The sequence below is a fragment of the Nycticebus coucang genome, chromosome 12, assembly GCF_027406575.1.
Source record: "Nycticebus coucang isolate mNycCou1 chromosome 12, mNycCou1.pri, whole genome shotgun sequence".
Taxonomy (NCBI): Eukaryota; Metazoa; Chordata; class Mammalia; order Primates; family Lorisidae; genus Nycticebus; species Nycticebus coucang.
The window spans coordinates 43,038,431-43,110,519 of NC_069791.1; the positions used below are offsets into that span (position 1 = coordinate 43,038,431).

General features: G+C 38.5%; 1 protein-coding gene across 5 annotated transcripts; it reads right to left on the reverse strand.

The window, feature by feature from the left end:
* Positions 1 to 10,857: 10,857 nt before the first annotated feature.
* MGST1 (microsomal glutathione S-transferase 1) lies at positions 10,858 to 28,217 on the reverse strand. 5 transcript variants are annotated; one of them, XM_053554824.1, is made up of 5 exons: positions 28,092 to 28,217; positions 27,919 to 28,002; positions 22,260 to 22,408; positions 17,367 to 17,461; positions 10,858 to 11,543 (listed from the first exon to the last, which is right to left on the reverse strand). In XM_053554824.1, the coding sequence occupies exons 3-5, from the start codon at positions 22,383 to 22,385 to the stop codon at positions 11,297 to 11,299; spliced, it is 468 nt and encodes a 155-aa protein (XP_053410799.1). In that variant the 5' UTR covers positions 22,386 to 22,408; positions 27,919 to 28,002; positions 28,092 to 28,217; the 3' UTR covers positions 10,858 to 11,296. The 5 variants fall into 5 exon arrangements, 4 of the variants coding, with proteins under 4 accessions (XP_053410799.1, XP_053410801.1, XP_053410800.1 ...); XM_053554826.1 differs by having other exon boundaries at positions 28,088 to 28,197; XR_008373198.1 differs by lacking the exon at positions 10,858 to 11,543 and adding an exon at positions 12,587 to 13,151 and having other exon boundaries at positions 17,254 to 17,461.
* Between the last annotated feature and the right edge of the window lie 43,872 nt (positions 28,218 to 72,089).

Below are 72,089 nucleotides of genomic sequence, written 5' to 3' on the forward strand. Positions count from 1 at the left end.
TGAAAGTGAAGCAAGGGAGTCTCAAGGGTCTTATCTTTGGATTTCACCCCTTCTAAACCACCGGATGGCAATATGACTACTTGCTCCACCATCTCCTGTTGAACTTAGATACCCTGGGAGATGGATTCCTTCCCAGCCTCTGGTAACCTTCATTCTACTTTGTATTTCAATTAGACTGATTTATTTGTTTTTAGCTCCCACGTACATGTTAGTGAGAACATGGGGATTTGTCTTTCTCTGCTTTACTTCTTTAACTTCATGTCCTCCAATTCCATCCATATCATAGTAAATGACAGGATTTCATTCATTTTTATAGCCAAATAGCATGCCATTGTGTCTATGTATCATGTTTTCTTTATCCATTCATCCACTGATGGGTAGTTAGGTTGATTCCCTATTATTCCTATTTATTCCCTATTATTATTAGCCTAATATCTTGGCTATTATAAATAGTGATGTAATAAACGTAGGAGTACAGATAGCTTTTTGATACACTAATTTCCTTTCTTTAGAGTATATACCCAGAAGTGAGATTGCTGGATCATATGGCAATGCTATTTTCAGTTTTTTTAAAAACTCCTATACTGTTTCCACAGTGGCTCTACTAATTTACATTCCTGTCAACGGTGTACAAAAGTTCCACTTTTGCCATATCCTCACCAGCATCCATTACTGTCTGACTTTTGGATAAGAGTCATTTGAACTGGGGTGAGATAATATCTCATTGTGGTTTTGATTTGCATTTCCCTGATGATTAGAGATGTTGAGCATTTTTTCATATACTTGTTAGCCCTTTGTATATCTTCTTTTGAGAAATGTTTATCCAGATCTTTTGCTAACTTTTTAGTCAAATTATTTGATTTTTTTCCTGTTGGTGTATCGGAGCTTTCTATTTATTTTAGCTGTCAATCCCTTGTTATGTCGGTCATTGGCAGATATTTTCTCCCATTCTGTGGGTGGTCTCTTAATTTTATTCATTATTTCTTTGGCTGTGCAGAAGCTTTTTAGTTTGATATGATTCAATTTGTCCATTTTTGGTTTTGGTTGTTTAAGTTTTTGAGATCTTACTCAAGAAATCATTGCCCAGACCAAAGTCTGAGAGCATTTATCCAATGTTTTCATATAGTAGTTTCGTAGTTTCAGATCTTAAAGTCTTTAATCCATTTTGAGTTAGTTTTTCTGTATGGAAAGAGATAGTTTAGTTTCATTCCTCTGCATATGGATAAAAACTATTTATCCAAGAAATTGTTCATTCTCCAGCATACAGTTTCAGTGCCTTTGTTTAGAATGAGTTGATTGTAAATAAATGGATTTATTTCAGAGTTTTTAAATTTTGTTCCATTGACTGTTTTATGCCATTGTATTTTAGACTTTGTGAGAAAAGAGGCAAAATTGAATATGTTGTGCAGAAAACAAATTTCTGCATTTTGTGTGTGTGTGTGGTTTTTGGCCAGGGCTGGTTTTGAACCCACCACCTTCAGCATATGGGGCCAGTGCCCTACTCCTTTGAGCCACAGGTGCTGCCCACATTTCTGCATTTTTTAATTGATAAAATTCAAAGAATAATAATAGTGTACTTTTTTGTAATTCAGAGCTGCTAATGAGAAGAATATATTTTTTTAAGGGATAACATTTTTCTTAATTGAGATTTAAGACTAGTGTTTCTAGTCATCAAATTGATTACATATGTACATTAGTAAAAACCATTTTTAATTTGTGAGCCATGGAAAAACATGTGGCAGGTCAGATTCAGTTCACAGATGATTGTGGACTGAACTCTGGCATAGATAATTACCACAATAGTATGGACTTGGTCATTTCAACAAATCATTTTGCTTTCTTTACAACCTCTAAAACTCAATCTCTTTGCCTGTCTGTTCATTCTTGTGTACCAAGCATCCAGAACACATATGAAGTCTTACATTCAAGTTCGTGAACTTGCCACCGTGTCCTACATTAGTAGCACTGGTACAAACAACTTGGCAAAGTTTTATAACCTTGAATATGAGTGTCTTACAGTTGTGTTCTTGTCAATGTGTGGTGAAGTCTTGCTGAGTGGCGTTCATTATTTTTATAGCATCTTTTCATGAGCCAACATGAGAATATTGGAGCTTAAATTAGAGAAACAAAACAAACATCCTTAAGTTTCTTGTTAAACTTGGTAAGAGTGGCAGTGAAATCAGACCTCTTACCCCAAGTTTATGGGGATAATTCTATGAAGAAAATGGCAGTAACAAATGGATTAAACATTTTTCTGAGGGAAAAGAATGCATCAATGATGAAGAGAGGTCAGGGCGGCTGGGAACAAGCAGACCTGAAGAAAACATTGTAAAAATCATCAAATTGTGTGTCAAAATTGTCAGCTAACTGTAAGAAGCATAGCAAACCATGCCAATATTGATAGAGAAATAGTGGGAAAACTTTAACTTTTGGCCAACAATGCATGGCTCTTGCACCACAACAATGCACCACCTGACACAATACTGCCTATAAGAGAGTTTTTACCCAGTAAATAAATAGCTGTATTGCAACACCCTCCCCATTCACCTGACCTGGCCCAGAATGACTTTTTTCTTTACCCCCAAATAAAGGAAATATTGAAAGGAAGACATTTTGATGACATGCAGGACATCAAGGGTAATATGATGACAGCTTTTTTGGCCATTCCATAGAAAGAGTTCCAAAATTGCTTTGAAGGGTGGACTATGTGCTGGCATTGGTGCATAGCTTCCCAAAAGGTGTACTTCAAAGGGGACCATGGTGATATTCAGCAATGAGGTATGCAGCAGTCTTTCTAGGATGAGTTCACAAACTTAATTGCCAGGCTTCATAGAGGGCCCTCCATAAATATTTCTTTCATGGGAAAATGAATAAACATTTTCTGCCTCTTTATGGATAGTTATTTGGATGAGGTAGACCCTAACTAACTTGTAGAGTCAAGATATTTGGAGCCCAGAATGAAGAAGATCCAGGAACATTATTTCATTCTGCCTATATGTGCCCCACAATCAACTATGAGAAAAAGTGACTAATCTACTCAAGTGATATTATGGAATGTTCAATGTCTGAAGAATACCTAATAGAAGAAAAATTTTAAATGTGGCTAACTCAAGACACTCACTTAATTTTTCTGAAAATTAACAGAGGATCATTTTGTTTTGGTGACATTGCATAGGTAATTTGGAGAAAATTATTTTAAAGATTGTTGTGCTAAGATATTAAATCACACAAAATGCTATTTAACTCAAATTTAGTTTTGACCTCATTAATAGAGGCTATAAGCATTCTTATATTTATAATTATATTTTATATAATTATAAGAATTCTCATTCCATTATTGTATTCTATAATTATTCCACACCTTGATATTCATATTGAATCACTGGAGAAAGAGTAGACCAACACCTGCCTCCAGAACAAATAGAATTGTTAGAGTCACAAAATATTTCAAATTTTTCTCTAATTAAATGTCTTCATTTTAAATAAAAAGAAATGCATTCCTGGCTATTCAATTTTTCTACAATTACTTTAAATGGGATTGCCCTCTTGATTTAGCTCTTGGCTAGATTGTCTTTGGTATATAGAAATGCTGTTGTTTTCTGTACATTGATTTGTTATCTGAAACTTTGCTGAATTCATTTAGCAAATCTAAGAATGTTTTGGTAGTGTTTTTAGAGTTTTCTAGATATAAAATCATATTATCACTAAACAAGAACAATTTGACTTCTTTTTCTTCTAATTTGGATGCCTTTTATTCTTTTCTCTTGCCTCTCATTGCTCTGGTGAGGACTTCTAGTACTATGTTGAATAAAAATGGCAAAAGTGGGCAACCTGGTATTGTTCCATTTCTTAAGGGGAATGCTTTAAACATTTCCCTGTAACATATGATGTTGACTGTGAATTTGCTGTATATGACCTTTATTACTTTGAGGTACACTCCTTTAATGCTTAGTTTATTGAAGATGCTTTTGATGAAGGGAAGCTGAATCAACCAAGATGGTAAAAGATATCTACAAGGAAAACTATAATATAAAACACTGATAAAATAAATTATAGATGACTTAAACAAATGGGAAAATATTCCCTATTCATGGATCAGTAGAATTAATGTTGTTAAAATGAACATACTGTCTAACACAATGCAGAAGTTCAACACAATATCAAAATACCAACATGATTTTTTCACAGAATTGGAAAAAACAGTTCTAAAGTTTATATGGAGCCAAAAAGTTCAAATAGCCAAAGCAATCTTGTGTACAATAAACAAATAAGTAAAGTTAGAGGCATCACATTGCCTGACTTCAAATTATTCTTTGAGATGACCATAACCAAAACAGCATGGTACTGGTAGAAAGGTAGATACATAAACCAATGGAACATTATAAAGTACCTAGAAATAAAGCCAGATAGCTACAAACAACTTTTTTTTGACACCATAGACAAAAACATACACTGCATAAAGGACTCCCTATTCAATAAATGGTGTTGGAAAACTAGACCCCATCTCTCACAATATGCAAAATTAACTCAAGATGGATTAAAAATTTGAATGTAAGACCTGAAACTAAAAACACTAGAAATTAACCTAGGGAAAACTCTTCCAGACATTAGTCTACACACACACACAAAAAAATCCACAATTAAAACTTTAAAAACACAGCAACAAATGCAAATATAAATAAATGGGACTTAAAGAAACTGCAAAGCACAAAAAAAGAAAAAAAGAGAGAAATAATCAACAGAGTAAACAGGCAACCTGCAGAATAAAAAAAATATTTGCAAACTATACATCCAATGGGGGACTAATACCCAGAATTTATAAGGAACTCAAAAAAACTCAACAACAAAAACCCATTAGTGCCATTAAAAGTGGACTAAGAACATGAATAGACATTTTTCAAAAGAAGATGAACTGATGGCCAATGAGTATATTTAAAAAGTTCAACATTACAAATCTTCAGAAAAATGCAAATTAAAACCACAATAAAGTGTCATCTTACACTAATCAAAATGGTTATAAGTCAAAGGACAAAAGAAAAAAAGAAACCAAACAGGTGTTTGGAAGGATGTGGAGAAAAGGGAACTCTACAGAGTTGGTGGGAACGTAAATTAGTGCAGCTTCTCTGTAAAACAGTACAGATGTTTCTCAAAGAACTAAAAGTCGTCTCACCATTCAATCCAGCAATCTCACTTCTCCGTATCTACCCAAAGGAAAAGAAATCAATATATAAAAAGCATGCCTGCACTTGTATTTTTATCGCAGCACTATTCGCAATAGCAAAGACATAGAATCAATTTTAATGTCCATCAGTGGAAGAGTGGATAAAAAAAAAAATGTGGTATATATTCACAATGGAATGCTATTCATCTGTAAAAAGAATGAAATCATGTCTCTTGCATCAACATGGCCATTGTCTTAAATGAAACAATTCAGATACAGAAAGACAAATACTTATAAGAAGGTGCTAAATGATGTATACACATGGAAGCAGAATTAGAATGATGGATGATGGAGATTCAGGGGGTAGGAGGGTGGGTGTTAGGGGTGAATGATGGGAGGTTGCTTGGTGAGTACAATGTATATTGCTTCAGTAATGAAAGCACTGAAGACCCTGACTTCAGCACAATGCAATATATCAGTGTAGCAAAATTGTACTTGTACCCCATTAGTATATTTAAATAAAAAATAAACGAGAATGAAGTAAATGTGAAGAAATGGAGAGAGCATGAATAGGTGATCTGCCTGGGTGTCTCACATGTGTCAGTGGCAAAACTATCATTATAATCGATTCTTGGATTCCACCTCTAACTATATTGTCATGAAGATGAGTTATCTTTAAAAAAAAAGAAAGTAAATTACATTCCATTAGTTATCAAGTTTATAGATGGGGTAGCTCAAATAGGATTTAGCACAGTCTTATTTTCATGATTAATGCAACCCACAGAAGATAATATACAATTATTTCAGCAAAGACTAACACTAAAATTTTATGTTTGGGCTAATGATAGTCTCTGCTCTACATTCAATATGTCAATAGTCAGAAACTGATTAAATTTGATGAAGCACTTGGTTAGGAGCAGAGTGCATGTGATAATTTCAAGAGAAGAGACTGGACACAGTTTGGGGACCCACATAGTTACAGAGGCAATGAGGTTATCCAAATATTTGTTTCTTGTCCCATCTGTCTTCCTAAGGCAGCACATTGCAAATAAGAGGGAGAAGGCCAAGTTCACATACCCTGTACTGCGTTTTTATACTTAGTTATGACTATTACTATCATACTGAGTATATCCCAGATTACCACTAATATGATAAAATTAGGACACATTAGAACAAATGCTGTATTGCATAATGTTGTAGGGTTTATAAAATGCCTTGTATGTGTCTAAAGTGAACCTCATGATTGCATCACAAAGTAGAAAAGTGTAATCTACTAGTCATATCAATCCTTTATCCCGCTGTGAATCCACACCCCTATATGCCATGCAATTCCTCTAAGAAATGTGAGTCTATTCCCCAGCACTTTAATTCTGAAATCAGCCACATGACTTTTTTAGCCAGTGGTGTGTTCATGCATGAGATGTGTACAGACAGACTCTTGCAAGGGGGGTTTCAAAATTTCATTTCCTCTCTTGCTTTCTTGCCATGGCCATGATAACACACTCAGGCTAGACTACAGGAACAAAAATGAGGCAACTTGTTCTGTAAAGACCACACAGTAAATAAATTTGGTTTTGTAGGCTACATGTTCTCCACTTCAACAATTCAACTGCTCAACCGTGCCATCATGACACAAAAGCAGTTATAGAAAATAAGAAAATAAATTCTACTGTGTTCCAGTAAAACATTATTTATAAAAATAGCCAATGGGCTGGATTTGGTCCGCAGGCCAAAGTTTGCTAAGCACTGTACTGGAGGATAAGACACATGGGACAGAGGTGAGTTGCCTCAATAATTCTAGTTGAGATCATTCTAAATGAGCCAAGCTTCAGCCAGTTTCCAGATAGATAAGCCCATACACACACCTAGCAGAACTGCCTGGCCTTCCTGCAACTTACAGCTGACTCATCAGCAAACCCAGTCAAGATCAGCTCAACCCTGCAGTCATTGACAAAGCAACTGAGTCATGGATGATTTTGTTATGCAGAATTATCACAGTGAGAGACTATAAGAAAAGTATTAATTTTGCCATTTTAGAATTAAAGCTGGCGCTTAAAGCCTGGGTTATCTCAGGCAGCCAAAAAATCTTAGAATAAAGATGCAGATACAGGCATTTTTCTATTCACTATACCAAACGGCTTCAATCCTTTTCTCTTTATTTTGGGTTGTTTTTTTTAGACGTAGTTATGAGAAAGAGATACAGATATGTGTGACTTAGGCTAAAACATTAAGAATTTTAGGCAGCATCTAAGTCACTGCTGATTTCTCTCTTAGCTTTTAGCCATTAAAAAATCATGTTGCCCTGGCTTAAAGTTTAGACTATTTTCTTTACTTACTAATGAGATCTCTTTGCAGTGTGTTGGAGTCTGTATTGTCCTGGTTCATATTTTCCAAAACTTCAGTAAAAGGAAATAACTTAAATGGTCTGCTCTTACACACAGCTCCTATCCCTCCATTTTACAGCTCACATTTTATGCAGGACTGTCAGGGTTCTCTGAATTAAATGTGACTTAGGGCCTGCGCTTGCTGACTGAGGAGGCTCATAGGTCCTATAGCTCATCCACAATCTTGTACTTGAGCTGTCAGGTATGAGAGATTGGTGCCGAATTCAACCCAACATAGCCCCTTCCCAGTAGTCTGCCTTTGACAACTCCTCCTTGTCAAACCCAACAGTTTACATAGAATATATAGTGAATAAAGTATCCTGAAAGGTATGAATGTAGAGGGGCTGCTTCAGCTGATGGCAGGAACACCTGTCAGCTTCCCACAGGGCTGACATTTCAGGCTGGCAGTGGGGAGATGATCATAGGATTTTTGTGCTGCTGTTTCTAAATGGATTATAAAGACTCCCACAGCAAATGCCTCACTTCTTACCATCTACCCCTGTGAAGAGTCAGTGCAATGCCACTGTGCAACTCAAAAGACTTTTTGGTTTTGTGAATGGTATATAAAGCCCTTATGGGGTTTTGTTATATATAATACATATTCAATATCTGTATAAATATACACAAAGGATGCCAAAAAATGTGTACAATTTTTAAAAAGGGAAAGAGCTGTGTTAAAATTATAATATTCAGTATATACCCATACCAAAAGATGAATACAAGTCACATTTGCTCACTTCTTGTAATTGCAGAAGTTAAACGTGACTTGAGAGTTACAATTTTTTCCTTTCTTAAAATGCGTGTGTTTTCTTTTGGCACCCTCTGTATTTGCCCTTGCTACAATGACTCTGATAAGGCTTATCCATTTCCAATCCCATTTGAGAGTCACCGAACCCTTCTCCAAAACTCCCATCGCTACTCCAGATGATACTTCTATTAAAGGTACACAGAAATATCTTCTGATTGCAGCAGAAGGATCTTGACTGGCTTGTGATAGAGCTGGTTTAGGATAGGCAGTATGGAGAGAGTGACAACGGAAGTGATAACAGTTACCTAATTGCTAAGCCTCTATAATGGTTATTACCGGTGATGGTATCCTAGTGCAAAAATGTGTATGTGTACATCTGTATACACGGATGTAAATGCAGACGCACACACAAATAAAACACAATCTTTCTTTTCAAAGGGTGCTAATTGAGTGTCAAAAACATGAAACCACATCCATCCTGTCCCTGGCAGGTCATTAAGGCAAACTGTGTAATTTGTCCCATCACAGCTTAAAGTCACTCACACAGACTTTACTCTGGAGCTAATTCCGTCATGTGGTCAGATGGGGAATTCCTTAGTGTAGGAAAAACAAGACCAGTAACAATTCTTCCCCTTCAAACCCCCTTTCATTAGTAAAAGCAGTTTTACTCATAAATCCTCCAGCATCTAGAACTTCTGTTCTGAGTAAAAATGTAGTTAGAATCTTTCTAAATTGTTTCTACATTTATTTAAATTTGGAAACTGGAATAAGTACTCCATAGATTTTTCATTTTTCCTTAAGCGTGTTCTACACATACACATAGTCCTTAAACCTCTAAGAATATATTTAAATGTCCTTTGTTTCCTAATAATTATAATTATCTATTAATAAATATCGAACAGTAATAGCTAAACCATTACAGTAACCACAATCCATTCTGCTACTACTCAGAGAAGTATTTCCAGGCAAGTAGTTTAAGAAAACAATGAGATTAGTGACTACGGTTCAACAAAAATCTGACCCAAATCTTTTCAGAAAAACTCAGCTGAATCTTTAATGATGGATAGATAGCTTGCATAATTTACATATGAAGAACACTTGATTGCCTAGAACATATTTTTTTCATATGCTTCACATACAGAAAGGTATTTGACCTTCAAAAAACCTCACAAAAAGTTTGAGAGTAAGTAGTTTGCCCAAATCCAAAGAGCGGGGAGCGTGTTGATGGGTGTGCGTGTGTGTGTTTATGTAGGCAGAGCCAATCCTTGGATATTGGACTTTTCACTTCTGAGAGTTCATGGTATTTTCCATTAATTACATCACAATGATTTCCTAAAGCCAAGATCCACATGGCACAAAACAAGTTTTTAAAATTAGGAAAAGAAGTACAAAGAGATTGTGCAGAATTCTTCATCGTCAATTGTCCGATAATTTTTGTTGATATACCTTATGAAACCTGAACTATTACACAGTGCCTTTACTCTTCTGTGCAAACCCAAATGATTCACAAGTACCACTAAAAGTACCACTTAATACATAGGTAATTAAAGACCAATAAAAATACAAAAAAGAAAACTAATAGCTAATATAAATTGGATGACAGGATAAATAATATTTTAAAAGTTCACCCCTTGTTTTAAGTTTATGTGCACATAATTCCATTTAAGACAAAAACTCTAAATTTGTGTGTATTTGTTTGTAGGTTTGTGTGTATATATACATATTTCACAAATTCTTATATTCATATTTTTATGTAGAAACCACACTGAGCATCTCTGGGTACTAAACTCATTGGGTGAAAAGTTTGTAGAGAATAGCATATGCATAGTCTCAATTTATTACAAAGATAAGAAGATACTTTATAATGGACAAACCTGGTTGATACTCACTGAATTAATCAAAGTTAACATCACCAATAACAAGGCAAACAGACATCATTTGCCTGTTAATGTGTTGTAATGTGGAACACACACCACCAAATATGTTTATTTCTAAATCTAAGAAGAAAATATTAGGCAAAACAAACTCAAAATAAGGGTCATGCTGCTAAGCAACTGGCCTGTACTCTTCACAAAAAGTCAAGGTCATTAAAAAAAAAAAGGAACTCTTACATTTTAATGAAAACTAGATGGTAACAGAAGCCAATGCATCGTCTTTGATTCTTGGATTAAAGATAAAGCAGTAATAAAGGCTGCTACTGGAAAAATTGGGGAAATTTTAATAAGGACTATATACATATTAAGGACTATATACATATCAAATACTATTGTATTAATATTAACTTTCTTGGTAGCGATAATGGTATTGTGGTTATATGGATATTATCTTGTTCATTGGAGAAAAATGTTGAAGTGTTAAGGAGTAACGTCACGACATCTGCAACTTACTTTCAAAATGTTCAGAAAAAAAAAGAGTAGAGAACTACAAAGCAAATGTGCAAAGTGTTAACAAATGATGCGTCTAAATGAAGAGTATCCAGAGGATGATTGTACTATTTTTCAACTTTTCCATAACTGGATATTTTGAAAATAAAAAGTTGGAAAAAATAAGACCAAACAAAACTATCCTTTAAATTATTTATTACATATGCCCATTTCAGCAGTTTTGAAATATAGTGTTGAAATATACCCATAACCCCTTTATAGATTCCAAATACGAAATACAGAAAGCTACAAATTATAACAAAATCAAAATTTACAACCAAGTAATTTAAGAATAAGACAAAATACTTAAGAATTATTATGTTCATTTTCTAGTACAAGCATAAAACAAGAATACAGGATCCTAATGGTGCTAATATTCAAGTGAGTTTCTTCAATTCTTTTTTTTTTTTTATTTCAGATTAATATGGGGATACGTATGATTAGGCTTCCACTTAAAAGTTTTCCCCAATTCTTAATTTCTCTGCTTCCTTCCTGCCTAAAACCTAACAAAGTATTCATTATAAGTTGTGAGTACAGAATTCTTAAAACACCAGTTGGACAATGAGTTGGATGATTCTCTTTACAGGTACAATGTATTTTTCAGCAAACTGTAAGCCATGGAAATAGTAACTCCATAGCCAGTAAAGAAAGCCAAAGCTCTATTAGGCTGGGGAAGGGGTGTCAGATAGGCGATTGTGTGGTAGATCCGTGCTCCGACAAAGAGTCTGAAGTGCAGGAGGGCTGTAGAAAGATCTGGACCACTCAAGGAATACAAAAGGCCAATACCAAGAAATGGAACAATATTTTCAAGGTCATTCAAGTGGGCTCTGTGGAAAAAGATGACATTAAAGACACGAATTTCAAAATCAGCAGAAATATATTCATGTTTCCCTCCCTTCTAAAACTAAATATAAGTGCTAAGGGAGCTTTAAATTGCAAAATAAGATTCGTTTTTCTCCTCTCAGATTGCCTGGCTTCCTTACACGCTGGACTTTTATTTAGAATGTCTCATTAATTTTCTTTTTATTTTTGGTGTTGTTATGTTTAAACATAACAGACAAGGTAGTTTTTAGTTTCTAGATACCAAAACTGCCTCTATCTAGTAAAACTCACTTCATTTTTGTAAATATGAAGTATTTTTTCCTTCTAAGTTTCATAACAATTATTAATTCAAGGTTCACCTTATGAAAGTTCTTTCTCCTAAAAAAAGGAAATCCTTTTGGTGACAAACTTTAAGATGCTTTATTCACATTTGCTATCCTACAAAATGATTATTGAGAGTGTCTGTGCCACCTCAAGCCATTAGGTTGTCAAGAATTAATTTACTAATTAATATAAAGAATCTGAAGCTCTTACAACCACATAACACAACACACAACTAGCCTTTGAAATAAAATGAGTAAAATTTTGGCCAACTCATCTTCAAAATGCCAAAGAAAGCAGTCAATAATGATGGTGCAAAAGTATAAAATACACGCAAAAGTGGAAGAGAAAGATTTCCTTAAATTTTTTTCTTTGTACCACAAATAGTAGAAAACAAAAAGCATGGTTTAGACACATTTTTGCTCCAATCTATGTCACCTTGTGTTTCTCTCGTTAGGACTGACAACAAAAGGCATGTTTATGATTTACTTAACATTTTAAGAAATGCTTAATTTGAAAATCTGATGTCCCTTTTAAAGTCAACAGCACTACAAATTGTTTTAGAATCTAACCTAGAGGTGGAGATTTTGATAGAGGTTGTCAAATGTCCTTTTGCTGAAAAAAAAGTTTGTTTTATGTTACTGTCTTCTTTTTTAGCACAAAATATAATTATTTCTTAACGTCTGCTCAGTGATCACGATGATCCTACCCTTCTTTTCCTTTCTTCCATTTTTCCTTAGATTATCTTTAAAGTTTCCTGACAAAGCCGATGACTACATAAAGATATGAAGAAGGGAACAGCAACCTGTATCAGTAACAGTTTGAAAAGGCTTATAGAAGTGCCTGCTCCCTGAAAGGAAGCAGAGAACCATGGGAGTGTTCCTGTGCTTTCTCTTTCATGAAACAACTCCAGGTCTACTGAGAATAAGGTGGGCAAGAAGGGACAGGAATGCTATATTCTACCAAAGAAGAGCCTGCTTCTCAATTACACCAAGGGTTTCTGTTTTATTCCTCTGAATTCTCCTGCAGGGCCACAGAGATATCTTCACCTCCAACCTCGGGCTTCACAATAAGCTAAAAAGGACAGACATTTTAAAGTTGGGAAGAAACTATAACAGGGAGAGACCCCCATGGAAAACAATGTCCATTTCTAAAGCAATATTAAACAGCTGACAGATGGAATGCAACGTCCGAGAAGAAAGCCAAGGAGGACCAGGGGACGTGGAAACGAGGAAAGGGCAGGGCAGCGGCAGGGGTTCCTTCCACTTTCCTGGCTCCTTTTTTTTTCTGCCCTCGCTTTCTATCTTATTTCTCCTTTTCAATGCTTTTTTTCTTTCCTTACCCTCAGAAGGTTCTCACCCATAACAATCCTCATTGTCCTAGTAAAGCCTGTTTTCTCCTAGCTCTTGTGCTATATCCTAACGGAGGCCACTTTCTCTGCTATTCTTTCATTTACTTTTATTTATTTATTTTTGCCGTTTTTGGCCAGGGCTGGGTTTGAACCCTCTACCTCTGGCATTTGGGGCTGGCGCCCTACTCCTTTGAGTCACAGGCGCGGCCCCTCTATGCTATTCTTTTTAAACCCGACTCCAGGCATAGCCTTCCCCAGCTCTCCTAGCACCTTCTGCTCTACCCTTCCCTCTGCACAATTAATGGACCCCCTTCCTGGAGCAGCAGCTCTTGAGTGCCATTAACAGACAGCTGTCGGTCTTCTTGAGTGACTACTTTCCACCTGGTTCTGTCCCCCACCCCACCCCCAGGATTCCATGTTCCCATTTCTCTTTCTCCTCTGGACAGATACCCCTTGGCACACACTGGCTCTCTGGCCAGCCTTCTTACCAGCTCTGCGCTCAGGATGCCACAGCCACACCTTAGCCCCTCAGATCAGAATCACCTGGTTTTAGTATCCAGTGACCTGGAACAGAGCTGCTGCATGCATTTAGGAGTGGGGGTGGGGGGTGCAAATACAAAAAGAGCTCCACCCCAGACTGCTCCTGCTGCCTCATCTCAGCCCAAGCTCTTCACACTCAACATGCAGCAGTCTGTCCAAATCCCCACAAAGGAATTTTCCCAAATTGACCTGGTTTCTCCTCCCAAATCCTAATATTCTTTAAGGTCTTCCTTCATGAAATAGTCCTAAATACCCCAGCAACTTATACTTTGTGCCCTACCACTTCTTATCATTCTCTAGTTACTACATGTATGTTGGTCTTTTTTTAGAGGAAGTGTTATAAACCCAAGAACGTTCTTTAATAGCACCCTGATAGAGGTGACGCTGACACACACATGATAATCTCCCCATAAAGGCTTTGTTCATGCACTGGGGCCTGGGGCGTATCATCTAGTTCAACCCCTGGTCAATGCTCCAGTCTCTTGAAAGAATCCTGGGAAAGTCTCACTTGAACTCCTGGGGATATTCTCAGTGAAAGGGTCTTATCTACCTGAGAAGGCAGTGTATACTCAATATCTCTCCTTTCCCTAAAGACCAAACCCTACCCATACTTTTCGTCTTTTAAATAACTCCCTTTATTTCATGAGCTGCCCTGTTTGCTTTTCAATTTCCTTTTATCTTATTGTATTAAATGTATATGGTCTTGAATGCTTCCTAGAATGAGGTAAGATAGGATTAAATAAGGAAATATGTAAAGTGCTTTCTAACCATCACTGATTTCCATCTGGCCAGAACTCAAGTAACTTACTTTAAGCCACATAGCTTGATATTTCAACACTTATTACTTTAAATCTTAAATGAATCGTCCTTTATGTGCATGTATTTATTTTCCCATCACTGCACACTGTGAAGCATACTTTTCCCTTCATTTTGTAGCCCCTTTCTGTTCCTCCTGCCATTGGAATATGCTTTACAATTAACTATTGAAATAATTATAGAGAAAAATAAATTTAGGTTAAAAATGAAAAGAGAGGATTCTGGAAACTCTCTGAAAAATATCTCCCAAAGTCTGCTGTTAATAGGAGCTTTTTCAGTGGGGCAGATAAGGTCTCAAGAAATACAGATGGAAAATGGACGCCTTGTCTCTCTTGGAGACGTTCCTCTCTCGCCACATTGAAAAGCCAGTGTCAGATCACCAGGGGGCGCTGTGTACAGTATCGCTGCACCTGCTCAAGGACAGGGAACCCTGCAGGAACCAGGACCAATCTTCTTACCAAAATGTATTTGCATTTGACTAGAGGAGCAACTTGGATAACAGCTTCCTCCTCTAAAAGGTCAATCCCAAGGGCAGGAGTTAAGGGTAGGAGTGGGGAAGTACAGGCGGGAGAAACTTAAAATCCTCAATCTCAAAATTTAAAACCTCAATCCTCAAATCTCTTGTTAAGCTTTCACACCTGAGGCTTACTTGGGGGTGTTCATTTCAATCTTACTAAGGCTCCTGGGAATTTAACTGCTATCACTTTCCAGTCCTTCTGAGGCAATGCCATGAGTAGAGGGCCATGATTACCATCAGGCTCATGGCTGCCGGTTCTAAAAGGAAAGTTCACGAACCACACCACAAAGCTTTAAAACTGCCTGGTGTCTTTTCAGTGGTTCTAAGAATCCCAAGCGTTGCTCACCTTTTCTGATTCTTACTCTTTTTCATCATTACACTTACAAATTTCCTTCTGATACTGTTTTCAGTTTTCATATTGATTCCTTGTCCTGAAATGATTTTAGATCCATATTCTTGGCACAACGCATTTTCCAGACTGGTTGACTCAGTAGGACTGCTAAATTAACAAGCATAAAACTGAGCAAAACAGAAGGTGAAATTGTGTTCTAAGTAGCTAGCACGGACTTTTTCTTAAAAGGAAAAAAATATCCTTGCTTGATAAATACCTTGGAAGTACAACTGTTTTGCATGACCAGGAAGGTAAATTGAATGCTATATTGAAGAGGTCAAAGAGCCTGTGGAGGAAGAGGGGAGCCTGGAAATTGGTGTGATGCCAGATGCCACCAGAGTGAAGAAGGTACGGGTCATACTCCCCAGAGAGCGCGGCTGAAGGACAGACACAGAGGTCTAACAGCCAACTGGAAATGTTGTGGAAATGCCTTTGCACTTCCATTTAGTCAAGTCTACTTTTATCCACACTTTTCAGTTGATTTGTCAAGGGAATTGAGAAAAGGGCCAGGTAACAAAATGCGGAATGCAGAAACATGCACAGATACAGAAGCTCAGATTCTGAGTTAATCTTGAGACCACACCTCATAAGGGAATCTGCAGAAATCTCCGGGGAGACTTCAGACTTTCACAGGGAATCAAAAAATATGATCTAGATCCTAGAGAGACTGGAGACTCCAGCTGATACCTTCATTAGAAAAGTTTTCTTTCAGTCTTCACTTCACTGTCTATTCATACTCATTAAATGGAGGAAACGTATTCAAACCCATTCATTATAATTTCCTACCTAACGTATTCATCAAAAATCTAAATATCTGTGTATTTAACTGTGGCTATAAAGCCTCTTCGACAATTCTTTAATTTTATATAATTTTATTTATGCCTTGAAATGTGCCTAGAACAGCACTGCAGTTTGGATCAGCATCAGAAAACACAAAATGAGAAGATGATATATAACATAGGTATTTCACATTTTAGAAAAAGGTGACAAACGCATTGGCTGTAAATCTCAATATAAAATAGTTCACAATTTACATGACAAAGATTAAGAAAGATACATCCATAATTAGAATTCAACCTGCTTTTCAAGTAAGTATATTAATTATATTGTTAGGAAACTATGAGGATGGTATCTTGGCTTACTACTTTTTCTTGTTCATTGAATTTCTGGCACATTAAGTATAATATCCACAAAAGAGAGATGGAGGGAAAAATTTCCCTATTTCTCCAAAAATTGTCAATATCCTTATTTTGAATCCTTATGTAAAAACACCTAGTTGTTCAAACGTTTACATAAGAAAGATGACAAACTATAAGAACTCATTGTCCCGGGCGGCGCCTGTGGCTCAGTGGGTAAGGCGCTGGCCCCATATACCGAGGGTGGCGGGTTCAAACCCGGCCCCGGCCAAACTGCAACCAAAAAATAGCTGGGCATTGTGGCGGGCGTCTGTAGTCCCAGCTACTTGGGAGGCTGAGGCAAGAGAATCGCTTAAGCCCAGGAGTTGGAGGTTGCTGTGAGCAGTGTGAGGCCATGGCACTCTATCGAGGGCCATAAAGTGAGACTCTGTCTCTACAAAAAAAAAAATAAATAAAAAGTAAATTAAAAAAAAAAGTACTCATTGTCCCCACTTGACCTCTTACCTGCCATTTCTGTACAGAGCAAAGTCACTAACCCCCCAAACCTGCAGATGACAGTGTGGTACAGCAAAATCGGCAATTATGTGCAATTGCAATTAATACTAGAAAACTTTTTCAGAGCCCTAATTTCTGTATTACATACGGTAAATAAAATGACTGGCTTCTTTTCTTATTCTCCAAGATCCAGCATCTTCATCAAACTCCTTGGCCAAAATTCTTTGATCTAGGAAGTAATTTCAAGACTTCAAGGCTTACCTTCGTACACGTTCCACTCTGTCATCTGTTCGAAGATACTTCTTGGCATTTTCTCCTTTGCCAAAGCCTGCGCAGTCTTCAGGGTTGGCAAAAACCTATTCCAAATATGAAGGAAAGAAACTTATTCCCAAAACCAAATACCATGGGGGTATTCTATGTAGTAAGTTCACTGCATTCTAGTGGAAGAAAATAGGCATCCGGTTGGCACTTATTCAAAGAGAATGGTCAGCCATAAATCGAACATGAGAGAGAGGAGAGGACTAGACTTTAAACCTAAATTTTTATGAACAATGCAAAATTTTAAAAACAGAAGCACAGATAAGAACTCAAATAAAAACCAACATATAAAACAGTAGAAGGAAAGTAAAAGTGGAGAAGAGATATAATTCTAAGTCATCTTTGACTATTATTCAGGTCCCCTGGCATCTCTTTCTTAGTGATGTTGACACACCTTCCCTCGAGTGTATTAACATGTCCAGGCGATTGGCTCTTCGGAAAGTGGTTTAGTTGCCAACGATGTTAGACAGCAGGCAAGAAGCAACAAAGAATGAGGAGCGGGGAAGGCATTTTGTACTAGGATAGGGTATGTGCACCTCATTTCTTTTTTCTACACTAGATAAAACGTGGAGTTGAATAATACTGTCAGTGAAATTTAAGAAGCTGAATTGCATTCCTAAGAATAACAAGTACATATTCATATATTCCTTCCTGCAATGATTATGCTGTTTGAAATGATTTCCCCATCCCTTGAAACTTAAAATATGCATTTAAAAAACATTTACGCATATCCCACTGTTTAATAATTTATTATAAAGAAAAACACAAACTGCAAAATCAGTCTTAATTTAAGCTTTAAAAAATCTCATAAATATTATAATATTTTCTTTCTTAATATGATGGGAGCATTTACTCCAGATAGATTTTGAGGAAAACTGACAGGCAGAGATGTGATACCGTGTCAGCTCTCAAGGTCAGGCTTGTCTGTCTGGTTCATTTTCGTGTCCTCTAAATAAATGTCTGGCACATATTAGATGTACAATAAATATATTCTGAATGAAGAAATAAGCGTATTGCAATGGAAAGCACGTGAGATTTGGCAATGTGGCGGGCACCTGTGGTCCCAGCTATTTCGGAGGCTGAGGCAAGAGAATCGCTTAAGCCCAAGAATTAGAGGTTGCTGTGAGCTGTGACACCATGGCACTATACCAAGGGTGACATAATGAGAGTCTGTCTCAAAAAAAAAAAAAAAAAAAGAGAGAAAAAGATCATTAGTAAGCCGTAACAGCTAAATCGATATGCTCATGATTTACTTCTAACTTCCCCACCTCAGTGGTACCACTGCCACATTCAGCTGGTTGGTGAGTTTACGGGGGTCAAGTAATCCTGTCTGTTACAAGCTTTTGACAACAGTGCACTGTGTTTCTGTTTGAAGTAGAATTTGTAAATGGTTACACAGCTCAACAATATTTTTTTAATTCTGTCTGCTTAACAGCCCCTCATGTCAAAAAAAGACCAAGAAAATGCTGAAAGAAGAAAACAATTTTTTAAGTGAGAATTGGGAATTGCAATATTATCTTATTTCTGTTAAAGATAAGATGATTTGCTTGCTTTGCAATATCTCAAAATCAATATTAAAGAAATCCCATGCTCAAAACCACAAATATTTTAAATTAGAGGGAAAGGAGCAAAAGGTTGTACTGCAGAAATTAAAAGGTGAAAAGCAAACGCAATTCTTTCAAGCCATCAGTAATATTTGAAAATAATGCCCCTGAAGCAGCTTATAAAGTAGCTTATATACTGCGGGGGGGAAAGGGAAGCCGTTCAATGATGTAGAAACTGTGAAAGGATGCATCATTGAATTCATAGGTTGCTTAGACCCTACGCATTTTAAAGTGCAACAGCTCTTTTAAGGAGAACTATAACTTTACTAGTCTTCACCTTAACATAACTTCATGCAATACTTCAAAAGGAAAAGTTATATTATTCAGTCTCTTTTGGCCAATCTACTAGACACTACTGACTCAGTATGTGTTTTTTACTTCATTTGATTCATAATAGAAGATTGTCTTTGCTATGATGAGTTACTCACTACAGACATTCTAGCAAACAACATAGGGAAAAGACATCTTCAACAGTCTTCAAGATAAATTCTATGAAGTTGGACTGAATGTGGCAAATTTAGCGTATGTACAGACGGTACACCTTCCATAACAGGAAAACATGAAGGGTTAATTGCACAGATAAAAAAGTATTAACAGACCCACAAGCTCTCCGTTGTTTTCACTGGGTCTTGCATCAACAAAATCTCTATTCTGAAGCTACTATTTTAAGTGACATCTTGCAACGAATTGTAAGTATTCTTAACTATATTCCTGCAAATGCAACACAGCATCTTCAGTTTCATAACGTGCTAAAATTGAATGATAATTCAGTGTGGATTTGCTGTATCATTTAAAGTACATGGACTATGGGCAGGGGCAGATGTTAATGAAAATGTTGTCACTGAGAGAACAGACAGCTAAATTTGATGAGTAACCCAATTGGCAATGTGAATTACTGAAAAAAGATTTCTATAGGAATGTACCATTTCTGTGTAATATCATGTCAAATCAAAATGGGTAGAACATTTCTTTGCAAGAAAAAACTAAGTCTACGTATGGTACGTGGCCAAAACCCCAAGCATTTTGAAAAAATACTATCATTTTTCAAGACACTTCTTCAAAAGGAAATTTTGGATGAACACTCTCACCAGTTAGCAAAAGTCACTGATGAGTGGGATGATCTATGTGACTCATATGAAGAATACATAGCTGTTATAGGCCCGGTAATTGGAGAATGCAATGAAAGGTTCACTGACTTTGAAAATCATGACATCACAGTCAAATCAGCATTTTGGCATCACCTGTTTGGTATCATCAAGACACCTCAAGCACTACAGATGGAATTGATTGAGCTCTCAGTAGATGACGTTTAAAGTCATTGTTTGGTGCTCAGAAAGATCCAACTGAAATTAGGAAAAATGCAGCAGAATCCCCAAATCTTCAGCAACATGATGGAAAAACTCCTTCTTGTTTTTCAACCACTTATTGCTGAGAATCTATATTCTCCCACCTCACCCAAATCAAGGTGCTCGTAAGGGCACAAATTACTCACATAGAGGATCAAGGGAAACTGTGGACCTCAGGCTACAACCAGATAGTCAAATGCTTTTCAACAAAAAGAAGACACAACAAAGTCATTAAAAGATTACTTAACTTTAAAATTAACAGGTAGTTTTCATTAAATACATAGTTGTTTTAGATTTTTACTAAATAAGGTGCATTTTTAAGTACAGTAGAGCCACCGTCATTGACCACCTTCTTACATTGACTCCCACCCCCTTAAGTTGACCTCATTTCCATAGACCAGACCTGCACCACATGTATGTATCAGCACAGTAGGCCTACTTCCTATGTTGACCACCTCTGTATGTTGACCAGTTTGTTATAGTCCCTAGGGCAGTGACCTTACAGAGGTTCCAGTGTATATGTAAGTGAAGTTTCTTGAATGTGGACTTATTTGTGCTAAATTAATGTGGCCTTCCAACATGCAAAGGCTCCCCACCCCTGAATCAGGCCTTCACCAAGATGCTAGATCTGCTGGCATCTTTATTTCAGACTTGTCAAACTCCAGAACTATGAGAGAAACGTTATTTAAGCCATTCCATCTATGGCATGTGAAATAGCTGCCTAAACTGACTTAGAGAGCTACTTGAACTGTCTTTCAGTTCCTCTTCTACAAAATGGGGAGGTTAACCCTCATTTCCCCCCACAGTGCTAACAATTATGAAAAATGATTCAGTGATCAGGCACATATAAAAAGCATTGTGACTCTTGGCACAACAAAAATTTAAATTCCCTTCCCCTTTCCTTATTCAGACAGTGTACATTTCCTTAGTGCCATTAAGTTACTAGAGGACGGTGTGGACTTGGTGGCAGATAGTCTCTTTGTGCCCCACTGCTCCAAGGGAAGGCCCTGTCAGAGACTTAATCATGTGGGCAGGTGTCAACCACTCACGTGTTAGTATCCTCCCATTATATTTCTAGACAGAAATAAGGAAACACCTCAGGGAGAACTATGATCTCCAGATCAAATCAAGGCTCTGGAAGAACAGAAACTCAGGACAAGCTCCAAAAGAAAAGAGGAAGAAGTTGCTAACACATACAGGGAATATGCCAGTGAAAATCTTTTATCTTTGTGATGGCAGCCTTACTTATCCCCTTTCCTGAGCCATAAACTTTGCCAGAATACTGAATATGTGCTTGAGAATCTTTCTACCACTTTCACATGCCTGCCGTTTTTCTAAAAAGTCCTTCTTATGATGCTGGGTAAAAATAGTGTCCCTTTAAGAACTCAAAAGTATACACAAAACCCAAATGGTTTATTCTATTCATAAAGGCTCTACTGTGAGAGTAAGAATTTTAATTCTCAGCCTTTTATTTTTCTTTCTTTCTTCTTTTCCCCTACCCACCACTGACCAAAGAATACATTTCATCTATAATAAAACTGAAAACACCAGTTAATTGTCTGGAAAATGACTATTTTCTAAACCCTATTGGAAAAATTGACTCCAAAATCACAGAAAGTTTCCTTTAAAACTTTGATAATTCAGAAATCTCATCTGCTGAGAATGAAAAAATGTAAACATCACAAGGGAAAAAAAATCATTTACTAGTTTCTGAGAGAAGTAACTGTTCCAGAAATATATTCAGTCCGTCTGTATCAAATGATTATATACTACACCTACAGCTTTAAACAGTATAATACAGGCCTATACCTAAAAAGAAAGTAAATTAATCCTGCTTTTCAGATGTCCAACTCTTAAAAGAAAGATTTTACTTCCAAATTTCTTACCTTTTTTGTCATTCTATAGAATGCAGTTGCTGTACTCATAAACATCATTTTGGAAAGAACAATTGTCGTATAGGAGGCAAAGGCCATGAACACGTCATTTTCCTTTAGCTGGGTAAGGTCAATCATTTTTTTCAGTTTTGGTCTGGAATCTTAAAAAGATTTTAGACAACATGAGAAAAAAGCACACATGCCTAAAATACCCAAAATAATTTCATGATCATTTGATTTGTCTATATTGCAGTTTTAGCTATACTTTTCTTGAAAGCATCTCGGGTTTATATTCAGAAGAAATGAACATTTAGTTCTCAAAATTGTAAAGTAAGCAATATTATGTTTTCTTTAGTTCTGTATCAAACATCAAACAAGGACTGAATGAAAATGTTGAGGGTCTTACAATCAGAAATAAATGGCCAAATGCCCTAAGCACAGACTAAAATCACATGTTTGCACCACGATGAAACTCTTGGTTGAATGCACAAGACCTCAGGTCCTTGAATAATGTCTTTAGACACACCCAGGTATGGACCCAGCAGCACCACTGCTGCTTTGATCAGGAAGGCCTATGTTCTAATCCATGTCCTGCTTTGCAAAACAAATAGTGTTTGTCATTTCAACAGGATTCAAAATCTGCAGGATTTGAATTTCATTCCACCATTTACTTACTAAATGTGCTTGAGGGATTCAGCCTCTCTGAGATTAAATTTCTTCATTTACAAGACAGGAATTAGTAGTAGTGTCTAACTTAATGAGCTGTTGTTGAATTTTGTTCAGACAACTCAGGGACTATACTTACCAGAGTACCTGGCCCATGAAGAACCTTAAAGTTCAGGATACCTTGATGATGAGCATCACTATCATAATAATCACACTCACTGCTAATACCAAGACAGGTGAAGGACAGCCGCAGGATAATGGAAACCTCACAACAACAGGAATTAGTATTTATGGCACATTCATGGAAGAAATACAAGAAGGAGATCTAGTTTTGTAAGACTCTTCTGGTCATTTCACATTGCACAGGTATACGCATCTAAAAGCCATTGAGTATAAAGGAATGTTGATTGCTGGAGTTAAAGTGTAATCAGGAATGTGCTCAGGAGGAAAGCCAAGACAACATATGTTGTCGATATTGAAGTCAAAAACATATGGGACTTCAGGGTAAGGCTTAAAACTTATTTGTATTTTTATTTTTTTATTTTTGAGACATACTATGTCACCCTTGTAGAGTGCCGTGGCGTCACAGCTCACAACAACCTCAAACTCTTAGGCTTAAGCGATTCTCTTGCCTCAGCCTCCCAAGTAGCTGGGACTACAGGTGTTCACCACAACTCCCGGCTATTTTTTAGTTGCAGTTGTCATTGTTGTTTAGCAGGCCCTGGCTGGGTTGGAACCCTCCAGACTTGGTGGATGTGGCCAGCACCCTAACTACTGTGCTATGGGTGCTGAGACAAGGCTTAAAATTTAACTCTCAGCCCTATTGGACGGTCATTCTTTGCAACCTCCTCTTGTTCTTGTATCAGCCCTGCTATCTCCTCCTTCTATCCTTTCCATAGAAACACACATTTTCTCATACCCAAGCTTAGACACAATGAACCTGCTTAGCATGTAACTTTAAAGTTCAATCCCCGCATGGGAATTTACTAGCCCAATAAGCATCAGATTCCAATCATTCTACCCATCCACCAAGAATCTATACACACAGAGAGTGCAAAAAAAAAAAAAAAAAAGTATACACATTTTAAGAAAACACTATTAAAATTATAACACTCGAATCACATTTGACTTCTGCAATTATAACAGGTGCTCAAACATCACCTCTATTCATATTACTATTTTATCAGTCTAGACTGCATGTTGCAATTTCAATAGTTTTTTCCCTTTCTTAAAATGTGCATGCATCTTCTGGCACCCTCTTTCTCTATATTTCTACAAACTGTATATTGTTACTGATCATATAGTTATCTACGTGCTGCTGTTGAATATAAACCACATGTCCAACTATGTCATTTGTGTTTTGTGCAGTACTTTACGTAGTCTTGAGGATAACTATCTTATAATTATCATAACTATATCCATTTCACAGATGAAGAAAATGGGAATTAGCCAAGCTGGGACAGAAACCCAGGTCTCTGACCTCACATCCCATACACTAACCATATTGTACTGTCTCCTTCAAGAGACTTGATTCATTCAGGTCGCAATTAATTCTGCTTAATTCTGATTCAGCAGACATTGATTGAATGCCTACTTTGTGACTGCCATGGCTGAGCAACCCTGACATCTGTCATCTTCTTTCCTTTTCCAGTTATTCCCTGAGGTAGGTATAATCATTCCCATTTTGCAGATAAAGAAACCAAAGCTTCCGAAATAAATCTCTATTTTTGTTTTCTTAAGCTAAAAATGTACTGCTTGAATTTAGGCAAATAAAAACTATTGTCGTTTTTTTCTAAATCCCACATTTGATAGAAAATTAGTACACAAGTTCAAAGTCTCAAATGCAGAGTTTGTTGGATAGGTTCTCAGTACAAGATAATACTTTCAGCAACATTTAAGATACCTGTCCTTGTTCTAGTATTGAGGAGACAAAAGTCATGAATAAACTGCATTATCTTTCAGAGCACATATAAAGGACTTAGATCCCTAAGTCCTAGGTCTCTGGACAGAGATCTAAGGAAATACAGCAGGAATGCCAATTTTTTAAAAAATTAAGAAAAGTTTATCAAGTAGCAAGTTGCTACTTAATAATAATTTTAAAGCTAAAAGTTTCCATAGTTTTCTCTACTAATGTTCCTAGAATGTAATTTATTCAGAGGAAGGAACAAAAGTCCAGAGAACTTTTCTTTTCTCTCTCCGTAAAAATCAGTATTGAAAGAGTAGAGAAAAAGTAGAATCCTTCTGGAACGGTTAGTGGGAAAAGAACACAAAGATGTCTGCAGCTGGGGAAGTAAAGGGCAAAGGAGGCTTTTTCTTTATAAGAGAACAACACAAAGAAAGCACACCTCCCACAAAGAGTTTCTCAATCCTGAAGAATGTGGCAAAACTCCTCAAGTCTGTGTTTTTGGAAGATGAGCCAACACCCAGCCTCTGATACACACCCTACGGGTCCTGAAGGCCAAGTCATGAGTGGCAAAGGTTAAGAAAATTAAGAAATAGAAGTCATTTATACATGGATTAAAGTGACGCTGCTCTGGACTTTTTCTCCCCCCTAAAGCTGATTTATCAATAAATTGCCATGAGCCTATTGCACAACACTCAAGCTACTATAGTGAATGGGCGCTACAGTCAAAGTCACTGAAAGCTTTTATCAGGAAAGATAACCAGAAAGATGAGAGTAGTCCAGTAGTAATAAGAAACAAGAAAATAAATAATAATAAAGAAATACAATGTGAAGTAACCTGAGTATTCCAGGAATGAGGAAGAAATAATCTAAGAAAAGCAAGCAGGGAAAAACATGAAACTTGGATATGAATTGTAGAAAATACCCTGTTTCCCCGAAAATAAGACAGTGTCTTATTTTAAGACATGCTCCCAAAGATGCGCTAGGTCTTATTTTCAGGGGATGTCTCATCTTTCCTGTAAGTAGGTCTTATTTTCGGAGGATGTCTTATTTTCAGGGAAACCGGGCAGTTGTGATGATGAATTATATTTGTACAATGCTTTATTGTATCATCCATTTATTGCCTGGCATAGTAGTGGATCTGTCCACCTGTCTCTCCAGAGACCAGGGATCTGTCCCCAGCGTGAAAGTGACTGCTTTGTAAGAGGACTTGGGGTGGAGTATGGGGTTCTTGAGAGCATTTACTGAGTGAAGCATGAAGTGCTCAGAAAAGCACCAAGCCCTGCTAAGTGCTACATAAATGTTTAGTGAATAAGAAACTCAACTTTGGTGCCATTCTAGGCACTGAGGATACAATTTTAGAATTTTCAAAAACTTTTTGCATACTTTACCTCACTTAATCTGAAAAACACTGAAGTAATCAGAACCCAGTAACACTTTTTTCTAGCTTTCGTCTAAAAGGAAACGGAGGCCCAGAGTGGTCAAGGGAGTAATATGACCCATACCCACAGCTGGAGAGACCAAGACCAGGATTCAACTGTCTTAACTTGGGCTGGCCACCATCAATGCTAAAAATTCAGCTTTTCTGAAGGTTCTTTTCCCATTAAATCCCATTCTTCTCCTAGTTTCCCCCCTTTAGTATCTATCAGGAAATCTCTTCGCCTTTCCTTGAGGAACTCCCCTTCCTTTTCAAGGCTCTTGGCCAACCAGAGCAAAGTTCTCTTCTCAGGGTTATGTGGCCTCTGTACATCAATATTGTGAAATGCATTGAAAATCTGGGCACACATGCCCAGGTCCATGATTCTGCAATTTTTTATCTTCTGAAACTAACGAGCACTACACATGAGATTTTTACAAAGGTAACTCAGTGGCTATTCTGCTGTTTACACTGATCAACTCCAGAATTTACTGAAGGGGCTGGGGTGGCTGCAGACTCAGCCTCCTAAGCAGTCTCATACGAAGAGGGCTAGGGAATCCCGGGGACCAGGAGCAACGTGCTGGTGGCTCTGGGTGGGCAGAAGAGAATGTGGTGGGAAGTTCATTCTCAGGGGACTGGGCTGACCTACCGCCTTTTCCAGCCTCCACAATTAATATACACCACTCTAAAACAACCTCCTGAGAAAATTGTACTCGTCTGCCACAGAGTAATATTCAAATTTGGACAGATTTGTCATATTTTTTGAATGACCAAAAGTAGCCAACATAGTCATCTTATTTTGGAAACAACAGAAAACAAAGCCCAGAACCACCCTAACTCCCAGGACAGCAATGCCTCGGGAATACGCAGAAGGTGGGCTTAGCCTGGGTAGGGCCCCCAGACAATCCTAGGTTTAAAAACTATTTGCTGGGGACCTGGGAGACACACCACAACGCTTGATAAGCACACAGATGGCACTCATCTGTAGAAAAAAACAGGGAGAGGAAATACGAGAAAATAAATGTGCTGCTCAGATTACCACATTTCAAGGGAAGCAAGAAGGACAGAAGGTGGGCAGGCCCCTTCTCTCCATTCCCCAGGGCAGCCAGGGCCGTAACATCTGAGGCCTTCATTCCCAAAAAGCTGCCCTCTCCTGTCCTCCTTCCACAGGGCTTTCTCTTTCAAGCTGGAGGAGGAGCATGAGCCACATCCAGGAGAACCCTCCCAAAAGGTTTCATTCCCGAGCTCTCCAGTCACCTGGCTGTAAAATCAACAATTTCACAGTCTAATCCACATGCTCTTGCATTGATATCAAACATTATTACTAAGTATAAATATTTTTAAATTTTTAGGTTTCTCTTGCCTACCAAAGTGGACCCAGAAGAGCAAAACTCTTTCTTGCAAGGTACAAAGGCCATGATGTCTCTGAAATCTGAGCCGCCCTCTTGCCCCCGCAAGATTTTACACTTTTATACCCTTGGAGTGGAGAAAAATGGCTCAAGGAAGACTTCCGCTGTTCCTAAGCACGCACTGCACGTGACTTTCCCTTCCCCGAAGTTGAAGGGACCCGTTCAAAGTGGAGGCTACTTCGACTTAAAAATACAAAGTGAGGAAATCATCTTTCAAACACGGAAAGACTTACTCCGAAGTTTCACTCTTGGAGTTTGGGAAACGGGAACACTTACCCACACGGGAACACGATGTCCTTGCAGAAGTGATCGCTTGGGAAGCGGATAGTTAGCGGCTAAACGGAGCCGAGAACTTTCGGCCTGGAAGAGACACCTTAAGTTTTACACCAGCCACCGGCCTGTCCCCTGCCCGCCAGCCACCCGCTCCACACCCCGCCCCGGGCACCTACGACCGGGAAACCGGGACGCAGCAGCCAACTCGTCCAGTCCCTGGGCGCGCGGGCACTGCGGGGACCAGAGCGTCACGGTGCAGGCTGCGAGCAGGCGCCACCCCTCTGGGCTAATCTCCTGATAATTAGCCTCTAAAACCCGACTCTCAACGTCGCCAAGCCCTGCCCCTAAATCGCCTGACTACCGGTTTCCTCTTTTGAACCTTTGTATTTGGCGCCCTGGAAGCTCTGTTTCTTGAAATGCCATCCCTGTATGCAGTAGAAAGGGGACATTAGCCATTGCACCCGCCACTCTGCATCCTCAAACATTTCAGGATCCAGAGAGGGGAAGGAAAGGGAAAACAGTTCACTTTTTAGTCGGAAGCAATGAAAAAGATCTCAATGTTGCATTTTGAAAGAGTAAAAAACAAACAAAAACCTTCCTAAAATCTGTAGCAGGTGCCACAGATTTTTTCTTTTCTTTCATGTATTGTAAAAGTAAGAGTTATCTTGGGCCAAAGATTAAATACACAAACAATACAACAAGCCAATTACAAAAAAAAAAAAAAAAAATCCATGCATACTTTTCGCGGTATCCCACACCACAGATAAACAAAAAAAGTCCTTTCAAAATCAGTCTGAGCTTGCCGGAGGACCTCAGGTTGGCCACATCTGCCTAGGGGAAAACAGATCAGAAGTTGTTGACAAAATTACCTAGCTTTGAACTCCAGGTCCCTGCAGCAGTGGGGAGGCCTCCTTAAAAGGCTAGCACCCACAGAATGTAACTTTCAACAAAGATCATTTATAGTGTTCCAAATTCCTAATACCAGACAACTTGCTTTGTCGCTATGTGCCCACACCTTCAGGGTTAAAAATGGAATTGGAGATTATATTGGATCAATTCAATACACAGTTTAGTATGTTTTCTTTTACAGGGACATTTAGAAGGGTGTTTTAGGAAAATAGAGTTGTTCTAAACAACACAATCTAAATGGGATGTTTCCAAGCTTCCAATTCTCCACAGTACCCACAATAGTGTTTGTGGGTCTGTCTTCCATGGGTTTATGCTTTCAGCTTGGGCCATAGCACAGTGGTTATGGCGCCAGACACATACACTGAGGCTGGCAGGTTCGAACCCAGGCGAGGCCAGCTAAACAACAATAATGACAACTGCAACAAAAAATAGCCTGGGGTTGTGGCAGACGCCTGTAGTCCCAGCTACTTGGGAGACTGGGGCAGGAGAATCGCCTGAGCCGGAGTTGGAGGTTGCTGTGAGCTGTGATGACACAACACTCTATGGGAGGGCTACAAAGTAAGACTGTCTCAAAAAAAAAAAAAACAAAAAAAAACACAGAATTTGTGTTTTCGATTTATACTACTTCTTTGTTTCCTTTGGGGGGGGCGGGGGGGCGGGGGGGGTTGGGCCAGAGTCTCAAGCTGTCACCCTGGGTAGAGGGCGGTGGCATCACAGCTCGCAACAACCTCCAACTCTTGGGCTCAAGCGATTCTCCTGCCCCAGTCTCCCAAGTAGCTGGGACCACAGGCGCCGGCCACAATGCGCAGCGATTTTTTTTGTGTTGTTGCGGTTGTCGTTGTTTTAGCTGGCCAGGGTTGTGGGGGTGGGGGTGGGGTTGGAACCCGCCCGCCTTGGTGTATGTGGCAGGTGCCCTGCCCACTGAGCTACAGGTGCCGCCCTGTTTCTTTCCTAGCAAGGCACCTCACACTATTACCACCTGTTGCTACGCCTACTTCCTTCTTCTTCTTCTTTTTTTTTTTAGTCTTTATTTTTACCCCATTTAAGTTTTAAGAGCTAACCCCCTGAACTTCCTAGGATTTGATGGACAAGTTCATGGTCTACCAAAAAAACGGAAGTGAGAATAACAGTTTGCTTTAGGAGACAGAAACGAATCGCAGCCAGGCCTAAGAACAATTTTTACATAAGCATAACAATAGGAGCATTTGAAAATCTAGTAGCAGAAAACATTAGAGCTTAATTTTTATGTCCGCATCTTTTGAAAATTGTATTTATTCACCCGTCTCTGTAAAGTACTGTAGAACTTGGCTTTAACACTAACTAGAAAAGTATTAATATATAATTTGAAATAAAAAAAAATCTATACTGAATTCTCTCCAGGGGAGTTTGGTATTATAAGTATTTAAAAGACTCTTTTATCATAAGGTGAGACAGCCCAAAGCTTATGAATAACAATGACAGAAAAAGGTACAAAAGAGCTATTATTTAAATAATGTGATCTACAGAATGCCAGTTGAATAGTTCTAATCTGTTTTTGAAAAATAGCTTGAGGCAACTGCCAAATGTGTTCAAACCATTAACTGATCAATAAGTAAACACTGAGTTCTTGCTATTAGTAAATTAGGAACAATTATTACTTCTCTGTTTCATACCGTGTGTGTGGTACTGACTTTGTCCACTACCAGCACTCAACTATCATAAACATAATTAAATAAACATTTACTAAGTGAATGCAAGGTACTTGGTTTGATCCAGAAATCTAAAGCTAAGATAATTAACATAAAATAGTTGTCTTTAAGGAGTTTGTAATCTAGTTAACATATAGGCCAAACAAGTAAAAAGTTGCCATTAAACTTGTATAAAAGTTTCCATTTAGAAATAAGAATGATAATTGGGTTGTGAATTAGGACAATAACAGAAAAAAAGTTGTGAAAGAATTGACACTTTCTGTGGATCTTCATGATATGCTTTTAGATGAGTGAGGAAGAAAGATTATTCAGCTAGTTTTAGTTTGAATAAAGGAAGGGTTCAAGGAGATTTTTAATCCTTTACCTTACTGCCATTTTAATCCTAGAATAAAATCTTGCAGAGAAACTCAATTCACACTTCAAGACAAGTAAGTCCCTAGTAAATATTAAAACTGTTTAAAAGGTCATTGCTTGGGGTGGGGAGAACAAAGGTCATTCAGCAAAGGGTAGTTGCCACAATAAAGAAGAGAAAGTAGGCTGTCCGTGAGAGCCAATCAGAAAAATCCAGAAGAACAAAGCCTTCGACGTCCAGCAATTCCTATCTTTTTAAAACAGACAAGGAGAAATATAAAAAAGGAAAATGGGTGCTCTTTCAATTATATTAGATCTTCTTTTCCCCTAAATTTACCCAATAAGTGCCCTACACAATCTAAAACTTAGGGTGCAGGCCTTACATGGGGATTTCAGTAAACATAGATGAGACTGCATCTTAAGATAAAGGGACCTAAAAAGTAAAATAAAAATCAGTGACATTCTACACATGTACATGTTATTTTAGAATTATAATATACTTTTAAAATGTACACTACATTATTTATTAATATTTCTCCCTGCAATCCTATAAGGGATTTTTTTTTGTTTTTGAATTTTACAGATGGTCCCTCTGCGATCCAGAGCAGCTTAGAAGTTGTGTTAACTTCTGAAATAATCTCTGACCTTAATACCAGCAAGAGGCCACAGTGAGAGGGATAGAACTTAAAAAAAAAAAAAAAGGTAAGATTCTTGAAGACAGTCAAGAGTATGATAAAGGAATAAAGATAAACAAATAGGTTCAAAGAATAGAATAAAGTCCAGAAATAGAACCACACTTAATTGCACAATTGATTTTCAAGGAAGGTGCCAAAGCAATTCAATGGAGAAAGGAAAGCTTTCAACAAAGGTGGCTGGAACAAGTGAATAGCCGTTATAGCAAAAAATCAACTTTGACCCCTACCTGACACCATGCATAGAAATTAATTCAAGTTGGACCATAGATCTAAACACTAATGTTATAAAGCTTCTGGAAGAAAACATGGATTATCTTTATGACCTTGGAGTAGAAAATAGGACACAAAACTTTGAGGCAAAATGAAATCGATAAATTAGACTTCATCAAAATTAAAATTTTTTGCTCACTGAAAGACATCATTAAGAAAATAAACAGGCAAGCCACAGACTGGGAGAAAAGATTGTTACGGGACACTTATCTGACAAATAACTTATATGCAAAAGAACACCTGTGACAACAATATAAAATTAAAAATAGAAACATGCAAAATATTTGAACACACACTTCACAAAAGAAGATACATGAGTGAACAAGGAACACATGAAAAGGTGTATAATCCCATTAGTCTTAAGAGATATGCAAGTCAAAAATCACAATGACATACTTCTTCCTAAAATTTATGTAAGCAAGAATTAAAAAGATAGAAAAAACATCAAACAGTGAAAAGGTTACGTAGAAAAAACATCAAACAGTGAAAAGGTTACGTAGCAAAAGAAACTCTCATACTTTGTTAGTGAAGGATAAAATGGGAGACCATTTTTCATGTACCTGTTGGGTATTCATATGTATTCTTTTGTATTTGTATTCAGACCCTTTGCTCATTTTTAAATCAGATTTCATTTTTTCCCTATTGAGTTGTTGGTTCCTTATAAAATCTACTTATTAATACTCTCGTAAGATGAGTAGTCTACAAATATTTTCTTCCATTCTGTGGGCTGTCTTTTCGCTTTGTTTCCTTTGCAGTGTGGAAGCTTTTTAGCTTGATGTGATCTCATTTGTCCATTTTGCATGGCTGCTCAAGCTTTGGGGAAATTACTCAAGAAATTATTGCCCAGACCAATGTCCTAAAGCATTTCCCCAATATTTTCTGTGAGTAATTTCACATCTTAGATTTTAGTCTTTAATCAATTTTGAGTTGATTTTTGTATATAATGAGAAATAAAGGTCCAGCTTTGTTCTTCTGCATATGGATATTCAGGTTTCCCAGCATCATTTATTGAAGAGACTATCCTTTCTCCACTGCACGTTCCCCAGTGAACTTACATTTGACAAAGGTAAGTTCAGCATAGATGTGGGGATTTACTTCTGGATTCTCTATTCTCTCCCATTGCAGGGGTGGGGTGGGGGTCTATGTGCCCATTTTTATCCCAGTACCATGCTATTTTGTTTACTACAGCTCTGAAGTATAGTTTGAAGTCAGATGATGTGATTTCTCTAGTTTTGTTCTTTGTTTTGTTTTGTTTTGTTTTGTTTGTAGTTTTTGGCCAGGCTAGGTTTGAACCTGCCACCTCTGGCATATGGGGCCAGCACCCTACTCCTGTGAGCCACAGGTGCCACCCTAGTTTTGTTCTTTTTGTTCAGGATGGTTTTGGCTACTCTGGGTCTTCTCTGGGTCTGTATAAATTTTAGGACTATTTTTGTCTATCTGTGAAGAATGTCATTGTTGTTTTGCCAGGGATTACATGAATGTGTAGCTTGCTTTGGGTAATATGGACATTTTAACAGTATTGATTCCACCACTCCATGAGCATGGAATATCTTTCCATTTTTTTTATGCCCTCTTTAATTTCTTTGATCAATGTTTTAGAGTTTTCATTGTAGAGCTCTTTGGTTAATTGTGTTCCTGGGTATTTTATTTTACTTGTAAATATTGTAAATCTGTTTACTTCCTTGGCTTCTTTTCCCAGATTGTTTACTCTTTGAATATAGAAATGCTACTGATTTTTGTATGTTGATTTTGTAACTTGCAATTTCACTGAGTTTATCAATTCTAATAATTTTTTTGTGGAATATTTAGTTTTCTCTATATATGAGAGTATATCATCGGCACACAAGGATAATTTGACTTCTGCCTTTCCAATTAGACTGCCCTTTATTGCTTTCTCTTTTCTGATTGGTCTGGCTAGAACTTCCAGTTCTATGTTGGATAACAATGGTGAAAGTGGCCTTCCTTGTTTAGTTCCAGACCTTAGAATAAAGGCTTTTAGTTTTTCCCCATTCAGTATGATACTTGCTGTGAGTCTCTCTGTCTTTTATTATGAAGCTATATTGAATTTTATCAAATGCTTTTTCAGCATCAATTGAATTGATCATATGGTTCTTCATTCTACTGCTATGTATCACATTGATTGATTTGCATATGTTGAACCATCTTTGCATCCCTGGAATAAATCCCATTTTATCATGATGAATAATATTTTTAATGTTATTGAATTCAGTTTGCTATTTATAATATTTTGCTGATAATTTTTTTACATCCATGTTCATCGGAAATACACTACTGGCCTATAGTTTTCTTTTTTTTATTACATCTTTGGTATGTTATAAGGGTGATACAGGCCTCATTGATTTGAGTTTAGGAGTATTCCCTTCTCCTTGACTTTTGGAATAGTTTCAGTAGGACTCCTATTAGTTCTTCTTTGAATTCTTAGATTCTGGCAGTGAAGCCATCAGGCCCTGGGTTTTTCTTTGATGGGAGACTTCTTAGAATCACTTTTATCTTATCACTTGTTGTTGGTTTATTTAGGTTTTAGATCTCTTCCTTGTTCAAACTTCATCGATTTTTTTTGCATTTTTTTGTTTCAATTTCATTTATTTCTTCTCTGATCTTTACTATTTCTTTTCTTCTACTAATTTTGGATTTGCTTTGCTCTTGTCTTTCTATTTAAGATGCATCATTAGGTTATTTATTTGAGGGTTTTTTTGTTTTTGTTTTTGTTTTAGTATAGGCACTTACTGCAATAAAATTTCCTCTTATTACTACTTTTTCTGAATCCTATAGGTTTTAATATGTTAGTTCATTTGGAGAGGTCTTATTTTCCTGGATGTTCCTGATACTTGTGAATGGTCATCAGCATCTGGGCATTGAAAGTTAGGTATTTATTTTAATCCTTGAAGTCTGAGCTTATTTTAACCCATCCTCCTCAAAAAGACATTCCAGACATTCAAAGAAATTGAATATTATGATTTAAGTCTTTAATCACTGCAACCATATCAGCACTGTGAGTGTACAAACCTAGTAACACTACCTATGACTATTATAGACACTTGGTGGTACTACCTTGGTGAACTTGGATAAGATACAAGAGATTTCTCTGGATTACCAGACTAGGTCTCTTATTCTTTCACTCTGTGCCAGGCTCCTGGAGTTGGCCACCACAGCTCGGACAGTGTCAGGTCATACCTGAAGAGAATCTAGTCTTACCTAAAGAACATGGTAATTGCTGCCTGGCTACTTCTGATTTTTATTCAAAGCTCAGGGGCTTTAGTCAGCAGCTTCCCTTCTGGCCCATGGTCTAGAAATGCTGTCTAAGAACTAAGTCTTGGTTTTTCAGGAGTCTGCCTAATACTTTATTTTACTGTGACTGACTTAGTAGCCGCATTGTAAAACAAAGTCCTCTGAACTTTTCCCTTCCCTTTCCTTTCTCCCAGTGGAAGAAGACTCTGCCTGAGCTGCACTGCTTGGAGTTGGGGGGTGGAGAGGTAGGAGGGCGGATGGATGGCATAGGCACTGGCTTGTCCACCACCCCTGGTGTCTTACTGGGTCACATTTACCCCAAGTCCACTGGTTCTAAGCCAGTGCAACTGCCAAAATTGCCCAAAGACCGCAGCATTTGTGACCTGACTGCTTTATGAATCTAGTCCAGGCCCCCTGCTGCTTTTTGTCAGACAGTAGTGAGGCTAACTAGTACTCAGGTTTCAGAGCAGACAGTATCAGTCTAGCCAGGCTGGTCTAAATACTCCCTTGTGGGCAGCAGCAGAATTCTGCACTGTCTTGTGTTTCCCTGTCACAAGGCAGCTCTGAACTACAGTGCAAATCTCACCATCATATCATTCTCCTTCCCCTAGGCCCACAGATTCTCTATCTGGTGCACTGGCAAGGCATTGCTAGGGTATGGGGGAGAGGTGGCTTAGGCAATGCAAGACTGTCTTTTCTGCCCTCTTCAATGCCTCTTTCCTTGATAGAATGTTAAAACCAGGTACTATGATTGCTCATCTGATTTTTGGTTCTTCTGAAGGTGCTTTTTGCATGGATGGTTTTTGAATGTTGTGTTCATGCAGAGAGAGGGATAATCATCAAAAGTTTATATTTAGCCATCTTGCTGTGCCTAGTCCCATTGATCTATTTTATAATCCAACAATTCTACATCTAGGTACAGTATTTGCCCAAGAGAAACAAGAGCATATGGCCACATAAAGGATTGTTCAAGAATAATCTTAGTAGCTTTATTTATTATTATCAATAACTAGAAAAAAACCCCAAAGTATATATCAGCAGAATGTGCATTATATGAAGCATTTTACAAGGAAATGTTAACTACATAACCCCCCCCAAAAAAAAACAAAACTATTGACATACACAATAAGATAATTGTATCTCAATATTACATTAAGCAAAAGAAGCCAGACACACAAGAGTAATTTGGGGTTTACATAAAATTCAAAAGTAAGCCAAACAAATTTATAATAATAAAAATTTTAAACGTGGTTGTTTTTAGTGGAGTGGGGGTAGTGATTGCTGGAAGAAAAGCATGTCTTGGCTTATTTGGGCAGCTATAACAAAATACCCTAGACTCCGTAATTTGTAAACAGTGGAAATTTATTGCTCATGGTTCTAGAGGCTAAGAAGTTCAAGCTAAAGGCATCACCAGACCTAGTATATAGTGAGGGCTTGCTCTCTGAAAGATGGTGCCATTCCCGCTGTTTCCTCCCATGGGGAAGGGACAGGGCAACTCTCTTAATCTTCTGTTAGAAGGGCACACATCCCATTCATGAGGGCTCCACCCTCATGACCTGGTCACTTCCCAGAAGCCTCACATTTTAGTACCATCACATGGTGAATTATATTTCAACATATGAATTTGGGGAGACACAAATGATCTGACCCTAGCAGAGCATAAACAAACTATCTGGAGTGATGGAAATGTGCAGGGTATTAGTTACATGGCAGTTTACATTTGTCAAAACTCATTGACCTGTTCACTTAAAACCTGTACAGTTAAAATACATTTCAACTGTATGCAAATTACATTTCAATAACAAATTTATTTTTTAAAGTAAAGTAAGACTAAAGTAATTTATATATGAATCACTAGTATCTCTACTTCACATTGTTTTAGAAGTATTAAAAGGAAATGCAGGTAAATACATCATAGAGAAGTCTGTGGAATCCTTGTTTATTTGTGGGTTTCTGTCTCTTCTAGGGAGACAATAAATTATGATTGTCTGTTTTCTTGTTTGTCCTTAAACAGGGATATTCTTATGTGTAATTTTCTACCCAAGGTTAATAAGGAGATTATCCTTCTCATTCAAGCAATCAAGCAGGATTTTCTGGCAAATATTTCAGGCAATATGGAGACATAATTATTCATTTGTGGAGTTAATGTTGACTTTTCCAGGATATACCACTACACTGATTCATGGACCTTAGCAAAGGTCTCGAAAGGGCATCCTGCCACTCTAGTCCCAAAACATTAGTTACATATTTATGTTAATGTAATCAGTCCCTTCGGTATAGGTGATGTGTTGGTGGTTTTAAACCCTGAAGTCATAGAAGCAAATCTGACAATATTATTTCAAGTTTCTAAAAGGAACACCGTGCACTATATACTAATATCTTCATAATTGCTTTTGTTCTTTTGACATTGCATAAGCTCACTGGTAATAATTACCAGAATGAACTCCTTAAATTTATCAACATTTTTATTATAGAGCCTCTCTGAGAAAGAGTAGAGCCTTCCATAGCTGAGAGAAATCACTTGGTAAATCTTATAAGAAATATTTTCTTCTGCCAAACCTGTTTAAAATTCTTCCTTTTCCAATTTTTGATTTAGTAACTTTAGATCTCTGCATTATGTTGTGTTTTGCAGGGAGCTATTGACTTCAGCTAAGGAACCGTGAACAATAATTATTTTGCATGACTAAGCTCTGGTACACCATTGTCAGACAGGCACTTTACGGTACCACTAGTTACAAAATTTAGAACAGAACTGTCAAACAAGCAAATGCCTACACCAAAGACTTCTATTTTTAAGCTATAGGCATGAGTTCTATCATGTGCAATAATAGAGGGAATTTTTGTGTGCTCGTGGAAGCTCCTGATTTGACAGTCCTGGAAATGAAAGCTGCTTCTTTCCAGCACAGGTACATGGGTGGTAGCAACAGTACCAATTTTTAAGCAAGGCTGACGTCTGACATTAGTGCTGGAAAAGGGAGACTTGGGCACTGAGATTATTAGTGTCATTTAAAAGAGCTGTTTTTATGGCAAGCAGGAAAAAACTTACCCCAAACTGAGAACTTCTAATTGGGCTCATCCCCATGGGACATCTTTCCAACCATTCCAACATCTATGGAGTTACCAATTTATATTAAATTAAAATTTTTATCCTGGAAACATCAAATATTAAATACCTGTGTTTACCAACATTTTTCAAAGCCTAAGAACAGAACACATTATCAAACATTAATAGTCAGGGACATACATTTTTTGGAACTCAAATGTCTTTCAGTATAGCCAGGTAGGGCTCACGTAGGAACATAAGGCCAAACAATTTTGGTTTACAAAATTGACCTTCATCTCTTTAAATTTTTATGACACTTCAATTTGTTTTTCCAAACATCTTACCTTCTACTGATAATTTGATCCCCAGAACAACACTTTCTGACAAGCATTTACCTCCCTTTCATAGGTTAGGAAACTGAAGAACAGAGCTTAAATGACCTTGAAATGTCATAGGGCAATAAAATAATGAAGGGACAGTGAGAAACGTGGCTGACTAGAAGGGAGGTGGGCTGCAAATGCTGAGCCTCACATATGTATCTGTCTTTACATATTAAAATATTTTAAATATATCCTTTTAATTGGCCTTTTTGCAAGTCTTTGGGTTCTCCAGAATGAACTCATACTAATATATTTATACTGATTGATAAAACAGTATCCTAATGTACTAAAAAAGGGAAGTTGTATCTTTTCATTCATCAGACTACTCAATCTACTCCATAAGGTACCCCCTTCTTAGGTGAAAAACCAAATGAGAAATAGCAAGTTGTCCAAAATAAAGAGTGATACTTTATTCAGGCTGTTGTAGAATTGGAGGAATTATCTCAGGTTTTCTTCAGAGAATATCTTTTGAATGACTACAGAAATATTACCAGTTTTCTAACTGGATTCTCCAATTTTAGCCTCTCCCCCCCAAGTGGAGCCCACCCAGCACTGCCTATCTGGACTTTGAAAGAAAGCTCTGATCAAGTCATTGTAAACACTTGGTGGTTCCCCTTGACTGAAATTTAAGCAACTTAATGATTTTTGCCAAGTCCCCCTTCCCAGTCTTATCTCCAAAATATGTTCTGCTATGCAAAAGTAAAGTATTTGGGAAATAGAATGGATCTTCTCAACTGCTTTGGTCAAATTCTGCAGTGTCAAGATCTTGATTCTAATAGGTAAGATCTACCTACATTCAGTATTAATAGTACCCAGAGGAGTTAAGCTTCTCTCTTTGAAGATAGCATGAAGGATTTGTTGAGAATCACTAAGCAGACATTATGAAAATAATCATTATTTCTAAGTATACATGTGGAAAATTTTTAAATTTTGGTTGGGAAAAATTAGTAATTTGCAATTTCCTGGCACCCTCAAAAGAGAGTGGCTACTGAAAAAGAGGACACTTAACCCAGTCTGTAGAAAGGAGATAGAAAGAAAAGAGGGTGCTTGAATAGAAACCTTACAAAGCAGAGCCAGTAAAGCTCCTGCAGCAGCTGAAGCAGAGATTGAGAAAGAGCTGAGACAACTGGAAAACTTCAGAGGGAGAACAGATGTGACGATGGGTATTTTTATTAAGGTTTTAGACATAGCGTATAATGTAACCCTCCTCTTCTTTCCCCATGCAGTCTTCAGTAAAGTAGCCAATTCTCTGTAATGTCTTAGGGAACTGACTTCCTATTTATTGGCTTTGGCAGCTCTACATCTGTTGGCCTAGGTAAATCACAAGAGGTGCCGGGCTGGGTTTCAACGAATGGGTTGAGAAAGAGAGGGCCCTCAAGCACAGTTCCATTTTGGTTAAACAACTAATACCCAATAAACATACAGCAGGTTCTAATCACAGTTCCAGTTCCTCCTGGGGAAGAAACTGGCAATCATTTAATTCAAGAACTCAGTAACTGGCAACAACTTGAGGCTGAGTGGATTCGTCTCCTTTGTGTCCTACTCTGTGTCTCTAGACCAAGGGTCCTCAAACTATAGCCCACGGGCCTCATGCAGCCCACTGAGGACATTTATCTGGCCCGCGGGTGTTTTTGCCAGAACTGCCTGTCCTGCTCAGCAGCCCACTCATGGCGAGCCGCAGTGCGCATGTGTGGAATGTGCATGGCACACTCCGACTCCCCTCCTTTTCTCTGTCTCCTCTCAGTCTCGGTGTGATTGAACTAGTCACCAGCTTGCCTGTGCAGAACCTGCTGCTACCTGAGGACCACAGTAAGAACAAGTTAGGATTTATTTTTTTTGAAGTTAGGAGGTCCATTTTGTTTTTATTTTGCAGTTAATAGGCCTCTTTTTTGCGGTTAAGGGGGGCTTTTTTTCCCTGAAGTCAGGAGGTCTTTTTTTTTGCAGATAGGGGGTGCCTTTTTTTTGAAGTTAGGAGAGACTCTATTTTTTTTTTTTTTTTTTGTAGAGACAGAGTCTCACTTCATTGCCCTCAGTAGAGTACCGTGGGGTCACAGCTCACAGCAACCTCCAACTCCTGGGCTTAGGTAATTCTCTTGCCTCAGCCTCCCAAGCAGCTGGGACTATAGGCACCTGCCACAATGCACGGCTATTTTTTTGTTGCAGTTTGGCTGGGGCTGGGTTCAAACCCACCACCCTCCGTGTATGGGGCCAGCACCCTATCAACTGAGCCACAGGTGCCGCCTGGAGAGCCCTTTTTTTTTTAAGTTGGTTAGTTGGTTGGGGGTGGTTTCTAGGGGGGGTTGCATCACAGTGATAATGCAAAAAGTCAGCACTCAGTGCTAATGCAAATTGTCAGTGCTCAGAGGTAATGTGAATAGTCAGTGCTCAGTGCTCAGTCAGTGCTCAGTATTATGCAAATTGTCAGCAGTCAGTGTTATGGCAAATTGTCAGCAGTCAGTGTTATTGCATGGGGGCCTTAAACTGGTAATCTGCCTAGGGCCCCATGGGAACTTAATCCGGCTCTGCAGACAGCCAAGGAGTAGGAAACCCAGTTTAATTGACAGTAAGTGCATTTATATTCTGATTGTTATTCAGTTGTGTTTAATGTTGTATGTTGTGTGCTGTGTAAGCCCCAGTTCACACTGTTATGATCTCTGAGCAGTGCGAGTTCAGCCATATGCTTGTATGGCTGAATTTGCATTAGATTCGGAAGAAAAAGGGCATACGTGCCTTTTTTTTTCCTACAGTGGAATCTTATCACATGGGTCTTTTCATCTATGTGATCAGATTCCTGTGTGAGTTCACAGATCACATTGTGGTTCACACAGGGTAGTGTGTACTAGAAAGGTGCTGGAGGAACCAGCTCTGTAATCATGCTGGTTACCACACCATACCAGTGTGAGCCTGTAAAAGCAGACTTCCACCACTACGGGCACTGGCAAGGCTGAAATGATGTGGACTGGCAAGGCAGCATTGATGGACACTGATCAGACTGCATTGATAGGCAGTGCAGTCTATATGTCTCTGTGTGGGCAAAGTTATTGCTGGTATATTGTTATTGTAGCATTGTATATATATATTGATATTTACTAATAGCAATTTGGAATCCCTAGGAAACAATGATATCAAGAAAGAGAAAAATTGAGTCAGAGTGTAGGATATTCAAAGAACAGTGGACTTATGATTACTTTTTCATGCAGCACAAGGAAAGAGTTGTGTGTTTGATATGCCAGAATATAGTGTCTGTGTTCAAAGAATACAATTTGTGTCAACACTATCAAACTCAACATAAAGATAAATATGATTGTTTGGTCAGAGAAGTGAGAAAAGATAAAATATTAAAACTGAAAAATACATCGACAACTCAACAAAATACTTTTGTGAAGCAGAAGCAGCTAAATAGTTCATCACTATAAGCAATTTTTCAAGTTGCCAAGCTAATAGCATGCACTGGCAGACCATTCGTGGAGGGAGAATTTGTTAAAGAATGCCTTCTTTCTGTTGCCAAAGACACATGTCCAAAGAAAGCCGATTTATTTAGTACAGTGAGTCTTTCAGGACCTATAATTACACAAAGGATTGAAAAATGGGAGACAATTTGCATCAGCATTTGAAAAACTCTGCAAAAAAACTTTCCTATTTTTCCTTGGCATGCAATGAAAGTAATAATGTTCATGATTCTGCACAACTTCTAATTTTTATTCCTGAGACAAACGACTATTTCGAAGTCACAGAAGAGCTTGCTGCACTGCAAAGCATCAAAGGAACAACTACAGGACAGGATATCTATGAAAAGTTTTGCCAAACTGTGAATGGTTTGGAGCCGGACTGGACTAAACTAGCCAGTGTGACAACTAATGGTGCACCTAGCATGGTGGGGTCTAAGAAAGGAGTAATTGCTGGGGTGGCACCTGTGGCTCAAAGGAGTAGGGTGCCAGCCCCATATGCCGGAGGTGGTGGGTTCAAACCCAGCCCCAGCCAAAAAACAGCAAAAAAAAAAAAAAAAAAAAGAAAGAAAGAAAAAGAAAAGAAAGAAAGGAGTAATTGCTCGCATTAACCAAGAGATGGACAAACATAACCATTGTCATCCAATAGCCATATACTGCTTCATCCACCAACAAGCGCTGTGTAGTAAATCGCTGAAGTGGGACTCTATTATGAAAATTGTGGTATCTTGTGTTAACTTCATTAGAGCTAATGCATTAAACCACAGACAATTTCAGGAATTTCTGTCTGAGCTAAATGTTGCCTATGAAGATGTTCTATACCACACAGAAGTCTGTTGGCTGAGTCGAGGGAGAGTTTTGAAACATTTCTATGACTTACTTCCACAGATAACAGCTTTTCTGCTTTCAAAAAACAAAGAAGTACCAGAGCTCAATGATGCAGAATGGAAATGGCACCTTGCCTTTCTGACAGATGTAACAGAGCTACTCAACAGTTTCAATGTGCAACTTCAAGGAAAGGGGAAGCTTATCTGTGATATGCAATCACATGTGAAAGCATTTGAAGTAAAATCAGGCCTCCTCATCAAACAAGTGAAGGAGGAAAATTTCTGCCTTCTCCCCACAACTCAACATCTGTTAGCAGAAAAACCATTGGTTGCATTCCCAAACATAACATGTGTGGATTCACTAGAAAAGTTGCAAAAGGAGTTCCAATTTAGAGTTAAAGAGCTTCATCTCCATGAACAGGACATACAGCTTTTCATAACCCATTTTCTATTGACATTGAAAATGTGGATACAATTTACCAAATGGAACTGGCTGAACTGCAGAATTGTGACTCTCTGAAAGATGCATTCAAGTCAAGCAGCCTTCCTAATTTCTATGCATCTCTCCCCTCTGAGACATACTCTAATCTCAGGAACCATGCACTCAAAATGGCAACCATCTTTGGCAGCACTTATGTCTGTGAACAGACTTTTTCCAGAATGAAACATCTGAAATCTCCAACCAGATCTAGACTAATTGATGCACACTTGCAACACTTGTTACGACTAGCAGTGACAAATATGGAACCGGACATTGACCATCTCCTTGGCCAAAAGCAGGCCCATAGTTCCCATTGAAATACTGGTAAGTTTATTGATTTAACTTTACTTGTTCTTCATTTTAAATATTGCATTTGTTCTCTTTTTTTAATTATTATTTCAAAATAAGATATGTGCAGTGTGCATAGGAATTTGTTCATAGTTTTTTTTAAAAACTATAGTCTAGCCCTCCAACAGTCTGAGGGACAGTGAACTTACCCCCTGTTTAAAAAGTTTGAGGACCCTTGGTCTAGACAGACTCCTATGTGTTTAGAAAAACATACGCTGTACCTCATTGTAGGTTGTGTACTGGGAAGTTTCAACATTTACTTGGACATTTGCTCATAAGGAAGTCTATATATGACTTTTCTGGAAAAGTTTTTCTTTTCAATATGATCTTTAAATGCTGACTAGCTGCAGGCAATAATACTCTGTCATCTTTTTTTTTAAATCTATTTATATCATGTCCATTTACCTTTAATACTTCAATGTATCTTTTCTTTTTTTTTTCATTAAATCATAAACACATAGATCATATATACATTAATGCATTTATGGGGTACAATGGGCTGATTTCATATAGAATTAGGAAAGGTTACATCACACAGGTTAATATATACCTCATCTTGTTTACTTAATTATTGTGTTAAGACATTTATACTCTATACTAATAGATCTGACATGTACCCTTGCATTGTACACCATAGGTGTGATCTCACCATTAACCTTCCCTCAATATGACCTCCCCCCTCCTTTCCTACCACCCCTCCTGCCTCCTTCATCTTGGGCCATACTTGTGATCTATTCTTCATATGAAAGTGTGAGTGATCGTAAATTGGTTTCATAATACTACTGAGTACAATGGATGTTTATTCTTCCAGTCTTGAGATACTTTACTAAGTAGTATATGTTCCAGCTTCATCCATGTAAACATAAAAGTGGTTAAGTCTCCATCTGTTTTTAAGGCTGCATAATATTCCATGGTATACATATACCACAATTTATTAATCCATTCACGGGTCAATGGGCACTTGGGCTTCTTCCAGGACTTGGATATTATGAATTGAGCTGCAATGAACAATCTGGTGCAAATATCTTTGTTATAAAGTGATTTTTGGTCTTCTAGATATATACCTAATAGAGGAATTGAAGGATTGAATGGCAGGTCTATTTTTAGATCCCTTAAAAACATGCTGTTTTGATCACTATGGATCGAAGTCTGGTAGCGTGATTCATCCTGATTTGTTTTTATTTCTGAGTAATGTCTTGGCTATTCAAGGTTTTTCCTGGTTCCATATAAAACAAAGTACTATTTTTTCCAGATCGTCAAAGTATGATGGTGGTGCTTTGATAGGGATTGCATTAAATTTGTAAATTGCTTTGGGTAATATGGAAATTTTAACTATGTTGATTCTTCCTAGCCAGGAGCATGGTATGTTTTTCCATTTGTTAACATCTTCAGCTATTTCTTTTCTTAGAGTTTCATAATTCCTTTGTTAGGTAAATTCCCAAATATTTTATCTTCTTTGGCACAACTTTAAAGGGACTACAGTCCTTTTTTTTTTTTTTTTTTTTTGGCTTGACTATTATTGGCATATATAAAAGGTACTGATTTGTGAGTATTGCTTTTGTATCCTGAGATGCTACTGTATTCCTTGATCACTTCTAAGACTTTTGTGGTTAAGTCCCTGGCATTTTCCAGATATAAAATCATATCATTTGTGAAGAGTGAAAATTTGATCTCCTCTGACCCTATTTGGATACCCTTGATCACCTTTTCTCTGATTGTGATGGCTAAGAATTCCATTACAATGTTAAAAAGCAGTGGAGACAATGAGCAACCTTTTCTGGTTCCTGATCTAAGTGGAAATGATTTCAATTTTACTCCATTCAGTATGATATTGGCTGTGGGATTGCTGTAGATGGCCACTATCAGTTTAAGAAAAATCCTTTCTATGCCTATTTTCTTAAGTGTTCTGATCATGAAAGGATGCTGGATATTGTCAAAAGCTTTTTCTGCACCTACTGAGAGAATCATATGGTTTTGTTTTAGTTTGTTTATGTGATGTATTATAGATTTACATATATTGAACCAACCTTGAAACCCTGGGATAAAACCCATTTGGTCATGGTGTATGATTCGTTTGATGTGTTGTTGGATTCTGTATGCTAGTATCTTATTGAATATTTTTGCATCTATGTTCATTAAAGATATTGAACTATAGTTTTCTTTTCATATAGAGTCTTTTCCTGGTTTGGGGATCAGGGTGATATTTGCTTCATAGAATGTGTTGGAAAGTACTCCTTCTTTTTCAATGTTTTGGAAAAGGTTAAGTAATATAGGTACTAGTTCCACTTTAAAGATTTGTTAGAATTCTGATGTGAAGCCATCTGGTCCCAGACTCTTCTTTTTGGGGAGATTTCATATAGTTGATTCTATTTCAATACTTGATATAGGTCTGTTCACCACTTCCAATTCTTTCTGATTAAGTCTAGGAAGTTGGTGTGCTTCCAAGTATTGGTCAATTTCTTTCAGATTTTTATATTTCTGAGAATACAGTTTTTTGTAGTATTCATTAAGGTTCTTTTTAATTTCTGAGGTATCTGTTGTTATTTCACCTTTGTCATTTCTGATTGATGATACTATGGACTTTAATTTTCTATTTTTGGTCAGGTTGGCCAAGGGTTTATCAATTTTGTTGAATTTTCCAAAAAACTAACTTTTAATTCATTGATCTTTTGAATAATTCTTTTTTTTTATTTTGTTTAATTCTGCTCTAATTTTAGTTATTTTGTTTCTTCTGCTGGGTTTGGGGTTGGCATGTTCTTTCTTTTCCAGTTGCTTAAGATGTCCCATTTAGTTATTGACTTCCTCTCTTTCCATTCCCTTGAGGAAGGCTTGCAATGCTACAAATTTCCCTCTTAGGACTGCTTTTCCACTATCCCACAGGTTCTGATAATTCATGTCTTCATTATTATTTTGTTCCAAAAATTTGGCAATTTCCTTCTTAATCTCATCTATGAACTCTGAGGTTCAACTATCATACAACCTAATGTTATTTAGTTTTCATGTCTTTGTATGAGTATGCAGATACCTGTTATTGGAGTTCAACTTTTATTGCATTTTGATCCGAGAAAATACAAGGAATAATTTCTATACTTTTAAATTTGCTGAGGTTAGACTTGTGACCTAAGATGTAATCAATTTTGGAAGATTTTCGATGGGCTGATGAAAAGAATGTGCATTCAGTTTTGTTAGTATGAAATGTTCTGTAGATGTCTGTTAAATTTAATTGTTATATAGTGAAGTTTAAGTCCAATGTTTCTCATTGGAGGATCTATCCAACACTCCCAAAGGGGTGTTAAAATCTCCAACTATTATGGTGCTACAAGAAATTAAATTGCTTGTGTCTATTAGGGTCTCCCTTATAAATTGAGGAACATTCTGGTTGGGCACATAAATGTTAATAATTGACATCTCATCATGTTGAGTGTTTCCCTTAACAAATATGAAGTGACCATCCTTGTCTCTCCTTATTTTTGTTGGTTTAAAGCCTAGTGTATCTGCAAATAAAATTGCCACCCCTGCTTTTTTCTGATTTCCGTTTGCCTGGATTACAGATGCCCATCCCTTATCCCTAAGTCTATGTTTATCTTTTAAGGTAAGATGAGATTCTTGTTCACAGTGGGTATCTGGCCTGAGTTTTTGTATCCAGTCAGCCAACCCATGGCCTCTTAAGAGGACAGTTTAAGTCATTCACATTAATTGAGAGTATTGATAAGCCTGGTAGTATTTTGTGTGTCAAGTTTTTTGAAAGCCCAGTGGACATTTTAAATCTGTTCACCACTGTGGAAATTGGGTTTTGGTCAAGAATTTCAGAGTTTACTTTGGTGGTAGAGCATTGTGCTGGTCATTATGGAGGATGGGTCTGAGGATATCCTGAAGAGTTGGTTTGGTTATGGAAAATTTCTTCAATGTGTGTATGTCATTAAAGTATTTGATTTCTTCATCATAAATGAAGCTCAATTTACCTGGATACAGGATCCTGGGCTCAAAGTTGTTTTATTTTAGGAGATTGAAGGTTGATGACCATCCTCTTCTGGCTTGAAAAGTTTCAGCAGAAATATCTGTAGTCATTCTAATATTCTTCCCCTTGTAGGTTATGTTTCTTTTTTACGTCTGGCTGCTTGCAGGATTTTCTCATTCATATTAAGTTTGGCAAAGTTAACTACAATGTGCTAGAAGATGCTTTATTTGGGTTGAGTCATGCTAGAGTTCTGAAACTGTCTGCTATCTGAATTTCAGTATCTCTTGCCATGCTTGGGAAGTTCTCCTCAATTATCTCCTGGAGTAGAGTATCTATGCCTTTCAGACCATCCTCTTCTCCTTCAGGGATTGCTATGAGGTGAACGTTTGCTCTTTTGGAGTGGTCCCACAATTCTTTTAGGGAATGATCCATTTTTGCTCTCCACTTCTCTTCCTCTTTGAGCATTTTGGAGCATTCAAAAGCTTTGTCTTCAATGTCAGAGATCCTTCCTTCTACCTGCTCCATTCTGTTACTGAGGGATTGTACTGTATTTCTCAGATCCATGAGGGCTGCAAGTTCTTGCCTCAATGTGTGAAAATCTTTGGTGATCTTGTCTTTGATTTCATTGATTTCTTTAGACAACTTTTGAATTGCTCCTTGAATTTCTATTTTCATCTTTACCTCCATTCTGTTAATCTTGTTTATAATACAAATTCTGAATTCAATTTTTGACATCTCAGCCATTTGTTTATGAATGGGATCTTTTGTTGTGTCTCCTTTGTCATTCCTTGGGGGACTTGATCTACTCCGATTACTCATGTTGCCAGAGTTTTTGTGCTGATTCTACCCCATGATTATTTTTCACCATTTGGCTAGAGAAGCTGGCAAGGTGAAATTGAATTCAGGGCTCCTAGAGTTGTAATTAACCAGCCCTTTACCAAAGAACTGCAACTGGTGATTGTGGCTTTTACCTTAGAGCTTTACAAAAGTCCCATTCAGAACTACTGCCTGAAACTCTGGGCACCTGCTTGGTGTGGTGCAGCTAGATGGCACTGACTGGTATTCAGCTAGTCTCTGTCCAATCCTAGTGAAGCAGTGGTTTGGGGCTGAAATCTCAGCTGTGGAGATATATAAGCAACTAAGACACCCTGTGCCCACACAGGCAACAACTGGAAGGGGAGAATTCCACAATACCACAACACAACCACAGTACAACCTTGGTGGGTCCCTGGATGATCATCCTAGAACAAGAGTTCCAAACCAATTGTCTCGGTAGACATAAACACTGATCAGGTGGGAGAGTTCAAAAGGTCTTCAGCATCTAGGCAGCTCAATTTGACCCCAGTGGGAGGGACCGTGAAGCTGCCACCACTGTCGGGGGTGGTGCAGCAGTTCTGGTGTACTGCTGTATGCCAGTCGCAGGAGCCAGCGGGGAGCTGGAAGGCATTGCCACCAGTGGCAAGGGTCACAGGAGCAGGGCAGGGAAACAGAGGATGGAGCCACTGACGCCTGGTCTTGTGCAGGAGCCAGGCAGGGAGCCAGAGGGTGGAGCCACTGAGCCATGGCCTTAGGCCACAGGAGCTGGGCAGGAAGCTGGAGGGCAGAGTTGCTGACCTCAAGGGTCACAGGAGCCTGGAAGGAGTCATCAGCTGTGGGCCATGAGTTGCAGGTCTCAGAAGCCAGGCAGGGAGCCGAGGCACCCACTGTGGGCTGCTGAGCTGGGGAGCTGGTGGGCTGCAGTCCTCAGTGGTTGGTAGCACGGGACCCAAGCTATACTCTTTCCTCATGGGGCAAGTCTCTCTCCCCTTGTGACTCCCCAACTCTATTAAAGTTATAGTTTCAGTGCAACTGTCCCATAGTTCATGAGGTGCTCTGCCCTAGCAAAAATCTGGCAAACACTCCACATTTTGCAGGGGGTAGTCTTCCAGACCTCCAGGAGATGGGGAGGGGTGGTTTGGGAGTTCAGGAAGGTAGGGAGAATATTAGATCAACTTTTGGCCCAGGCACAAGACTGCCAGGGCTTGTAATGGTATCTCTCTGTGGAGGGAGTCCTGGCCCTCAGTTGTTTTCTCCCCTTTGGTGAAACAAAAAGTCCTCTGTTCTCTACTCGCCTCAAGCCACTCTCCTGCCGTGGGAGGGGAAAGATTCCCATCCTCTTTGGGATTGGTTTTGTACCTGAAATTTGTCTCTCTGGAGTCCCATCTTTTCACAGCAGGAATGATGCAAACCTTTCCATGCTCTCTCTCAGCTCAGCTCCTGATCTTCCACTTTATTGGGTTATTTCTGGCCATTATTTCTCCCTCTGGATGGTAGCCTCTCCCAAGAGCTGGCTCAGTCAGCCATCTTGCCTCCCTCTCCCTTGTCATCTTTTGTAAGATAAGCATCCTCTCATTCTCTTACTGGAAGGAGATGATAAAGATAGAGATTGGGTTTAAAGCCCCCATCCTGATGAAATGTATTGCTTCCTGCTTCAAATGAGATCTGAAAATAGGGTGCTCCACATTAGCATTGACAGGATACTTCCAATCCTTTTCATCAAAGGCTTATTGATGTCAAAATAGCTATTAGTGGCTCTGCACCTATAGCTCCAGTGGCTAAGGTGCCAGTCACATACACCAGAGCTGGTGGGTTCGAATGCAACCCAGGCCTGCCAAACAACAATGACAACTACAACCAAAATAAAGCTGGGCGTTGTGGCAGTTGCTTGTCGTACCAGCTACTTGGGAGGCTGAAGCAAGAGAATCACTTAAACCCAGGAGTTGGAGGTTTCTGTGAGCTGTGATGCCATGGCACTCTACCCAGGGCGACAGCTTGAGGCTTTGTCTAAAAAAAAAAAAAAAAGTTATTAGCTTATGGGGCTAGTAGAAAAAATATTGCTATCTTGACTGCATGTGAAATTCCTGATGACGCAGAGAAAGAAGAAGAAAAGAATGAGAGTCTAATTGTGTTACTTAATCTGGACATGGTTAATTCACACATTCTCTACAGGTTGCCATGGCTATCCCTCTCCTCAGATTATCCAGTCTGAGAGTATCTTCTTTTTCACATTAGTCTGTCTAAAATCTGTATAGCCTAACCTTGATCCTGTTTCTTCTCAATTCTGAAGTTCTTACTCAGTTAAAAGTCATTTCATTCTCTGCTAAAATTTTGTAGTAAATCATATTTACCTCTTTTATGGCATGTTTACTTTTATAATGTTAACACTCCTAGTAAACCATCCTAACTTATCCTTGAATACAAAGCCTGGCTCTAAGTTTATTGAAGAATTATCTATCTATCATCTGTCTATCGATCAATCGATTGATATATACACACATGTATGTGTATATATGTGGTAATCACTTGCAACCTAAGGTTGATCTCAAAGACTTCAAGATCCTTCCCTGCCTGAACTCTCTCTATGTATTTGTTAGACTGTTTTATGTTGCAAGTATAAGAATACTGACCCCAAATTCAACTAACTGGGATTTATCGACTTGTATAATTAGGTGGTTAATAGGTATGCCTAATTTCTTCAAGGACTTGAATCAAGTGGCAGAAAATAAAATTAGGATCTCAACCCATTTTTTCTGCCCAGCTCCCTTGGTATTGTCTACATTCCAGGCAAATTCTCCCCTCATACTTACAAGTCTGTCCCCAAGAGAGAAGGGAAACAAGTTATCTAAGATCTCAACTGTGAGTGGAAGAGCCTGGATTTCAGTGGAAATCAGTGTGAGATGACCTCTGCTGAGTTGTGTGACTCCACTGGATCCCAGTTTCCTTATCTTTAAGAATAAAATAATAAGTCCTAAGATCACTGTAGGTATTAAGTGAGAGCATGTTTAAAGAGGGTAGTGCTGTGCATGACACAAATTAAAGGCTCAATTAATGTTAGTTCTCTTATTTTCATGTCTCAGAGTAAATGTCTTTTCATTGAACAACATTGCTTCTCAAAAACTAGAATAAATAGTATGTACTATTTTGGTACTAATAAGGGTATATGTTAGCACACTTTATGACAGTTTTTAAAGGTTGCAGAATAAGAATAAAACGAATAATGATCACAGCAGATTAGTGGCTGAGAGATGTAGGGGTAAGAGGCTTCTTTGCCACCCTTCCCCTAAATTAACACTGATGGGCCAATACTAGTGTTGGCCCCAGAATATTTTACTACAGGAGTTTAGGGGCAATGATTGGTTTGGAAAGGAAAATCGGGACTTGTCTTCAAGCTTTTTGCATAACAAATACACTGTTTGCTCAGATGTATGTCTATTTGGAGTAGTACTTTAGGGGGGAGTTTCTGTTATCTCCCCTAGCCTTCACGGGTTGCTGACACTGGCTGTCATATATGTCTGAATTCCTAACGTAGTACTCTCTTCATTCCTTCTCAAAATCCTATGCAAACAACAATAAATCTCCTTCATATTCGTATGTGCTCTAAACAGCCACTATACTATGCAAACTGTTCGCTTTCAACTTAATAAGTCTTCCCATCCCTAAATCAAAACTAATTAGCTTTGTTTTTCAAATTGCTGACACTGGGGGTCTTTGCTATAACAAACCTGTGTGTGATTAGTGAAATAACGGCTGGTGCTGAGCTTGGGCAAATATTTATAGAGTAATCATATTGGATAGGGCTGAATAACCTCTTGGATTAAGTATGAGCTTCTACCAGGCAAGGCTGCAAAATTGTGCTAATTTAATGGTACAGTCCATGGTTCCATTTGCTAATACAACCTCTGTAGACACTGATACAAATGTAATCAGGGATTTTAGGGCACAGTATGGCTTCTTTATTGGCCCTCCTGACAGTAATGTGCCAGAAGGATCCAAATATCACTTGGTACATATAAATTACGTGTACAGTAAATGGAAGCTCATATAGGGAGAAGATCAAATATACACAACCTAGCACACGGATGGTCCTAAGGTAAGTAGTCACTGGGTAAATAGTTGTGTTACTAGTGTAAAAGATACAAGAGGAACATTTTGTTTTTATTTACTTTCAGGAACCATAAATGGATCTTAATTAGGCAAGTCAGTTTTAGTGTAAACAGAGGATTTCTTTTCTATCAAGCTGCTTTGATATTAACTACAACTTCTCACAGGGACCCAGCAAATAAATCTGAAAAAATACAGTTAGTGATTAGTATGTAGTTCTTAACTGATAGCCTGATAGGAGACTCAGACCTTGAGAAAGATGAGCTGAAGGCAGGGATTTTTACAAATGATGCCGTTAAGAATAGCCAAATGGAGACTAGAAATCTCACCTTCCACACTCCGCCCAGTGCTTTCCCCACCAGGATTCGGGATCCATAAAAGGAAAATAGTATAACATTGGTGTAAAAATGACTTTAAGAGCAGAAAGAGGGACGGGGGGGTGGGGTGGGGCCTTGGTGTGTGTCACACTTTATGGGGGCAAGACATGATTGCAAGAGGGACTTTACCTAACAATTGCAATCAGTGTAACCTGGCTTATTGTACCCTCAATGAATCCCCAACAATAAAAAGAAAAAAAAAGAATCTGGGTCATTTCCTTACACATATTTTTGTCACTTGTGCTATTATACGATTTTTCTTTTAATAAAAATTATATATTTGATATGTATAGGTAAAGAGACCTTGAACTCTTAATTCGCATTGATTAATTGCAGTTGCATGCCTTTTGAAACACAGATTAGCTATCTCTCTTAGACTCTTCAACCAGTTGGCTATATTTAGATGTGAGGAGGAGGCAGAGTAATTCTTAAAGAGTTCTATGTTTCTTACAACTGACTTGACTGACAGTCCTTAAGTGCTATTTCTTTCAAAGCAAATATGACTCACAGCCCTTAGGTAGAATGTGTGCACAGGCTAGAAATATTGATCTGTCCACATCCTAGAAACATTCAAACACAATAAAAAGGAATTTTTAACTTAATTCTGAATAATTCAATAGCAAAAACATGAACAGAACACAATCAATGATGATAATATATCCATAACGTTTTGTAATGACAAGGATTTAATTTAAACTTGAGAAACTGGCTTTCCAGCCTGAACACACCTTCTTCAGCTTAACTGTGACAGTTCTGAGAGGAGAAGGTGCCTAAAGAAGCTTATTTAAAGATATAAATAAAAATGCATCATTTAAGTCATTGAGTGCAAGGTAACTGCCTTATGAGTAATTCTAGTTACCAGCGCAAAATTTTGAAATCAGAGCAACCAGAGGGGCAGTTGGGCAAGACTTCCCTTTGGAATCAAGAAGTGGAGTAGAGAAATGTTCATCATTACTCCACATCAACACTGGCCAGCACTACGTGGAAGAAGAAGACAGGTTTCAAAAGGCAACCCAGGCCCCAGAAGTCCTAGTCAATAGACGCTTCCCTCCCCTGTGCTTCCTGAAGTGGTTGGAAACCCCTTTTCCTACTAGCCCCTGGTCAACCTCCTTGCTATAATTATTTCTGGTTCCCACAGAAGGAAGCAGAAAATAATCAATACTGCTGTAGGTTACAAAACACAGTTTTCTCAATTTTGGCACCACAGAGGTACCAACAGCTGGATTCTTTCTCCTTCCAGCAGTAGTTCAATGACAGGTTTTCCAGCTACATGGCTGTCACTCACAATCTCACTATTTTCAATTTTTTTTTAAGTTAACTTCTCTACAATTAGCTCTGTTCTCATTTAATAAATATATGTAATCCTTTCCCGAGACAATGCAGATATGCTTTTACACAGTTATATGACTCCGGGTGCAGATCCCAATGAATGAGAGAGAAATGGGCTAGAGGCAGAAAGAGCAAGTTGGGGGACAAGAAACTGACATGTCCCCAGAGGGCATTTTTCCCATGCCTGCTGACTTCTGTTTTCCAGGCCATCCCCTCTGCAAATCGTGACCTTAGTCACCAACTCCTTTCCCAGTAGCCTCTAAAGTTTGCTTGGCTTCTTCCATTGTATTAATTGGAAAAATGTCTGCTTAGCTTTCATCTACAGCAGTGATTTTCAACCCAGTGTGCCATGCGAGGATCTTAGGTGTGCCAAGAAAAATGTTAAAGATCATTAATTATTTTCTAAACAAGTTCAAAGCATAGTAATTATATTCTTTTCTTTTTAACTCTTTTTTTTTTTAATCAACATACTTTAAGTGTGCCATGGAAGTTTAACTATAAGTTCAAGTGTACCATGAGCTAAAATAGGTTGAAAAACACTGATCTATAGGCTAAGACTTGCCCCATACAGTGAAATCAACCCAGTCCTTGGGTGGCACCTGTGGCTCAAGGAGTAGGGCGCTGGTCCCATATGCCGGAGGTGGCGGGTTCAAACCCAGCCCCGGCCAAAAACCACAAAAAAAAAAAAAAAAAAAAGAAAGAAATCAACCCAGTCCTTAAGCACAATTAATTTAAGGCTTCATATTTCAGAAGTCTAATCCCCGTACTAAACCAATTAATTTTGCTATCATGACACTGTGAGTAGTGCAAGCAAGATTCCCCAAGGCTAGGTTCTTGGCCCTCAGTTATCTTTATTACCTGGGTGCTGCAGAGTGAAACTTCATATCCCATGAAAATTCATATGTTGAAGCCTAATCCTCAGTGTGGTAGTATTTGGAATGGAGGTGATTAGGAAATGAGGTTGGAGCCCTCAATAGGAGATAAGTGCCCTTATAAGAGACAACAAAGAAATGATTTCTTTCTTGACCATGTAAGTCTATAGCAAGAAGCCATCTATCTGAAAACCAGAAGAGGGGCTTATGCATGAACTGAATCAGCTGGCATTTCAATTGTGGACTTACCAGCCTCTAAAACTATGAAAAATAAATGTTTGTTATTTAAGGCACCAATCTATGACGTTCGTTGTAGCAGCTCAAATTGACTAAAACATGTAGTGAGTTCACCATCCCTACATCTAAGTTCTTGTCACCTACTACTGAGTGCCTGCCTCTTTGTCTCTCTGGCAGTTGTCTACTCTGTATGCCCCACAATAACTACCTGTTCCTTCTCTGCTTAAGGTAGCATGCGAGATTCATTCTAACCTTTGTTTATATCATGCCTGTTCTTTCCCCTTTGAGTTATCTCCCAATTTTAGATTCCCTTTCTACATTCACATCCTTGTCCTATCAGGGCTAGATTAACACTCTGGTTATAATCAATCCTATTTTAGAAGCCCTGTGCATGTCTAAGCCCTGTTGTTCCTGGCCTTCTTTGGTTTATTTAGATCTTACACCCCAGGTACACAATAGGTGCCATATAAGTATGTAGGAATAAAAGCACAAATGTGAATAGTAACTCCTCTTTGTTAAATATCTACTTCCTAGGTATCAGGTACTGTGTTTTCAAGCATTATGTTAATGGGCACAACCTCGTTTTCATTCAGCTGACATTCAGCTGATGGGCACATGGATTCCCAGTTGTGAAAATGCTGCAGTACTTTCTTATAGGTTAATAAATAGCCACTGCCCCAGTCTCCCACGTGTCCCCCATCTGACTCTCCAGGCTCCCACACTTCCTTGCCACCACTTCTCTCTTGCTTTCCATAATCTAGCAGCTAAAGCTGGCTGCCTACCATGGTGCTCTGGCCAGTGTTAATTCTGACTGGTGGCTGTCATGTCATACTGCCTGGCAATTATTTTTAATATAAGCTCCTCAATGTTGACATTATCCCTAATCTAAAGATCAGAAAACAGAACCTCAGAGAAGTTTACTAACTCAAGGTGACATGATTAGTAAATTATAAAGCAGAGACTTAAACCCAAGTCTGCCTGTGTTTTTGGACCATTCTCTTTCCTCTATACCTGATAGATCAAACACACAGAGAGGTGTTTCCAAAGTTTCCTGATAGTAGAAGTACGTGTTTTATCAAAATTATAGATACCTCAGTCCCTCCTTCTGGAAAGTCTGAGCCAAACTAGTCTAGTCATTGGTATCTTCAAGGAGGTGAGTTTTGTGTTTAGATAAGCTGTGGAAACACTGCACTGGGGCATTTTTTTGTTCAGAGTATAATTTGACAATAACTTGAAATATGTAATATATCCTTGTTTTAAGCAAACAAATAAAGGTTTGATCACAATTCCTGCATTGTAGGAAACATGCTTTTTCTTATTTCAGTAGATTTAAGGAGTACAAGTATTTTTTTTGTTACCTACATGAACTGCATAATGCTGAGGTCACAGCTTTTTTGTGTACCCATCACCAGAGTAGAGTACATTTTACCTGATAGATATATTTTTATTCCTTACCACCCCCACTCTCAGTTATAATCATTTTATGACCATATATAACCCTCATTCAGTTCCCATTTATAAGTGAGAATGTGGTATTTTTTCCATTCTAGAGATGCTTCACTAAGGATAATGGTCTCCAGTTCTATACAAGGTGTTGCAAAAGACATTTCAGTCCTTTTTATGGCTGAGTAGTACTCCATGGTGTGTGTGTATGTATATATATACACACACATCACATTTTCTTGATCCACTCCTTAGTTGATGGACCCGGAGGTTGAGTCCACATTTTTGTAATTAAGAATTGTGCTATGATAATCATTCAGGTACAGGAGTCTTTTTTTGTAAAATGACCTCTTTTCCTTTGTGTAGATACCCAGTAGTGGGATTGCTGGATCAAATCATAGGTACACTTTAAGTTCTTTTTTTTTTTTTTTGTAGAGACAGAGTCTCACTTTATGGCCCTCGGTAGAGTGCCATGGCCTCACACAGCTCACAGCAACCTCCAATTCCTGGGCTTAAGCGATTCTCTTGCCTCAGCCTCCCGAGTAGCTGGGACTACAGGCGCCCGCCACAACGCCCGGCTATTTTTTGGTTGCAATTTGGCCAGGGCTAGGTTTGAACCCGCCACCCTCGGTATATGGGGCCGGCTCCCTACCGACAGAGCCACAGGCGCCACCCTTTTTTTTTTTTTTTTTATAGAAACAGAGTCTCACTTTATAGCCCTCGGTAGAGTGCCGTGGCATCACACAGCTCACAGCAACCTCCAACTCCTGGGCTTCAGCGATTCTCTTGCCTCAGCCTCCGAGTAGCTGGGACTACAGGCACCCGCCACAACGCCCAGCTATTTTTTGGTTGCAGTTCAGCCGGGGCCGGGTTTGAACCTGCCACCCTCGGTATATGGGGCCAGCGCCTTACCGACTGAGCCACAGGCGCCGCCCCCACTTTAAGTTCTTTCAGGAATCTCCATACTATTTTCCATAGAGGTGATATTAATTTACATTCCCACCAACAATGTATGACTTGTGCCTTTTCTCCACACCTGTGCCAACATGTATTGTTTTTTGACTCTGTAATAATGGCTAATCTCACAGGGGTAAGGTGGTATTTCATTTTCTAGTTCCTTGAAGTATGACAAATTGTTAATTTGTGATCTTAGCACTGAGTGCTTCTTAGCACTGTTTTTTCTGTGTCCCAGAGATTTGGGTAACTAGTGTTGTAATTGTCACTCAGTTCAAATTTCTTTTTTTATTTTTATCTTAATTTTATCACTAACCCAAGGCTCATTTAACACCAAGTTGTTTAATTTGCATGTATTTATGTAATTTGACAGTTCCTGTTAGAATTGACTTCTAGGTTTAGTCCATTGTGATCTGGTATGATTTCGACTTTTCCAAATTTGTTGAGACTTGTTTTGTGGCCTTAAATATTATCTATACTGAAAAATGTCCCATGTGGTGATAAGAAGAATGTGTATTCTGCAGTTTTGGGATAGAATGTTCTATAAATATCTGTTATGTCCAGTTGTTCTAGAGTCCTGTTTAAGTCTAATATTTCTTTGTTGATTTTGTGTCATGATGACTGCATAAGTCCTTCAGTGGAATGCTAAAGCCCCTGGCTATTATGATATTGCTATTTTTCCCTTCCTGAGATCTAGCACAATTTGTCTTATGAAACTGGGAGCTACTGTGTTAGGTGTAAATATATTTAGGATTATTATGTTTTCTTGTGTAATTGATCCCTTTATCATTATATAATGACCATCTTTGCCTTTTAAACTTACTATTGTTAATGTAAAGTCTATTTTATCTGATGTGAAAATATTTATTCCTACTCACTTTTGGTTTCTGTTTGTGTGGAATTTTTTTTTTCCCTTTAACTTGAATCTATGAGAATCTTTGCAAGCTGAATAGATTTCTTGGGACAGCATATAATTGGGTTGTCTTATTTTATACATTCAGCTAATCTAAATCTTTTAAGTGGGGCATTAAGACCATTTGCATTGAATGCTAGTATTGATAGGTGAGCAACTTTTCTGTTCCTCACATTGATTGTTATCTAGTTGCTCTGTTTTCACTCTGTGTTACTATTTTATGAGTTGTAAGCTTTCACTTTTTAATGTTTTTGCATTGGTGCATATTGATTGTTCTGTTCTATTTATAGAGCACTTTTAAGTATTTTTTGTAGGTCAAGTCTAGCAGCAGCTAATTCTCTTAGTGTTTCCTTATCTGAGAAAGACTTTATTTCTCCTTTATGAAAGTTAGTTTTGCAGGATACAAAATTCTTGGTTGGCAGTTATTCAGCTTAAGAATACTAAAATGGAAACCCCAATCCTCTCTGGTTTGAAAGATTTTTGTGTGAAATGTCTATCAGTAGTCTGATGGGTTTTCTTTTGTAAGTTATTTGATGCTTCTATCTTGCAGCTTATAAAATTTTCTTCTTCATTTTGGCTTTGACCAGACTGATGACTATGTGCCTTGGTGATGTGCTTTTGGCCTTGAATCTTTCTGGTGCTCACTGATCTTATATCTGGATTTCTAAATCTCTAGCATCACCAGAGAAGTTTTCTTTCAATATTCCTTCAAATAAGTTTTGTATGATTTTTGCTTATTCTTCTTCTTCCTCAGGAATACATATGATTTTTATATGTGTTTGTTTTTCATATTTCTCAGAAAGATTATTCATTCTTCTTGTTTCTTTTTTCTTCACTTTTGACTTTCTGGGCTAATTCAAAAGTCTTGTCTCTGAAATTCTTTCCTCTGCTTGCTCTAATCTGTTGTTAAAACTTTCCACTGTATGGTGACATGCCTAAATGACTCTTTTGTTTCCAGAAGTTCTGTTATATTTTTTTCTTAGTTTGTCTCTTCAGTGATTTTTTTAATTCACATCTTGAATTATTGCTTTTGGTTTCTTTGTATTGGTTTTCAACTTTCTCATCAATCCCATTGATCTTACTTGTGATCTATACTTTAAATTCTCTATGTGACGTTTTGACAATTTCCTTTTGATCAGACTCCATTGCTAGAGAGCTACTGTGACCCTTGGGTGGGGTGTCAAGACAACCTATTTTTCCATGTTGCCTGAGTTCTTATGCTAGTCTTTTCTAATGTTAAACTTCTCTGAGCTCAACACAGATAACTTTGTGGTATACCCTGTCTCCTCTGCTGAGAACTCTTGTTGCTTAGTAAAGAGAAGGAGAGGTCCCTAGATGGTATGCTTAAATCTTACTCTGGAAGATGACTAGACAGAAAAGAGGCAGGTATACTATGAATGTTTAATATTATAGCTCTCCTTCCTCTCCTCATTTCCCTGTGGTTGTCAGGGACAGGCAAAGCATAGCGGGCATGTGATGGGAAGTTGTTACATGTCAGCCAGGGCATTCACTATTCCCAGGTTCTTCAGCAGCAATAGCATCAGTGTGAGAGTTCACCTTTCACAGGTCCATTGATGACAATGCTTCCCAGGTGGCAGTGCGGGGAACTGGGGTCTGTAGGCTCATGCTCAACTTGGGTCTTGCAACAGCTGTAAATGGGTAGGGCTGAAGACAGAAGAGTGGTCTGCAAGATGGAATCTGAGAAGCTAAACTTCTCAGTACACCTGACCTAGTCCGCTTAGCTCACATTCTCCCCACCCACCTACCCCTGTGATTATCTAGTTAAGGTTTCACTATGATTGTGAGGATATTTATCTCAGGAGACTTGAGGAAAAGTCACACATAGACAATAAGTGCTGTGATGTTGAAAGAATAAAGGTTACTTTAATGATGTGATGTTTTCTCTGATGATTCTCTTAGATATTTTGTTAAAATGAAAATCACTGTAGGGCGCCAGCCCCATATGCTGGAGGTGTGGGGTTCAAAACCCAGCCCCGGCCAAAAACTACAAAAAAAAAAAAAAATGAAAATCACTTTTCTGTTATTTAAACATTGTTAGAATAGAGACTACTTAAAATTTTCTACATTGGTTTCCTTGTATTTAATTATAAAAGTTATAGAATTGTAACTGAGGCGGAATAGTCCTAGAGAGTCTAGTCTCACTGTTCTCCAGGATAGCTGGCTTTCTGACAAAGTTTGGTAGGCCTATCCCTGTCTCTGCATATTGACTGACAGTGACAGGCTACTAGACCCTCTTCGTCTAGTAATAGGGCCACCCAGCTGGCAGTACTAGGCATGGGGTTCATGGCCATCTACTCTGCTCAGGTTCCCTAGCAGCAGTGGGGCATGTGACACCTGCCCACAAATCATATAACAGTTTATTCCTGGCCTCCCTGCTCCCTCCTTGCCCACCAGGAGTGGAGATAAGGAGGTAGAAATAGATCTGACCCCCAGGTAGACACAACACTCTAGAACTGGGACCTCAAAATGGCACCAGTTAGCTCTCTGTGTCAGTTTGGAGGCGTGCTGAGGTGAGGGGAACCTCCTGCAGCTCCTACTGCAGGGTCCCCTGCAGAAATGTGGAGCCCCTCTCTTCTTTTCTCCTTTACCATGTGTAGGCATCTTCCCCGGTACCTCTGATCCTGCCTACTGAGGGGGCCACCCCTTCCCTCTCCTTTTCTTTGGGTTCCTCCCATCACCTCTCTGTTTATTCCCAATGCTCTTTCCCAGATGATCAGTGGAAAGTGAATATCTACTCCCTGCTTTCAGTCCTGTCAGGCTGCTTCTAGTCTGCTATCTTGGGCACTCTCTAGGAAATGTTTTCTGAACATGGTCAGATAGGTGTTTTAGGCAGTCCTTTCAGGTGGGGTGGTACAATTCAAATGAAGAGTGATTCTTTGAGAGGTCTAGAAACATCATTAATGACAACAAATTATTAGAAGGAAGCAAGAGCACAGTTTATAAAGGGGCCAGAGAAAAGGATATAGAAGAGAAGCTAAAATAAAATTCCATGAAACCAAGAAAGGGCACATTGTGCTTACTAAGGAAAATTTACTGACTCTAAAAATGATCAGTTTGCCCAAATAACAGTCCAGGATATACTTTGCAGAACAACAACCTGTGAATAAAGATCTTCAACGTGCAATGTTTTTCTGTGATGGCCAGAGTGCTTTCCCTCTGTGTGCTGCCATCATTTTACAGTGGTATTGTTTCTGTTAATGTTTGAAAATATGGTTTGTTACGTAATGCCTTTTTAGTAGCTTCTCTCCCAACATTCCTCTCCCATTTCTGCTGTTAGCCAATCATGAAACATAAAAAGGTATCCAGAAAAAGGCAAGTACAATATCGCATATTAATTGCACACAGCAGGTTTATGATACAATTCTCATTTGCACAAAAGAACTTAGGGAAAAAGCAGGAAATAAAAGAGCAAATTAGAAGAGCAATTTTCTCCAGTCTAGTCTTATAATGGGGACTGATTCATTAAATATTTCTAAGGGTAGCAGAGTCATTTAACCCAACAGAACCTCCTAGACGTTCTTCCTGACATGTAAATCAGCAATGGGCAAGAGACAACGACAGTGGAGCTGAAATTTCCTACCATGGGAGGTGGCCCACGCTGGGTTGATTCCCTTCCAAGTGACGATCCCTGCCAAATGCTTAGACACCTGCTACAGTTATCAGCACACATATTCCCTTAGACAACCAAGAATCAACTCATTGAATACATGAATAAGTAAAATGAAGTGCCAAATACGTCCTCAGCAAAGGCTGATAAAATAAAAAATTTAAATAAATTTAACTGAGTACTTCAAATAGTTCACATGACAATGAAGAGAACACATACTAGTTGGATCCTTAGAGAGGAAACCTTTATTAGTCATTTTTTAATAATTCTAAAAAGCCAAACCTATATCTAACTCCACCCTCATCTACAAATAATGTGACTTCCTACCACTGGGGTAAAGAAAAATGTAATAAAATAGAGCAATAGCAATCACAAACCTTAAAATTACACAGTAGAAACAATTTAGAATAAAGAACACTGCCCCCCCCCTTACTTATGTGACTAAAGATCGAAGCTTTTCTTCACTTATCTGTTAGTTTTTTCCCTCCAGTTCTTAACTCCTGTATGAAAGTCCCTGACTTAAGAGACAGGGCTCAGCTAATGAGGTGTGTCTACACAATTGGAAGCCCATTTCTAAATGAAAATTGCACTGTGCTGAGCACAATCCCTTCAGGTTGGAGAGAGCATTTATAAATCAGCAGGGGTGGTAGCCTGTGCCTTCTCTTTCAGAAGAGACCTGTAGGGTTACCACAGCTGGGACAGAGAGAGGCTGACCTACAGCTATGGACTAACATGATGGTTCTCCACAAAATTAGTCATATTTCTCCAGATTACTTTCGTTGATAGTGAGCAAAGCCAGATATAACCCCTGTTCTAATTGTAAACCTGCACCAGCCTAATTATATTCCCATTTACCCCCAGATACTCTAAAATCATAGGCTTTCTGTTTGCTAATTCCTCTTATTCATGTTTATGACTCTGGAAGAGGCTTTGGGGAGTACGAATGGAAAAACAGTACAGTAAGTTAGTTCCACATAGGCATTAACTATGAAAAAGGAATGGCATGGAGGAAAAAAGGGGTGGAAATGAAAAAGGTATGTAGTTAGTTTAGACTGATTTCAATCAGTGTGGATGAGTATTTGAGGCTTCACCTAGTGAAGCACAGAGGTCAGGGCCATAGGTGAAAGAGCGCTCAGCAGTTTTATAGCCATCCAGCCTGTATTCCTTGTCTATTATTAAACAGCCATTCTGCAGTAAACTCCACTCCCTTTGTCTTTCAATGTGTCTTATCTTTAACCTATTTGATAATTAATATCTGTATAGTTTTTCTGTATTTTTATGTCAATCTATTAACACTAGCCTGGGGACAGACTTATGCATGAAGCTTATGGGGTAATGCTGAAGCTCATGAGCTGTTAGAAGCTGACAAGGAGGACAAAGGGTGAAGGTTGCAGTGGCAAACATGTTCCTTCAAGTCTTTCCAGATAATACCTCCATGTTCTCTTCTCCCATCTTCATCCCAGATGATGTGAGTGGTTCTGGTCTGTGCTAGGGAAATGATAATTTGGAAGATTATATAATGAAATGTTAGACAATACCCTCTGTGTGTGTGTGTTGCATATGTGCGTGTGCGTTTGTGTGTGTGTGTGTGTGTGTGTGTGTGTGTGAAGCAAAGGGGAGAGAGAGATATCAAGCTACAAAATTCTTCACTGAGAACACTCTTAAAACACTCTTAAAATCCCTTATTCTTCTGTGGCTTTTTGGCATAAGTAAATAATAAATATCTTTAAAATTGTTGCCAGGATCACACAATCTTGGTTGCTTCAGTTTTCCCAGGTCACAACTACAAAAGAAGTCATGACACTGATATTTGGTGTCAGTCTCATGAAAGGCCAGGCATTATTTTAGTCTTCAGTTGGGGAAATGTCCATTGCTGGTTTGCCAGACAGTGCCAGTTCACAAGACAGAGGAGGAGCAGGAATTAAGGTTGAATAGGTGTTAAGTAAGACATGCTCTGAAACAGAACACTAGGTCCTTTCTGGAAATGTGGGCATGTAAGTAGAGACACAACACGACAAAGCAATGTGGGCCCAGGATTTGATGCTTTACTGCTTCAAATCAAGGAATTCGATGGTCATCCCCTCCACATGATAACTGACATAAAAACTAGCACAGTCTCACCCTACAATATTGTTAGCAAGCTAAGAACAAGGATGGTGTTTCACTCATTTCTGTGTGCCTCCCAACAGCCTAGAAGAATTTTTCTCATACATGAAGTAATCAAAAAGAATTGCTTGAATTGGTAATAAAGAGAAAATTTAATAATTTCCCATGAAAATTCTTGCTTTAAAGCAGACAGGTTGTGTTTTGCTTTTTGTTTCTTGGTGCTTTCTTATCCAGGTCAGGAAACATTGGGAAATGGAATTTATATTTGAGAGTTTGTTGGGTAAATATGGAATCAGAGACACAGAAATTTTGAAAGATGATATTTTCATCAAGCTATAAAGCCCAGTGAGTCATTCTTTTCCACTGAAAGGTTATGGTTGTCAATTAAATCCCACATTTGTGTTTCCTAATCAAGTTATCCTCTTTCTTTTGAATGCTGCATTATCCCTGGAAACACATTCATTCTTACTCTACTTTTTATTTTTATGGATTCCATAAAAGCCCTGATGTTTGTATGTTTTATCTTCATGTTCTGCATTTTTATTTGATCTTTTTTTTTTTCCCTGCCAATCTGTAAAACATTCTCCCAACTAACCTACTAATTTTAATATCTAGCTTAGGACTTTTCCTGCCTTACCTATGCTGCCGATGCATTATTGGATTTCAACATCTCATTCAATTTGATGCACGATGATCACTGATAAAGCAGTGGGTAAAGTGCAAAGTAGACACAAACATTTATAAGATAAGGTCTAGTTTTCGTCATCTGGTATCAAGGACCACACTGATGGACCTGTAGAGGGGAATGGTCATGTGTGTGGGCTCTGAAGCCAGAATGCTGGGACTTTTACATGCTCTGACATTTGCTAGCCATGTGACCTTGAGTAACAACTTACTCAACACCTTTATGACTGTCTCCTCATCTATGAAATAATGATGCTAAGAATTGTTTCTACTTTTTAAGGTTGTAGTGAGAATTAAATGAGTTAATAAGTTTGAGTTTCTTAGAACAAGCTGTGGTGTGTTAGTCCACTTTCCACTGCTATGAAAGAATGCCTGAGGCTGGGTAATTTATAAAGAAAAGAGGCTTATTTGGCTCATAATTCAACAGACTGTACATGGAGCACGGCGCTGGCACTTGCTTCTGATGAGGACTTCAGGGAGCTTCCAATTAAAGTGGAAGGCAAAGGGGAAGCAGGTATGTCACATGGCAAGAGCAGCAACAAGAGAGGGAAGAGGTGGTGTCAGACTCCTTTAAATAACCAGCTCTTGCGCGAACTAACAAACAAGAACTCACTCATTATCACAGGGAGGGCACCAAGCCATTCATGAGGGATCTACCACCCTGAGCCAAACATGGGGATGGAATTGCAACACGGAACTTGGAGTGGCCAGACATCTAAACCAGATCACCTGGCAAACAAACAAACAAACAAAACCCAGTGTGTTTGCTGCCATTACACACTGCTTTCTCAGCTGTTAAAACCTTCATAATTACCTCTTTTCAACCACCCATAGGTACATGGACACCTTATATATTATGGTAAGACGGTGGTCTTCTTTGCCACCTCCTTCTATTAACCTTGGAAATGTGGATGAGCAATAATACTCCCTAACATTCATTCATTCATTCACTGAACAAATATTCATTGAGTGTCTACTCTGTGACATTGTGTATATAAAAATAAATGAGGTAGAAATGAGGCAATAAGGCATCTGGAAAAATGAAGCTCTTAGAGAAGCACAGACAATTATAATAATAAAGAAATAAGATAGTTAAAAATTGCAATACAAGATCTGTGAAGAAAATAAAAGGGGGTGTTGTAAAAGAGAATTGCAGGAGGAAGATCATTTATGAATAATCCTGACACGTCATGAGCTTTGGGAGAAAATTTCATGCTAATGAGATTACTTAAAAGGCCAAGAAAGAGGCAAAAAGGGCTCGCAAGGAACCGAACAAAGCCCTGTGGCGACATGAGAATCCAGATCTGCTTATGTGAGGCCTTGGAAACCATGGTTCAGATTTGGATTTTATTCTAACAAATATGAATTCATTAAAACTGGATATTCATAAACAATAGAGGGAAACTTAGTCTTTGTCTCTCACTGTATTAAAAAAAGAATCAACTCAAAATTGATTAAGGACTAAATATAAAACACCAAACTATAAAACTAGTAGAAGGAAGCATCAGGGATACACTTTAGGACATGGGTCTGGGCAAAAGTTTTGTGGAGAAGACTTCAAAGGCACAGGCAACAAGAGCAAAATTAAACAAATGAGATTATGTCAAACTAAAAAATTTCTACACAGCAAAGGAAGCAGTCAACAGAATGAAGAGAAAATTAGCAGAATGAGAGAAAATATTTACAAGCTATTAATCTGACAAGGGATTCAGATTCAGCAAAAAAAAGGGCATTGCTCATTTTAAAATGGGCAATGAGCTGAATAGAGATCTCCCATAAAAAACATAGAAGTAGGAAAAATATCCAAAAAATTGTTTAGCATCACTAATCATCAGGGAAACGCAAATAAAAACCACAACCAGCAAATAAAAACCACATCTCACCCTACATAGAATGGCTATAATCAAAAAGACAAAAAATAACAAATGCTGGCGAGGATGCAGACAAAAGGGAAGTCTTATACACCGTCACGGGGAATGTAAAGTAGTAAAGCCATTATGGAAAATAGTAGAGGTTCCTCGCAAAAGTAAAAATAGAACTACTGTCTTATCCAACAATTCCACCACTAAGACTCCAACCAAAGGAAAGGGAATCACTGTATCGAAAATATACCTGCACCCCCATGTTCATGGCAGCATTATTCACAATAGCCTAGATCTGGAATAACCTAAGTGCCCATCAACAGATGAATGGGTAAAGAAACTGTGGTGTATGTCCACAGTGGAATGCGATTCAACCAACCATAAAAAAGAATGAAATCTTGACATTCACGGCAACATAGGTGAACATGGAAATAAACCAGGGACAAGAAGACACATCCTCTCGTTTATATGAGAAGTTTTAAAAAGTTGATCTTGTGGAAGTAGAAAGTAGAATAGTGGCCTACCAGAGGTTGGAGTTGGGGGCATAAAACCAGAGGTTGATTAATGGGTACAAAATTGCAACTATATAGGAAAATTAAGTTCTAGTGTTCCATGACACTGTAGGGTGACTATAATTAATGACAATTTACTGAATATTTTCAATTAGTTCGAAGAGTGAATTTTGAATGTTCCCAACAGAGATATGATAAATGTTTAAGGTGATGGATATGTTAATTACTCTAATTTGATCATTACACATTATATGCATGTATCAAAATATCACAGGGTATCCCATAAATATGAACAATTATTATGGGTCAACTAAAAATAATAATGAAAGCAAAAAAATAAAATCCAAAAAAAACCTAAGAATCCACTAAAGGGTTTTAAACGTGGTCTCTAGGCTGAGAGGAGAATAGATTTTAGGGAAGAAAAATGAAAGTAGCATCAGGAGGCCACTGCATTGTCAAAATGTAGATGATGAGAATAAGATGATTTAAAATGTATTCTAGAGGTAAAGCAGATGGCACAGCTTCTAAGGAAACGAGTTAGCACCATGACACTGGGAAGCTGTTTCCCAGGGAGCCAGGAAGTGGGGCAGGTAGATGAGACCTTCATGGTGGGTAGTCTTCAAACCAATCTGCGTATTTAAATTATAAAGTAAATGAATTAGGAGAATAAAAATAAGATCTTGATTCTAAATTTACTTACAAATTATTATACATGATCAAAAAAGCCTTTATAAACAAGATTATACTGCAGCTAATGTTTGTTTTCAGCATCACAATCCACACCTTTAAAAATTATTAATAATTGGGCGGCGCCTGTGGCTCAGTGAGTAGGGCGCCGGTCCCATATGCCGAGGGTGGCGGGTTCAAACCCAGCCCCGGCCAAACTGCAACCAAAAAATAGCCGGGCGTTGTGGCTGGCGCCTGTAGTCCCAGCTGCTCGGGAGGCTGAGGCAAGAGAATCGCCTAAGCCCAAGAGTTAGAGGTTGCTGTGAGCTGTGTGACGCCACGGCACTCTACCCGAGGGCAGTACAGTGAGACTCTGTCTCTACAAAAAAAAAAAAATTATTAATAATTATTGAGACCTTATTCCAAACTAAGTACCCTTTATTTATTTTTTCATTTGATTAGCACAACTGCCCTATAGGCATTTAGTATAATTATGCTCAATTTTATATATATATATATTTTTTTTTTTTAGATCAGGCTAGTGTGCAGTGGTATATCATCACAGCTCACTGCAACCTTGAACTCCTGGGCTCAAGTAAGCCTCTGCCTTACTTTCTTGAGTAGCTGGGACTCCATAGGTGCACACCATCATGCTTGGCTAATGATTTTTTTTTTTTTTTTTTTTTTTTAGAGATAGGATCTTACTATATTGCCCCGGCTGATCTTGGACTCCTGGCCTCAAGTGATTCTCCCACCTGGCCTCCCAAAGTGCTGGGATTACAGGGGTGAGCAAGCTACCATGTCTGGCCTAGATGTAGCAAAATGGAGAATAACTTTTCCAAGGTGATGGAGCCAGAGAATACACAGGTGGGGTTGAACTTAGGTCACTGATGCAAGAACCTGAGTTCTTAACCTCCGAATAGAACACTGGTCTGTTTTATACCATTGATGGCCTCTTGCTCTCTCTCTCTGTCTCTCATTAACACATACACACAAGGACTCATACATCCAGCTCTCCTCAAAATCTTCGTTCAGGAAGATAGTTACTCTCAAGTCTTTCCAAATCCACTGATGCTCATTCTGATGAATTACATCTTTCATTTCAACCAAAGAACCACTAATTGTGAACATGAGGCTTAAACAAGGCAATAGAATAGATACTTCCTGAGACAGAGCAGCCTTAGTCCTGTTTTTGATAGCACATCATAGCCAGCCCTGTGGATAAATGTAGCCTTTGCCAGGAAGGGATAAATGATAGATGATTTGGAAGAAATAAATGACAGGAGTGTTAAAATGTTTTAGGGCAAGGGACATTCAAATAAATGCTATTGGATGATTTATTTTCCAAAAGGTGTTACATTCACTGCTGAAACACACCTACATGTCAGCTAGAAATGTGGTTGTAAAAAATCTATGCGTATAAAAAATTTACACTGTAGCAAGCCGACCTCAACCTTTCATTTACTAAAGCCGCCCGCCACCTTAGCTCCAAGCACACATTCCCAACTTCCTCCTGGACTTCAACACCTTGATGTTCCATAGCTACCTCAAGGAAAATGTATTCAAAATTCAGCTCATTACCTTCTCTCCAAACATTTAATATTTGAAATCTCTGTTAATGCACCATTCGAGCAGTTGCCAATGCTATAAACTTCAAAGTTTTCATAATAGCCTCTCTTACCATTCTTCCCTGCAATTCCCTGCCCAAGCAAAAGGAATACAGAAAATTCTTCTCCCTAATTGTCTTACACACGCACCTGCCCCTCTTTACCATCCGCATGTAGCTTGTGTAGTTCCAGTCTTCAACAGGAGTCAAGCACAATAACTTAGACCAGGTTTTCTAAAAAATTCAGAGCTTAAGGCGAAGCATCAGTGCCAAGATTTTATTAAGTAGAGAGCGAAGGGAAAGGAAAAGTGAGGCAAGCAGGAAGGGAAAGCGAAAATAAGATGATTTGTTACTGAACTGGCCACAACTTCTCAAGGGAACCTGGACAGTGCCTCGGTTCCACAGGGCAGAATGAAAACACTGCTAGGAAAAGGTATGGAAGACGGAGAGTGAGCACACTGCCTGCCAATGCTGTCTTCTTTCTCTCCTTGGTCAGAGTCCACACCTTGGGGCTTTGTTTATCCCACAGTTTTATCTCGGTTGCTGAGTCCGCCTGGACAGTCACTGGGGAAGTGGGAGTTTCCTGGTGTTCCTCTATTGAACTGCAGTGCGTGAGAAGAGGGTTTCCCTGAAGCCCAGCCCTACACTCCTGGGAAGGTGTAAACAATTGGAAATATTAGGAGATGGGGTGATTGAGGCTGCAGCCTGGCCTGGTGTGAGCAGTAACTGGGAGAAATCTGGACAGAAAGCGAGGCTGAGTTTGGGGTGGGGATATCCTGGTTGTAGGTGCAGCACACGCATAGCACTAACCTCTTAAAAGTTGCCCTTGAGCTGGTATCTTAACTGAGCCTATTCCACAACTTGTCAAGCTGTTTACTTATGAGTTAGGAAAAATACACATGAAGCCCATGAGAATGAGCCCAGTGTTGTATCTCTTTTGCCAAACAATGGTCTCTTGGCCCAAGGCAATGCTGTATGTGATACCAAGCTTTTACAGAAAGGTTGGAATGTAATACTGCCAATGGGTACAGCAGGCAGAAAAAAAAAAAACCCTATTCATTTTCTATTGAAGTTATGACAAATTGCCACAACTTGGTGGCTTAAAACAACACACATTATCGTACAGTTCAATATGGATCTCAGTGGGTTAATATTAAGGTATCAGCAGAGTATATTTCATTCTAAATTCTCCAGGGTAAAAACCCTTGTCCTCGGCTTTCCCATTCTTTGGCCCTCTTCTCCATTTTTTGAAGCTATCAATGTTGAGCTGAGTTCTTCTCACACTGCCATCTCTGCAGTTCTCTCATTTAATACTCTCTTCCACTTTTAAGGACCCTAATAATTAACATTGAGCCACCTGAAAAATCCAGGCTACTCTTTCTATCTTAAGGTCAGCTGATTAGCAAGTTTAATTCCACCTGCAACCTTGATTCCCCCTTTGTCTTTTAACCTAACGTGTTCACAGGTTTTAGGTATTGGGACATAGATATGTTTGGGAGAGAGGTGAGCACTGTTTCACCTGCCACATCCACATCCAGAGTAACGTATTTGGTTGAATCACATGTAGGAAAAAAATAGTCAAATATCAACCAATTCACATTCTTCAATCTATTATTGGTTCTGATAAGGATGACTTATCGCCCACTCCAAGATGGAAGGGAGTCAATGCCACGTGGGCTAGCTGTTTCCTTTAAAACCTGGTGCCAATTCAAGACTGAATATTAGTCACTACTGCTGGCAAATTGTGAGTTCCGCACTCCCAGCATCTAGACTGGCCTTTGTAAGAGGAAGGTGTTTTTGTTGGACTCGTATGTAGACTCCATTTCTGCCCCCTGGCCACTCTGTTTAAAGGCCCATCGGCGAAGCACTGCATGGTAAGAGCAGTGCTGGAAGGTAGCAATGGGACAGGGCTACTTGTCCACCTGGGTACTTATCACCTCTCCTGAGGTGACACTTTCTGGTGAACATTCACATGAGAAACTCACTCTCCACGCATCCTCAGAGACCCACCCTCAGATGTCTTACCTCTATTCTTTTAGCATTTTTCCTCCCAGGGCTCTGACCTACTAGACGACTCCAGTGACCAATGGCTGGGAGTGGTCACTGGACTAAGTCTACCTTTTCTCCAGACAAAGGAGACAATCAAGTGAACTGGTCGTTATTCTACCCACTGTGAAGGTCTCCTGTCAGTGCATTCTTTCAGGACTACTCCTAAGCAGTGCTCTAGGAGAAGAGCAGTCCATTTCTGGAAAGCACCGAAATAACTTGCCAATCCATCAATGAAACATGACAAAATTGTCATTTCCTACTCATTAATTGGACGTAATGATGTTCCACAAAGTCATAGATATAAATTGAAGGACAGGCAGTGGTACACCTGAGGCGAGTTACCTGGAAGTCTGAGCCCCATATATCTCACT

Bases quoted from the DNA above. Each gene is read 5' to 3' on its own strand.
- MGST1 (XM_053554824.1), bottom strand. From the start codon at position 22,385: ATGATTGACCTTACCCAGCTAAAGGAAAATGACGTGTTCATGGCCTTT. The intron at 17,462-22,259 runs GTAAGAAATTTG...TATTTGGAATAG, and splicing joins TCTATAGAATGACAAAAAAG to GTTTTTGCCAACCCTGAAGA. The intron at 11,544-17,366 runs GTAAGCCTTGAA...CTTTTTCCACAG, and splicing joins AGAGTGGAACGTGTACGAAG to AGCCCACTTGAATGACCTTG.